This window comes from Falco cherrug, chromosome 6 (genome assembly GCF_023634085.1).
Source record: "Falco cherrug isolate bFalChe1 chromosome 6, bFalChe1.pri, whole genome shotgun sequence".
In the NCBI taxonomy this organism is placed as follows: Eukaryota; Metazoa; Chordata; class Aves; order Falconiformes; family Falconidae; genus Falco; species Falco cherrug.
In genome coordinates, this window is record NC_073702.1 from 88908178 (window position 1) to 88978170 (window position 69993).

Genomic DNA, 69993 nt, shown 5'->3' on the forward strand with positions numbered 1-69993 from the left:
TTGCCAGTAAAAAGGGAATGGAAAGTGAAAGCACGGCAGAAAGTTTTCTCGGTTTAGTTCTGAGGATTTGATGCTTACCATCAACACACATGGTTAACAGCCTTCCCCAGTGCTGACCTTGCCTGACATGTTCCGCAGAGGCTGCATGCTAAATCTTATTTCCTAAGACTTTCAGCACTTTGCATGATGGTTGCACCTTTCATCCTGAGATGCACTTTACACAGCCACACAGTGAGATGGTCCGTCCTGGCTTCTGTAGCGTTGGCAGCAGCGCTTAGCAGCTCCTGTCACACGTCTCTGCTGCAGTCTGACACTGTGAATTGTCTGCAGGCCAGACAGTGCTGCAGGAGAAGCAGACACTTTTGAGCAAAAGTTCTGGCTGCATTAACAGATGACTGAATTTAAAGAGAAGGCATTGCCACGTTGAATGATTGTGGTACTTCAGTGCATGCTAGTGCTCGCTGGCACATGTAATTTATAGAATTTTGTACATGTGTGTTGGGAGAGCGGAATGTATCACTGCAGCAGTCTGACACCTCAGCTACATTGGTGGCCTTATTTCAAACCTTTTTGGATGCCAAATTGAATGAAGTGCTTTCAGAATCTGTGGATGACCTGGCACGAGCAGAATGATTGTCCTTAAAACCATTTGTACTTTCTGTTTTGTGACCTTGGCAGATCAGTGATTGGGAAAGTTGTTCACATGCCATCTGCACCTGCTAGCTTTGCCACGCAGCGATAGGTCATTTCCTTTCCAAACATGACTGGCTTCTGATACCAGTGGGAAATTGGCAGCTCTTCCATGAAAGCAGTAGATTCCAGTTTCCTCTTTAGGCTTTTCACTGAGATAGGAAAGGAGTTGTTATTGTTACGGTCCCAGTGCTCTCTGTCAGAGCTCTCTTCCCCACATAACTGCTTTTTGAGTCATTCAAAACCAGTTTGTCAATAGTATGAGGCAACATGTATTGTATATGAGATGGCACCGAGATAATTTTTTCCCAGTTTCACGGGCTTAATTCTAAACAGAACTGCACAATCTACAGCGTGAATATTTCCCTCTTCTTTTGTCTCTAGGTCTTTTTTTCCTTATTTCTGTTAAAGAATAAGAAAGTGCAGAATAAAGTGGCTATCTGGGAGTAGGGCTTAAGAAACAACATAGCAGAATTGAAATTTCCTTTCTCCCTATTTGTTTGTCATATCAAAAAGATGAGGTGAAGTAGTGTTCATTGTTCTTTCAGTTCTCTTCTCCAGAAATGACGGAAAGCTGTTGTGACTTCTTTGTTAGGGGTGTTTGCATCAGCAGGTAGGGAATCAGTGGTGTTGGGCAGGACCCAGGCAACTGCCTCATCTCCAGCCTGAATTAACAGTTTTGCAGAGAACTGCAAAGGAGCTGTGTTGCTGACAGCACAGTGGTGAATTTTGTTTCCACTCTTAACAGCACAAAGCAGCGGTATTGGCTTTACCAGTGATTCAAAGATTTGCTCTCCCTGAAATTTAGGGCAAATGTTCGTTGCATCCAATGTGTGTCTTTATAAATGTGCACTGTCTTTTTCTTCCTGTCAGTTGCTGGAGGTGGAGATAGAATCATGTGGTTTTGTCTGTGCTTTCATGTAGTGTTATTAATGAAACAGGTAATCCTATTTGTCTTAAAATCAAGGCAAATATCTCTTGTGTTCTGTCCATCTGTTCCAGACACCAACAGCATGCTCATCACCATGGTATTGGAACAGTCTGGTACACAAATAGCAATCAGCAGTTATTAACATAATATTATTACTTGGTCCATAAAGCTAATACTGGCAGAGATACTAGACATTGCACACTGTGAGATACTTTCTCAGCTGATGTACTTTGCCAGAATGTGATCATATTCTCTATAAAAATCAGTAAAAGGATGCATTTTTTATTGTTTCATGCAAGCAGCATAAATTGCCAGCATAATATGTATCAAAATTTACTCTTTACATCCAGTCATTTACAATCCGTTGCTATCTTGTCGTAGAACAGCATTCTTTAGAAAACAAAGGGTGGGTTTTTTTACATGCAGTAGATCAAACCAAAACCACTGGAAGTTCCCTTTCTCCCCCAGCTATTGATATAGACTGACGCAGGAGTGGCTTTTTACACACAGGAGGCCATTTACCTCAGACTTGACCTAGACGAGTTCAGGTTTATTCAGCATGCGATCTCCTGTGGTGTTGGAGGAGTGGTACATGATGGCAGCCTGCCAGGGGACTGTAAGTTAGTCTTTCTGCATACCCTAAAGCAGTTGCTTCAATACCTTTTGATAAGAGTAAAACTCACTTATGGTTTTCTAGCCTGTGGAAGGAACACGAACCTTTCAGACCAATTTTTTTCAGGACTTAGCTTACCAGGGCAGCAGACTGCAGTCCCACTAAACATCCTGAACACCCTACAAAATTGGGAGGTTCCCTACCTGTCCTGACTCCCCTTCATACATCTAATTTACGCATGTTCAAAAATCCAGCTTCAAATGTCTTCTTTTTGTTTGGGCACATGTTTTCCCACGATATAATGTAAAGACTTTTTTTTGGAGTTGAACAGCCACACCTTTAAAATATCAGATATTTATATTGCTGCTTAAAATGAGTAGATTTCTCGGATGGCATATGATCTGATTAAATGACTAGCCCATCTATGTACCATTTTTCTTCCCTTCTTAATCAGAATATATTTCTGGGGGACCTATTTTGCAAGCTTATCTACGGAGACTTCTACACAGAAGCGAGATGGAGCCTTTTCAGATTGGAGCTTCACTGCTGCAGTGTTCTAACTATGAAACAAAAGTGAAACCAAGGCATTAATAGTTCCTAGTGTTTATACACAACAACTTTTTCTCGCTTTAGATGGCAAATTGCTGCTAAACTAACATTTCTGTAACCATTACAGTTACAGTCCGCACAAGTGCTGCTATAATGAAAGGAAACGTCTTTATCTGAGCTGGTTGTAACTATGTCAGTAGCCACAAACAGACTCTGTCAACCACTATTACTCTCTCAGTGAACATGAAACTTACTGGTCGTGGTATTGGTTCAGTCTCTGGTTTTGTATCAATAGCTTTTATATATATATATAAATATAAATAAAGTTAACTACAATAATTAAGCTTTACAATAAACTAATTTAAAAATGCAAATAGATTTTTAAGAACACTGTTGCCAAATGGGCTGTGTATGTCTGGAGCCTAACTGAAATGGAAGAAAAGCCAACAGGAATCTTGTTATAAAAACAGAGGATCGTTCCCTGCAGTTCAGCTCTGCCTTGAACACTTGGCTTTTGGCTCAACTGTGGGAAGGAGTTTAAAGTACTGGGTGACTTTCATGCATGTCTAGATACAACGAAGGGCAAAGTGCAGCATTTTTATCCTGTCATTCCCTTTTATCAATCTCAGTTATTAAGCAAGCGATGGATATTAAGGTCAGCCTTACCTTAAACATTTAATAGGCATTTCTTATTAGACAAACTACACATGTCCCATTATATTTCTTTAAGGGCCTGTCCCTCGTTGGATGCATGCCAGGCTGTCCTTCAGGATATAGTCCAGCAAGCAGGAGAAGAAATGTGTTTGAACTTGGCATAATTACAATGAACATAAAGGTATAGTTGGAACTTTCTTGGAACACTGTCTTCTGTCTTGCTATCGTAGGCCAGTATCTTGGTTCTCTGCAGTCAGTTGCTTTGGAGCAATGTTATTGAGAAGAATGAGTCATTTCTGGCTCATTTTAATGGGTTTATCGGGGCTGAAAAAGCTGTAGCTGGACTAAATGCCAAGTCCACGGTCCATTTTGTGTAGCTCTTTTTATCATGTACAGTGACTGCCCACCCAGAGAAAATGAGGATGCATCACTTCAGCTTTCATAAGAAAGATCTGTACCAGGTTTTGTCATATCCTTGAATAGAAGGGGGTTACAGAGGTCATTAGCTTTCTCTGCTCCCATGGCTGCAATGTACATCTCAACATTACGTTGCCACTGCAGTTTCCCCTTGTTCTCTTAAGTTTAGATTGGCTGCATCCTCCTCAGTAATCTTTCAGGTTTACCATGTGGAGCATAAAATCTAACTGCTAGAATAGGGTGGATGATTTTTTGGCAGTTTTGAATGACTACTCAGAGTAGGATTTGGGGAGAGGATGACCTCATAGTTTTGCAGAACTGTGTGCCTCCCAAAATAGCTGCTCAGAGTGGGGTGGTCATTCAGCTTGCCAAGCATTGAATTAGTGCATGGGCACATCTCTAGAAAAGATCAGGTGGAATCTTTTGAATTAGTGAGTGAGGTGAGGGTCTCTGATATCGTTAATTACATGTTGATGGAAAGCACAGTAGTCCATGGCTCTTTCTGAACTATAGTATTAGAATAAAAAGCAATGAAAAATTATCACAGTGGAAGCCATCACCCTTGTTCCCATGTGTGCTTTATCTCTTCCAGAGGGATCTCTTGTGGTTACCAAATAGGAAAGCAAATGTAGCTGTTCTGATTATGTTTTTTCTTCAAGTGCCATCTTACATAATAAGCCTTTGTGGCTTTCTGCCCCACCCCACTTTTTGATGCTCTTGATTTAGATACGATATTGCTATGCCTTTTGAACCATGTATTTTAGCAGATCTTGTATTTTCATGTAAAAACCCAGCTATGGAATGAATATTACATGGAACAATATTGTGTTAGATAACAGCTGAATTTGAATAGTCAGTCTCATGTATTCAAAACATGACCTTTTTTTGCATGCTGCAAAAAGAATCTCATTAGCTAATGAACATAGGCAATGCATGTAGTGTGTAGGGACTGATTGCATTTAACTATGAATTACTTGGTCTTTAAATAGCTTTTTTTTCTTAAGGTAAAAAGCAAATTATTTTAGTAACAAATCTCAAATAACATTCTTTGTAATTGTTCTTCACCACAATAGCCAGTGGAGTGTAAATAGCTTCTTTAATTTCTTAGTGGTGAATTTATAGCTCCTGAAATTATATATCTGTTCTCTTTCCTTTTGTTTGCTTTTAGAGAGAAACCAGAGCTGCTTCGTCAGTGCCATTTCCATACTGTGCTTGGTCTCAGGAAAAGGATTGCATTGAGGAATTAGTGCAACAACCCCCCTGCCATGGAATAGTACATCTTACAGGAAAATCCAGAGGTGACCAACAGTCCAGATTGGTCATCCTTCACCTACAGTGGTAAGCAGCCTTTGAGATCTGGGAGACACATTTTGGTGTACCTGGAAATCAGTCTAGATCTAAATTAAATGAAAAAAAGCATCTAAATGCAGCATTTGGAATTTAACATGGTGTGCCTTATGAACAAAAAAGTAAATGAAAAATTAATTTCCACTGTGGATATTATAGTCTTGAATCACGCTTTTCTACCATGTTTCATCAATGTGTCCTGTATCTTTGCTTTCATGTTTATTTGTTTTTTAAGTTTGCCAGTCATAACACAATGTCATTTAGAATCAATTTAGCACCCCTCCATTGTTTTGAGTGGTTCCGGTGAGTAATGATTGCAGGATTAGCCTGCTAGTAATTAAATGTTGCTGCCTCTTGTCTTGAAAATTAAACACCTCTATGGAATTTAAGTGTTTCTTACTTTATTTCGGTTGTGTGCCTAATTGGTATGGATAGGTGTACCAGGTCAGTGCAGACACAGTGCAATCTTAAAAAAAAAAAAAATATTAAATGCAAAAAGAGAGAGGGAGGGAGGGAGGAGAGAGCAAGAAAGTGAGAGAAGGAAAACAAATTCACCCAATCATTAAAACTCTGAAATGCATGGAAAGTTTTCCACACTTAGCTGAATCCTGAGTGTAATTTCCTAATTTTACCTTTGTACAATCCAGATAAAGGGTTCATGTCTGTACTCATTTTCACTCAGAGGTGGGTCTTCAAAATTTGCAAGTGGTAAGTTGTGTAAAATCAGATGTATTGCCTATTTGTTGAAGTCTATAGGTGTACAGAAGGTAGGTTCCTTACCATTTGTGGACTAAAGAACCCATTGAATGCTTGCTTTTCATATTGGTTTTACTACTATGCAGTTTTACGACTTGAATTAATTGATTAATGGTTTAAGCAGAATGAAGCCTTTATTAATTTCATTTTTTCAAAATCTGCTACCAAAAATCACAGTATTTCACCATTCAAAGACAGTTCTTTGCTTCTTCAAAAACTATTAAACTGATCTGTATCATTCTCCTCACAGGACTGTAGTGGTGTATGCTCATACAATACAAATGATGTGCTTTGGTCTGAAATAATAGGAATGATACCCAATCCTGAACTGACATGTGAAGGATTTTATATAAAGGCTATCAATGGCAGGTCCTCAGTTAGTTCTGTCCCTCAGTTAGCTAGCCTTAGTTAGTTCTGTCCCTCAGTTAACTAGCCTCAGTTAGTTCTGTCTGTCTTGTGTTACAATGCAGATGAAGGCATTTGACTCTCATAACAGATCCCAATCCTGAGCTTTTTTTCCTTGAGCTTTTGTTACATTTCAGAATTCGTGCTGAATAATAATAATAATAATAAAAGATAAATCCCATCTGGTTTTCTGTTGATTGTTAATTTCGTGTATGACTACTCAAAGTTTAGTCTGCCAGCCAAGGAAGGTATCCAGTTATCAACATTGCTAAGATAAACCAATTATGTAAGCGTATTTTCAGATCTCCCCAAATCCCATAATACTTAACAAAGCAAAACTCTCAATGCACCTGGTTACAGAAAGATACAGTATCAAATACAGATTTCATTCAGAGCTTCGGGTAGACTAAGTGGCCTTGTTGGCTGGTCTTTTGCCTGTTGCCATTTTTAGGCATGAAATATAGCAGGAGACTGAAAAGGAAGTATGGACAAGAAAAACACAGAACTGTAAGAAAGACTTTTTAGAGCTGTCAGAAAGGCAGTTGTGCTTAGAAGGCTATGGAGGCCCGAGCACTGAAAAGATCCGTGTGTGCTGTGTTTAGGGGTGTGTGGTGTGGGGGGTGTGTCTAGTTAGTGCTGCATCTTTGAGCTGTAATAGTATTTCTCAAACTGTGCATCTAACCATTGCCTTGGCAGGACTCCAGATTAATCCTGTGCAGGGAGAGGAAAGTGCCCATGGGGCTTGGCAAAAGTTGCTTGTCCTTTCCTTGTGAAGATACGTATTTCTTCCTGGGTAATGTGGGAGATGGCTTCTCCTTTCTCTCTGCATTTGTAGCCACAGAGAAAACAGATAATTCCAGAAGACAGTCTAATACGGAATTGTAGACCCAAATGTCGTTGTAGAGGTCTGAGACTCTCTGTCCCGACACACAGCTAAATTGTACATGCACGTGCAAGTGGTTTCACAGGCCTGCTTAATGAATGCCCCAAGCCAAGTTAGATGGAGCTTACAAGGGGTGAGTAGGGAGAGAACAAAATGCCAAGGGGCAAGAAAAATGAAAAAGCACAAAGAACAGTGAGAAAGAAATTCAGTATGTAGATTCTGGGAAGGGTAGAATGGCATCGTCAATGCCAGGCCATGAAACAAAGGGGGCATTCTGTTGTTGAATTGGATGTTGCAGGCCCCTGTAAGTGTGCAACACACAAAGCATGGAAAATGCTGTGCAAGGCAGGTGTGTAAAAAGGATGAGCAAACAGAGGAAAATCATGAACAAGGAAAAACTGAAATGAAAGTTTTTGAAAAATAAAGAAGCCAGAAGAGAGAATAATGGCACAAAAGCTGGTGCTGAAGAAAAGGAGCGAGACAGTAGGAGGAAAGATGAAAGAAAGTAAAGCCACTGATTTGATGTGCTGTTTTTCATTAGAAACACATCCAAAAGGATGCCATACCCCTTCTGGATGCCATACACATATATAAGAAAATACAGACTTTTCAGCTTAACAGGGTGAAACTCCCTTCCAGAACTCTGGCATCAAAACCACCCACAAAACTCAATAAAACTACCTTCAGTATTAAATCGATGTCGGTGTTAAATAACATCCTGTGCCAAGCAGGGAGATGCCAGCCTAGCTGGATGAATACATGCCAGAGCATTTACATGATAACTGGTATGATGAATCGAACTCTTAAGCAAATAGATACCTAGGCAAAGAGCAGAGCGACCAAATTCCATGGTGTGCTACCCTGCTATCTCCGCTGGGTTGCAAAATGTATGAGTCAGAGGTAGGAGATAGCCCTTGGCAGTACCTGTGGAGAGTACTATGATCCCCACTTAAGCAAACCCATGTATTCTTGCTCCCTGATGTTTCTAGGCCCTTTCCAAGTGTGCTTGCTAGCAGTACTCTGCCCCAATGTCTATGTGGCAGCAAAAAAGGGTTTGCTTACTAGGAGGAAACGAGTGCTGCAAGCAGGACATCAGGTGCTCAGAAGGCAGCAGTCTCAGAGTCCAACCTCCCGTTGCACAGTTGTGGTCCAGAGTCTGAGCCACCATTATGAAAACAACAAACAGGCCAGATCCTCAGCTGGCACAGAGACACAGAAGCTCAGCATATTAGCCTGAGCTCTATCTTCTTTATCTCTTGTGGCACTGAAGATTATGATTAAAAAGATGCCCAGGATATAACAGACGAAGTAAAGTGTACTGAATTCACCAGCAACCTTAAGTAAAAGCCTAAGCTGCTTAATTTATCCTTGGAATCGTTTTACCACTGAGCTTTTTTTACCTTTCTTGTGGGTGCTTTCATAAATGGCCTGTGGGAACAGTGGAATTGTTATTTCTGGACATTCTCAAGAATATCACTATTGGGATTGAAATAGATGCAGCTGAAGCAGAGGAACCGACTAGATCATCTCTTGGTGCCTCTTGCAACCTTATTTTTTATCAATTGCATCCAGTTACTGTCCTAAGCTTGCAACGTTACACTGCTTCCACTAGGCTTATGTAACAAAAGCCCCAACTAGCAAACCCCTCTGCTTCCTCCATGGCTACTCATGCAATACAACACGTGGTACTGTCGGTTTTGCAAAAGGTTAGGAAATCAAGATCTGAACCGTGGCAACAGTGTAAAGTAAAAAGTAAAGCAAAATATCAAAGTTTATAGGTAGCCAGCTTAGTGTTTCGTGTCCTGCTCAAAATAATTTTCTACTTCAAATTTGGTGACAGTTGCTACAAAAAGCTCCCATATGCTCACGACAGTACTGAAGCAAGCTAGGCCTGGATTCTGAAGAAAGGAGCCGGAACAAGGTGCCGGATCTCCTTCTGGGAGTTTCCCAAAAGAGGTTTACCTCACCAGAGCTCTCCGAGCATCCTGCTATCCCTTCACATCCGCCAAGTGCACTCAACATTTCCCCTGCCTGTGTCTGCTTGGCTGCTGCCTGTGATTGGAATCAATGTGAAACCTCTGACTCCATTCCCCTCACTGTAAGATGCGAAAGCACAGGCCATTTGTGAGGCAAAACCGAGATGTAGAGCTGGACATCAGCTGTTTCCTGGTGATTTGCAGACCAGTAAGTTCCATTGTACCATCTGGCTACCTCCCTCCTGTAAGAAGCCATGCATGATAGCAGACCAGCTTTTATAACGGGTTCCAGAATACCATTTTCCTCTCCATGTCTGCTCTTCTGACATCAGACTAAACCTGAGTATGAGTTCATTTGTTCTGTCCCACCCAGTGGTACCACAGGTCCATCGGCAATTTACTTCTCCCTTGCCCTTTACTTCCTAAATCACGAATTAGTAAGGAGAAGAATTTGCTAACACCATTTTAGGTGTGCTGCCAGCACATCGGAAATGGACTGGTTATATTGTCAGGAAAACATTGGTAGCTGGCAAGTCCTGCAGAGAGATTAAAGACATGGGAGGACTGTGAGCAATGCGAGAGATACGTGCTGCTACTCATAAGCTAAAATCAGTGTTTGTTCCCCAGCACTCCTGGTATCAAAACACTCAGTTGCAATGTCTCCGCTCGCTGCTGTGCATTGCTGGTACCTGACCTTCTCCGCATGGCTGCTGTGTATATATTAGCCTGTGAGCTTCCCACTACATGGATCAGACACTGAGAAGGGGGAGGGAAAATGAAAAGTAGAGGAAGGCAGGAGGGGAAATAAATACAAAAATTCTTTTTTTCTGATTTTTTGCATAGTCTAGGGAAAAGGACACCAGCAGGGGCCAAATGATATCTGAACACTGCTGTGCTAGCATGACAGCTTTACGGGGAGGCAGTACTGAGTCAGAAGCCTGATTCTCCCTACTTTTGGTTCAAGAACTGTTACACAGGGGAAAGACAGACATTTTTCAGGGTAAAAACTGTGGTACGGTGGTAGAGAGCAGACCTGAGACCTTCCTGTGCTCTGTGACTGTGTGGCGTGGTTATATAGCTAAAAAGTATTGACCCTTTCATTTGAAATAAGGGCAGAAGAGGAAGGTAGAACGCGTCCTGTGCAGCTTGCTGCTTTCTGCAGGCTGCAATCTACACGGGCGATATCCTCAGTCCCACTGACAGCCCCATGGCAGAGCAGGCATGTGTGCTCCATACTGCAGTGCAAAACCTGAGGTCATGCAACTGTAACATTCCTCCTCCGTCGTTTGTGCTGGTTTTCCTCCTTTCTCTCCCCTCTTACACCTGCCTGCAGCCACTGCAGCCTGCTTTCTCTCTCCCTCCCACCTCCTGTCCTCCTGTTCCCTTGTTTCCCAGAGCCTCCCTCTGGCAAACACACCTTCTGTGGCCTAGGGAGGAGAGAGATAGAAGCCAGGGGATGGCAGGTCACCTGAGTGGAACCAGAAGCCAGCAGAGTTCAACCTCAAAAACACGTTAGCTGGTCAGGATGCTGCCCTGGGGTGGACAGGACTGGGGAAGGTGATTACCGTTCAAGGTAATCTGTGCTCACAGCTTTTTCTAGGCTGCTCTGATAGAGCGGTGTAGCCCAAGCCAAAGGAAATTCTGCAGTGGATTCCACCAACAGGATAAAATCTATCGTGTGCCTCTGTTGGCACAGGCAGAATTCAGCCCTGAAGGCATATGAATAATGTTTCCCTAACTGGCACCCGATACTGCTCCTTGCATGACACTCCTGTTAGCGAGAGACAAGCAAGGCCTCTCTGACCATCCAGCGGTTCGGTGGTGTTCAAAACTATTAACACCCACTTCAGGCAGGAGGAGGAACAGGACAGAATGCGATACACAGTTTATAAATCATCACTCTGATCCCAGCTAGAAACCAGGCAAGCGGTCCCGAGCCTGTTCATCCAGTTATGTGTGTACACGTGCAGACACTCAGCTGCAGGTGACATCACAGCAACAGATGACTTCAGCGTGCAACGCGGGCAGGGGAAAGCCCTCCCCGCGCCTCCCCGCAGAGCTGAAGTAGACCCATTTCTCGCGCTGCCCTTACACCCTGCCTGGAGCCATGGGTTGCTACGCCTGCCATGCTGCTGGTTCAGTCACACAGACTAAGTACGCTCTTCTCAGGCACGGAAGCTATTATTTCTTTGAGGTGAAACAGCACCTCACACTCTTATTAACCTGTGCCCTACTTCAGAAATAAATCTGTGGCTTTTGTAGTTAGCTAGTGCTGGTGTCGGCTTGTTGCTGCATCTGCTCTGGCTCTGCTGGATGCATTTACACAGAGCCATGCGTGGCAGAGCTGTGGCCTGTAAGCATTACTGCTCCCAACAGAATAAGGAATTGGGGGGGTTGGAGTTTTTTGTTTCACTGGGGAAAGGAAAAGTAAGAGTACAAATGTTAAAGATGTCCCCGCAAAAATGATTTTTTGCGTTCAGCAGAGAGTAACGTGCTGCCTGCTAAATGAAGTTTGCCATCCGGGATATTCCTGCACATCTGGTCACCTTCCACAGCGCATCTCAAGAGTCATGTCGTACGAGAGAGGAGAGAGTTTCAAAGGATTCACTGGATTTCTGATAGCAAACATCAAACAAAATGGGTGTTCTTTCACAACAGGGAAGTAACAGGGAAAGTAACAGGGAAAGGGAAGTAGAATCTTTAGTGATGGCCACCGCGGCAGCAGTGCATACAGTAATTTATGGGTACGTTCATCTGTAGATTATGTTACCTAATGAGCAATGTAAGAAGGCAAAGGAAACCTAAAACCTTTTTAAAACAGTGCTCAGTATTTTCACTTATAGGCAGCACAGTTATTTGACTTTTTTGAAGGAGTCGAAGATAACTATATTAAAACCACGGAGATGTGTGGAGCACAAGTGACTTTTCATGATCTTCTTGGCGGGGGGAGGGGAAGAACAAAACTGCAATTTCAGTTCCTCAGGGATTCAGCTCCATTCTGTGTCTGTCCGACGGGAAGACTCCTGTTGGGTCGGTTATTTGGGTAGTGCCTCGGTGTGTTTACGTGGCTGGCCACTTGCAGCTGGGTGGAAGTCAGCACGCGACCAGATTAGCGTCTCGATGGCTGCCATCAATTTGCAGATTGTTTCTCCTGTCCTTTGAGCCAGTTGGAAGATAAACTTTGGTCGATGTATTATACCATGCCCTTTGTAATGAAATAACAACGGATAATATGTGTTTAGTGGGGATTTAAATTCCCGAGCTGATTACGAGTAGCTGTTAAGACTTGTAAGGTTTAGCAGCGTTCGAGCCTGGAATGATGAGCCTGGAATGATGGATAGCGTTGCAGCAATGCGCGCTTTCCGAGGGTGCTGAAAAGACTAGGACTTTGCTAGGAATAAATCCAAAAGCATAAAGCGACTAAAACTGCCAGCAATACAACTTGGTACTCCATAAGAATTTTAGCGGTTGCCCAGAAAACTGAAATTAGCTTTAACAAGTTGCTTGCACCGAGGTCCCCGGCGTGTTACAACCTCTCCGTGGCTTCCCCGCAGTAAAATGAGCGCGGTCATATCTCCTGTGCCCAGAGAACGTTACGAACCGCGACTAATGGCTGCTTGCAGCGGTAAAAGGTGGGGGACAGCACGCAAAAGGGCTGTTGCCTGTTCATGCAGGTGGAGAAGGAAGGTCGCGACTCCCAGCGCCGCCCCGCTCTGGTTCGGGTGCTGCCGCGCTGCCGGGCCCCGCGGCGGGTCCCGGTGTTATTGCAGCCCCTCCCGTCACCCCTCGCCCGGCAGCGGGTAAGAGCCAGCAGCCGGGGGGGCTGCCCACCGCCACCTGCCCGCTGCCCACGCCGCAGGCCTGGCCCCCGCCCGCGGGGTGGCACCTCCGCCCCCCGGCCCCGGGCCGCTGTGCAGCGCCCAACGCCCGCTCGGGACGCGGACCCCGAGGCCGGGGGTGTCTCCCCCTCGCCCGGCCCCGGGCGGGGCAGCGGGGCAGCGGGGCAGGGGCGGCCCGGGCGCGGGTGGGCGCGGCTCGCCCCGCCCCGGCCCCGCCCCCGCCCCTCCGGCCGCCCCCGCCCCTCCGGCCCAGCCCCGCCCCTCCCGGCCCGGGCTGCCACGTCTGCCCGCCGACGTCACCCCCAGCCGGCTCCTCCCCAGCCAATCCGCGGCGCCGCCCGCCGCGCCGAGCCGCCGGAGCCGGGGGAAGAAAGGCCGCGCGGTGCGCATGCGCCGCAGCCGCCGCAGGGGCCGTCGGGAAAGCGAGTCCCTCAGTGCGGCGGCGCAGCCCGTCGGCCCCGTGGCGGACTCGGTTTCCCGGCGTGCCCCGCCGCCGCCCCCCGGCCATGTAAGCGCTGCTCGGCGAGAGGCCGCCCCGTTTCCTGGTTGGGCTCTGGCAGCCATTTTGGGCTGAGGAGCGAGCGCGGAGGCCGCGGAGCGGGCAGGGCGCCGGCGGAGGGGTAGGCCGAGCCGAGCGCCGGGCGAAGGAGGCGGGAGCCGTTGGACGCCTGCATCCGCGGAGCGCCCGCCTCGGCGGCGGGAGGTGCCAGGCCGCGACCGCCCCCCCTCAGAGCGCGCTCGCCGTCCCTCGGGCCGCGGGCCCCACGGACATGTCCAGCATGAATCCCGAATAGTGAGTGCGGCCCGCGGCGGCGGCCTCGCTGCGGCCGCGGGCTCCGCTGCCCCGCGATGGGCAGGCGGGGGGGGAGTAGGCCGCCGGGCCTGCCGCGGGCGGTGGGGGGCGGGAGGGAAGGGCCGGGCCTGCAGGGCTGAGGGCTTCCGGCGGCCCGCCGCCGGGCACCGGGGGGGCCGTGGGGCCGAGGGCAGGCGTTCGGCCTGCTGCCGCCGTCCGCGGGGGGCGGGGGGGAGACGGGTATAGGGGTGGGGGGGGTGCGGGTGGGAAGGGCGGGTATGAAAACTTAATGATGTCCCCGCTGTGAACCGGCGCGACGGGCCCGGTGACCCGCGTGGCTCCGGCTCCCTCCCCGCGGCGGCTGCGGGCACCCCGCAAACACGGGCGCGCTCGATGGGGTTTTTTCCGGGGCCTCGCAAATGCAGCGGGGCTCCAACAAGTGCCGGGGAAAGCCAGCTCTTTGTGAAAGCCGATCTTCCCGGCCGGTTGCTGCTGGCAGCTTAGTAGTCGGAGGTCCACCCTTCACTTTAGCTGCAAGTCATGTGTGTGTCACATGGCTCTTGCAAAACACTTCTTGCCTATGTAGATTTTGCAACGCTGTGACTTGATAATGAAATGCTCTTGGGGCTGTCTTGAGCTGAAATAGTACTTGCCTAGAAAACCTGGTGATGGCATAGTTTTTGTAGGGTTTTTTTTCTGAGGGTCGTTGTCCCTCGTGATGTGACTGTGGCCTTTTTCTCTAATTGGGCTGCTGGGCAGTAAGGGTGGCTGAGCCCTCTGGTCAGTAGTTGTCTGTATCCTGGCAACTGTAGGAGCAGTGGCTGGCCCACCAGGATGTCGGGACAACAAACCTCGTGGCCTTTTTGAGCGAATAAGAGGAGAGACTTGGGATTAGTTTAAAAAGCGCTGTAAATACCAGCTGCTGCACTCTCAACAGTTTAGTGTTGAAGAGTGTTCTTAGGATTCTGCCATGGACGCTGGCTTTGCTGGCACTCCAGTGGGGGCCGATGAGGCCACTGTGCCCTCTAATGGAAGCAGTTATGGTGTTGAAATGCACGTGTGGTATGACACTGCTGCTCTAGATACCCATTGTCTCTGTTCATGGATGATACTTCAGCTACCTCTGTCCTCAAAGCCTGCCTTTCCACACAGCTGAGGCTACTGATTTGCATGGTCATGGCTTTTGTGCTGCCTGCTTATGGCAGCATGGTTGCAAGTGCTCTGGGCCCATTAAAATCACCTGAAGAGCAAATGGGAGTAGAAGACAAAGTAGTCATCAGCTAGTGCAAGGGAGTTGGTGAAAGCAAAGAGGTACAGCCAGGAACTCAAGTTACATCTTGGCAAGATGACATAACAAGCTTGCTCGTGTGGTTTTGGGAAATGGCAAATCAGTAGCTGGAGGTAGCCTGTGGGTGAAGCACCAACAAATTGTTGGTGCTTCTGTGGTCGTAAGGACTCTCAGCATTCAACTTGAGTTTACCTTGCAGACTGGTGGGTTTTGTAGTGTCAAACTGCCAGAAAAGCGTTAGGCAACTAGCACTGTGCAGAAACAGATTGAAGGGTGGCTTTTTTTCCTTTCTTGAAGCCTCTCAGCTTTCTAAGCTCATGAAGAGCATAGCTGCCTGCGATGAGATACTGAAGCCTGCTATGAAGATGGGGAGAATGTTTTGAGGGAGACTCATTCTCTGTGAAGAGTGTTCATTCCTGGTGGTGAGGACAGCTGAGTTTTGGGGGGAAAAACAAACAAAACAAAAACCAACCAGAGGAAAAGCTGCAGTTTAAGATTAATTTGTCGTATTAAATGGCTACTTCCTGCCAGTGTTGTCTGCAGGATGAGGCTAGGTGGTGGGAAGGGTGTGGCGAGACGGACAGAAAATATCTGTCACAGTAGTGTGTGTACTTGGATAAATGTTGAACCAGGAATAAGACTTAAGGGATTATTCCTTCTAGTTACCTGTAACAGATACAGGTACAGATGTCTGTTTATCCTTTTAGAAGTGCCTTGCCTATTATGTGACACAGTCTGGCTTCCTTATCACAGCTGCAAGTCAGGCTGCCTGTAGCCCTGAATCATCCTGGGCATGCCAGAACTCTATCAGAGGTCAGTGGGATAGCTAGTTAAAAATTGATTAATAAAAAGTCCTGCCTCCTTCAGTTTGTCTGTTAGAGTTAGAGGATTAGAAGCTGCTGGTGCAAGGGTTTGAAGGGGAGTGTGTGCGCTTCTGAGAGTTTCCGTGAAGCTTGAGGGCTGTGGGACAGCATAGTGAACTAGTTAAGTGTGCTTTTTCATTTGAGTGCAGGGGCTGAAGAGGGATGGATGAGATTAGTGCTAGCATTTGGAAGCTAAATTCTTAGAACACCTGCCTATCTAGCACTGGGATGTGTTCCACCCTGCCTTATGGTGTTTAAATGAGCGAAATGTCAATATTGACTGTTGTGACTCGATCGTGTCAGGTTCGGCATTTCCTGCCCCTTCTGCAACTTGTGTGTAGTAGTAGGCTGAATAGCATAAACATGCTGGTGGGTGAACTAACAGCTGAGTGGTATGAGGAATTAAATCTTGATCAATGTTCTGTAGTGGCTGGATCTTGTTATCGATGCCTCCTTCAAGGAGAGATGAGGAAATTAAGTGGCTTTTGGGGTAAATCTGTTTTTTTTGCATTCGTCAGAAGTATTAGGGAATACCAGGGTGTGTGGGGTGTTCAGTCTTCTATGACGGTGTTCAGTAGGTGACAATTGACAGCTTCTGAGCTGCTGGAATAATCTGAAATTGTTTTGTGTTCTTAACTTGCTTAAACAGCAGTCTGCAATGCAAAGTGGCATTATGTCTTCTGGGTTCTGTTTACCTACACAGCCAGTGTGTAATCAGAGTGACTAGTAGTGCTCCTTGCTCCTCTTCAAAATATCTTGGGTGGTAGAACAGAGACGGGGCTTGAGGCAGCTGTGAGTACTTGTTTACAGTAAACTCGTGGCTGACATCAGTGATTAAGGCACATCCCCACAGTTCCTTGTTGGGGGAGGATGACTACCTAGTCTTGTTTGGTTTGGCACAAAAATTTCCTGACACTTAAAAATCCTCACGTTACCCACCTGTACAAACAACAGTAACTTAGAGGCCCACAGGTCCCTTGTTCTACACAGCTTTGGCCAGGTCTGTCCTAAACTTGACTTCCTGGTCTTCTGCTGAACTTGCTGACTACTTCATGGAAAATGCATGGAACAGGAGGATGCTGCCTCACTGCTCAAAAATTTGACAGGGCTGTTTCGGAGGTGTGGTGTGTGGTTTTTTTTTTTTCTTTTGGCAAGAGGCAACTAAACTTGAGGTATTTATCCATTATCTCTTTGGCAAGAGAAAGTGGCCATATCCTCTTCCTGATGGGGAGGATTAGAAGGCTTCACTCTTACTGACAGTACCTGCCTACCCTCCTGCACATATTCTTCTAGTGTGCTCTTATGGGTGCTATGTATGACTTTACACTATTTCTCACCATTTATTTATATAATGATAAATCTGAATTCACACTCTAACATGGAGAAGGCTATGCTGCATAGCTCACCCTGCTTTATGAAGGATCCCTGAACTGGAAGATTTGATGAGTTAAGTCTTCAGGTTGGAAGAGCAAAATTCAGTGGTTTCAGAAATGGTTTTGTGACTCCTCACAGGCAAAATTAACCTGCATGGCTTGTTGGACACGCTGCTACAGCTGAGCCCATTAACATAAATATTCTAGCAGTGTAGTTTTAGTCTAGAAATAGATTTCTGAAATTTTGTAGGTTGTTTTCATTTTTGTTTTAAACTGTTGTATCCTGAGAGCTGTCTCTGGCATCCCACCATGTGTTACAGACTGCTCATTCGGTTCTCAGGGCCCCTATATAGTCACCTGCTGTATCTTAAGAGGTCCTAAAGCAGCTGGACCTAGAAAGGAAGGCACTATGTTATTGGAATGTAAAATTATTTAAATTTTTTTAAACCTAAATAGCAAAGTCCTGTTTAAACTATCTCTAGATTGGTGCAGATCTAAGCTTATGTGCCAGAACTAGGCTTTTGTGACACAATACCCATTTCTGGGGTCAAGAGACGGCTAACTCAGTAGAGGCTGTTCCCTGGCTGGCAGTGGCCTGGACTTTGGGGGGTGGGGGGGAGCCAGGATGCTGAAGTAATCATATGAGCTTGGGGCTGTCACTTTCTTCTAGAAATACTGAAGCCCAAAGTGAGGGTGGCTCTTAATAACAAGGCTGTCAGACCCAGTGTTTAAGGCTTCTGGGTTCTTGTTGCATTAACAGTAGTGCTGTGTGTAAACTATTACTCTTCTTGTTTGCTTCTGAACAGGAAAGGGTTTAATGGCAGAGTAGATCTGGTTGGGAGCTGTTCTTGGCACTAAGAGTAGCAGAGGAAAACAAGGTACTTGAAGTTTGGGGACTGGGGGGACCTGAATTCCCCTTGGAAGCAAGGGGAGGCTCTGAAGTGAATCGTTAAGACTCATAGCTGAAGCCTTACCTACACCAGGAAGGAATTATTTTCCTACTAATTTTAGTGAAGACAATATAGTGGCAATATTCCTGTGTTACCATTCTTAAGGGATTATGGCATGCTGCAAGCTCTAGTACTTTCAAGTGTATTAGTGTTTACTGTAAGTGATAATTTAAGTTCAGGGTCACTGAAAATTCTGGTTTTGCAGAGAACTGAAAAACCAAAATTCCCTGCTGTAGTAGGAAGGAGCTGTTTGAAGGCTGAGGCAATTGTGACTTCAGTTGATGCATGATCCTGGGGAAGAAGGTGTAGGTTTAACAGTGGACCAGGTCTCAAAGCTGTTGTACCTTACCCTGCTCTCCAGGTTACATACAGTATCACTACTAGTCTTGGGAAATTAAATTATTGGTGGGGGTAAGAAGGTTAAATGCCTCTTGCTACAGCTGCTGTTGGGTAGCCCCTTGCAGCAGTTCCTGGGTGATGTTGGTGTTGGAGAGGCAGCAGAGCTGCCTAGCTGAGGGTAACAGTAAAACTGGTCGATACAGTCCTTTTTCAGTGATCCTTACGCTTAAAACAGGGCGGGGGGTGGGTGGGGGTGTGAGGTGGCGGCGGTGGTTTGTGATAAACCACAACTGTGCATGCTCAAGCACTAGCTCATCGGTGTGGCTGTGGTGGCGTTTTGGCAAGTGGAGCCACAGGAAATGTAAAACTGTTCTTCTGAAGCACACAGGGAGGCAGTGCTCCGGGCTGTGAGGAGCGATTTTGGTGTCACCTGATGGGGAGGCCCAAGTGTCAGGAACAGGCTGTCTTGTCTGTGATCACCAGTGTTACTGTGGGCAGTGGTAATGCTTCTGGTCAGCAAAAATGCTTCAGCTATCTTGAAGCTGTTATGTGGGTTGTGATGTAACTTATCTCACCTAACAGTTTGGGTTGGTAACCATCTTGCCTTGTGTTGTTAGTGTGTGACTTGACAGGTGGAATAGCAATTCTGTGACTGTAAACTGCTAGACATCCTTTGACCTTGATTTTCTTTTTTAATACCTTGAGTGCTTTTAGCTTTACGCTGTGGGGGAAGGTTGCATTTTAAGGATCAGCTTATTAGTTGCTACATTTACCACTTCTGACTTCTCTGTAGCCTTGAGAGAAGTGCTGCAGGAGCTGGTGAAGGTTTCAGTTGAGCATGTTCTTGCAGCCTGGGACTAGGCAAGATGGCAGGTGTTTGGGCAGGGAGCAGTGACAAGCGGAGCAGTTGACCATCTGCTTGGCTGTTAGCGCTAGGGATGGATGCGGTTTCCTGGCTGGATTCCTGCCAGCCAGAGTCTGTGGCGATGTTGGGGAATAATAGGTGGGGAAGGCTGATTTCAGGCATTTGCATACATGGTACTTTCTTAGTTTGGTTAAGTGGGACTAGAATTTGTGGTTAATAGGAACTGGACGCAATCCTGAGCACTGTGGGGCTGAGGAGTTGCGAACTTAGAATGAGTTAATCTAGTACTTAACCACCACTTACACAAGTTATTTTGCTTTGTGTTGCTTGTTCTTTGCTATGTGGTCTCTAGTATTAAACTGGCCCATTAGTCTTATGACTAACACAAAACTTGATATTTAGTCAACAGTGAAGTCTTTGCTACTCTTTAAAGTATGTCAGTTGGTTGTTGATGATGCTGAGTTTGGTCCCTCAGTGTTGGGAGGACTCAACATGAAGCAAAAAAAAATTGTCATCTCTTCTGATATGACTTGAGAATTACTAATATTGCACCTGATGTCCTGTAGAGGATGAATGAATCCTCCTCTGGCAGTGGCTTTAGCTGTAATTCCTGAAAGGCAAGTGGAGTGTGTGGTCGCTGTCAGCTATTAGTCTGTCGTGGGGTGGATGTTCATTTTGCTTTAGCAGGCCACTGAACTTAGCGTTCACAAGTTGTATACTTAAATTGTGTTATTGTGCTGTTGGGTTCTGCTGGAGCTTACGTTTAGGTGACTTAAAGTGAGGAAGGAATTGGTTGCTTTTGGCCAGCTACGTGGTACTTGTGAAGCCGGGCAGCGGAATCAAGCCTTTGCCTTCAAAGAAGATGCAAAGATAATGGCTCTGGTGGACAGCTGGCTGTTACTGCCCTCTGTGTGTTACTTAAGCGCAAACCTCATTGTTTGGTTGAGTGACTTAATTGTGAAGCATGATTTTAATCTTGGCTAGACCACAAAGGGCTGAAATAGGTCTGTGTTACTCTTGCTGATAGTCACGCTAATATCCCCAGGGTAACTTCCTAGGAAAGCACTGTTCTACCCCAAAATGCTGCGTTCAGAGCATCTGCCTTACTGCTTTTACTGAGTAAACTGTGAGAGTGTCTAGACTGGATAGAGAAGCTTGGAGTTGTAGGTAATTTCCCTAGTAAATTAATTTACCCTTGTCAAACAGGATAATATACTAGCTATAAGGAGCACGATTCTCAATAAGTATTTTTCATTAAGTGACTTTTTTTTTTCCTTCTGCAGTGACTATTTATTCAAGCTACTTCTGATTGGAGACTCCGGTGTTGGGAAATCTTGCCTTCTACTTAGGTTTGCAGTAAGTGATCATGCTTGAAAACTTTACATAAAAAAAAAAGCTACCTGGTACTTAGCTAGAACATCTGTGCTACAAGAACTGCTTGGAAGGACTGATGTCTGCTGGGTCTGATATACCAAGGAATGATTGAAGTATTGCAAAACCCTCCTGTCTTCTGCATGTGTTTCTAGCTAATGTATTTGAGTAATACAGAAATAATATAAAGAACATGTCCAGTTAAGTTTCCCATTTTCCTGTTACTTGAGAACAAGATATCTTAATTTAACTTCCATCATTGCACTAGTGATGGAACACTGAAGATGGAGGAATGTACTTGAATTCTGGGGTGTGTGCCTTCAGGCATGAAGAAAACAAATGTGTCAGTTACTACTTGATCTGAATATTTTCAGCCAGATGAGGTTTGATATCTTCATTCAAAAAGCCTACCAGTTGCTTAGCCAGAGGGAGAAGTAATTTAAATGATACTCTAGGAATAATAAGGCCTTATGCTTTCTTTAGTGAATGAGTATATAATGAATGTTAAAATTGCTGGTGGGCCACTGTGGCTGAAGTCTGGTGCAAGAAGCTGTAGTTTTCCTGTCAACAGGAAAAGTTAAAATGGATTTGACAGTTCTAAGTAGAAAAAGCTGGAGTCCAGTGAACTCCTTGCCTACATCTGCCAAAGTGCAGCCTTATGTTGACATGGGAGGAGAGGAAGGATGGGAGAATATGGGGCATTAGTTTAGAAACTAGTTTGATGCTGCTGCAGGATGATGGCAGCAGTTTTACAGCCTAAACAGTTGCTCTAGGCACCTCTGGAAGGAGCCTCTTCCATGTTATTAATGTGGAATGATGGTCTGGTGCGTACAAATAGCATCACCCAAGTTAAAGCTATTACAGCTGCTGTTGGTGCAGTGTTAGGACAGGGAGACACTAAAGCCACCATGAACACTAGAAAAACGTAACTTGCTCTGCTCCCAGGACTGGAGGCAGTGGTTTGGAAGTGACACCAGGGCTGGAGCAGCACTCCTGCATCAGTCTAGCCTGCTTCTCTTGCAGATACCTTGGAACTAATTTTGGCTTCCTGCGAATAATCCAGCTTTTTCTTTTTTGACAGCTACGTTAAGTTTGTGCTCAGTTATCTGGTGTTTCTTCAGCTAAGTAGCTTTTTCCTTTAGAAATTTGACTTTCTAACTGAGCTATGTTACCCTGACATAAGGTATTACCACAGCATTCGCTTACCTGTGTTCTTCCTTTTGTAGGTTAAACACCAGCAGGCTTTTCAAACATACCCTTTCGAGTATTGAAATGTGAAGGAAATAAATGTCACGTCATTCTGAAAGGCTCAATGCTTTATTCTTGCTTGCACGTGTTCCCCTCAGGCAGATGTATTATCTAAGGTGTCTTCCATTCACAACCCAAAAGAAATCCCTTGCTTTTGTGGTAGCTGTTGGTTTCATAAAGCCTTTTGTGGTGCATTTTACATGAAGTTCTATCCTACTGGTACTTTGGGAATAGAAACTTCCTCCATGCTGGCAAGCCAGCAGTCACTGAAGGTAGCAAGGCCTGATCCAGCGCTTCCTGTGTGCCTTCAGGCTCGCTGGAGGCTGTGGCCAGGGCCGTGCAAGCTGCTGGACCAGTGCTGCGTTCCCCTCCCGCTGCGCGCACAGGCTGCGGAGCAGGGGACTTCACACAAGTGCCCGAGCGGTAGCTCTCAACTGCCCTGGCAACCAGCAGTGCCAGCAGCGGGTCTGAAGTTCAGGTGTGGAGTGTGACTGAGGCAGAGCTGCTGACTTGTAGGTAGCAGCTGTGTAACACATGAAAAATCACCGAAGGAAAATAAAATTGAGGCATTTTAAGATCATTGTGGTTATGCTAAGTAGCTCTTCAATCTGCCAACCTGAGGAAAGACTTTTTAAAACTGTAGTTCAAAAGGACTTGACGCTGTGGGATTTCCAGAAAAGAGGCTTTTTGACTAGGTTTTGGGAACACAAATCTTGTTGTTTGAGCTGTTTTTTAAAAAACTTTGTGGGTTTTTGGGGGAAGTAAGCATTCTGTGAAAGTATGTAGCTACCTAGTGGACTTCGCCGGGCATCATCAGGTGGTTTTGCTAGGGAGCCACCCACCTCTCTCTGCCTGGGGCAGCCTGCCTGTTGTGTGACACAGTAGGTGACTGCAGGAGAGGTGCAGCTGGCCTGACTTACGTTCATTCTTTCTCCTAGGATGACACGTACACAGAAAGTTACATCAGCACGATTGGTGTGGACTTCAAAATCAGAACTATAGAACTAGATGGGAAAACAATCAAGCTTCAGATAGTAAGTAGTATTTCTCAACTCCTGGGTACTTTAATCTGTTGAAGCATGGGATTACATTCATAACTATTGGTATTATCTCTGTACTTTAATCATTAAAATACAAGCGATATCTTCCCTGTTACAAGAGGCCAGGCAGTTTTCACAAGATTACAAGACTTCCTGTGACCTGGCCCTTAAAGACAGGTGCTCGTCAAGGCTATCTGCCTGAATGAGGAAATGACCTGTTAGAACCTTCTTTTCCTGGGAAGAGAAGAAAGCTGAAGTAGTTAAAAGGTGGTTATGGGCTGGGAGCTGAAGAAGGGTAGAATCCTGTGCTGGACTGCTGTCGTATCAAAACTGGTGTAGTTCTGCAGTATTTAGCAAGGATTTGTGTAAGTGCAAGAATATCCCACAGTTGTCAGAGATGCCCAGTTTCTGCAGCAGCTGTTTGTGGCAGACTGCGCTGTCTAGTGCTGCTGCTTTTGTTGACCTGAATGGAAAAACTGACACAAACACTTGTAAGTGGCCGGCCTGCCTTAGCACTGGGCAGTGTTTCCTGGTCTTTCACTCGGAGCAAGCAGGGGAGCAGGCTTGGCAGTTCTTTCCTCTAATCTTGAAGCACTCTAAAAGGGTGACTGGTGTAATGAAATCTAATATCTATGCAAGGTCACACAATCCTTGTCAGCCACTGCTTCCAGCTCGAGCCAAGGCTCTCAGGACTGGGAGGCAGTGACTCAGGGATTCCAGGCTGTGCTGTGGAGCAGGAGTCCAGTTTACAGCCAGAAGTCTGAGCCTGCAGACTCTAATGTAGCTGTCCTGAGTCCAGAGCAGCACGCTAGGAATGCAGTTGCTACTGAAATCTGTCTGTGAGTGACTTTTTTTAATACGCGGCTGGCCCTGTTCTTGATGTGGCTCCAGGGAGAGGAATGTTTGGGCAACTCCTGTTCCTGCCCTGATGGGAGGAGAGGTCAAGCATGTCATGTCCCTCCTTAGCTCTCCCGGCAGGAGGAGGGAACCAGGTTTGGTTTGAGTTGTTGCACTTCACCCTCTGAAGAGGAATGTTGCCTTTAAATACCTCTGCTGCCGCTCCTGTAGCAAGGAGGTTGAAAGGAGCGGTCAAGTTATAGACCCGTGTTTCTCTGACCTTATTCCTAGCAGGTTTTCAATCCCTGGCTGGTGTTTGTTCTTCTGACCACTGAACCATGGCTTCTTTGTGGGTCAAAACTGCTTAATGTTTTCCTCTGTGAGATCTCTTGACTACACTTGTCTGAAACCAAACGAATGAGCGCTTCCTGAAAAGCACCTACTGAAGTGTCATTCTTCTCAGTTAAAATACCTTGAAGAGACAGTTCTGTAGCTGAACTTGGATGTGCTTGTGGTTGGATGGCTGATCAGCTGAGCTGTATTTCTGGAAGCTAACGTGTAACACTGGTGCAGCTATGTTGCAGTAACTGATCCTGTTGCTTTTCTTGTAGTGGGACACGGCAGGACAGGAGAGGTTTCGAACCATCACTTCCAGTTACTATAGAGGTGCTCATGGCATCATAGTTGTGTATGATGTTACAGATCAGGTAAGTGTTGAACCTGTGCCTGGAGAGTTTCTCCAGGTGGCATATGTTAGGCTGATAAAGTAAATAAAACCAGGAATTTAACCACTTGGCACTTCTTAAGTTGACAGTGACTGTGTTAGGCTGTGTTAAGGTTTATCAAGCCAAATGTATGTGTTTAGTCTCTGGTTGGAGCCTAAACAGAAATAAAAGGAGCAGTGGGATTGCTGGCTCTAAAGCAGTTGTATCTTAGGCTTAACCTAAAGCTTGCTGGGCATGTAGTTGCTTGTTCTATGTGAATACTTCTCACCCTGCCTTTGGTAGCAGGAGTTTGAGTTACTGGTGGAAGTTGTTGAAAGATTTGTGAATGTACTTGAACTTTGGTCTACGATAAAACTGGCTTTTGAAACAGAAAATTGCCAGCATGTGTGCAGGATACAACTGAGCCAGTGTTTTCTGTGAAAGAATCTCTGAAGATTACTGGTACAGTTGTCATGTTTGAGGGACTCTTAGGAAGTGTAGAGTTTCCTGAATTAATAGGAGAACAACAATCGGGTTCAGTTGTGAACTTGAGTATCAGTTCTGCATTTCTGCAGTCAAAGATCGTTCCAGCATCTCTGCAATGATGTGGTTTGCACTTGATACCTGGTGTTTTGCAAGTGCCTGGGATTCTTCTAGTTTCAGCTGTGTGCTGTGCCTTATCTCTGCCGCAGCAGGAGGAGGAGAGAGAGTCCCAGGTGGTGGAAGTTCTTAACTATTCAAGATGTGGAGCAGGGAGAAATCATGGGGGGGAGTGCGGCACAGGGCTGATTGTGTGGGGCTTGGAGCAGGGGCGAAGGAGCTCCACGGGCCGTGTTGACTCGCCTGTCGTAGGCAACCGAGGGTCCTGTTGAGTGAGTTCTGTTGTGGCTGTGAGTGGCACTGATCAGTACGCTGCTTCATATTCTTCCCTGGTTGTTACTGAATAGAGCGGAGCTTTCCCCTTGGTTAAGGGTCTTGCTTACAGTTCTCTTATCTCCTAGGAGTCTTTCAACAATGTAAAACAATGGCTGCAGGAGATAGACCGTTATGCCAGTGAAAACGTCAACAAGTTGTTGGTGGGGAACAAATGTGATCTGACCACAAAGAAAGTAGTAGACTATACAACAGCAAAGGTATGTTGATATCGATGTGTTTGCTTGAGTGCCTGGTCTGGATTGTAATGATTAAGTTCTAATGCAGGGAAGTGTCCTGGTACACGGATGCCAAGGCAGGTGTGAGCAGTTCCATGACACCCTGCAGCGCGAGTCGCCGTCAGGCTGCGGTCTGGGAGTAGGGGGGTGGTCTAGGAACTCATGGCTGATGCAGCAGCACACCAGGAAACGAGGTGAGGCATGAACCGGTGTATGAGCTCACTGTTCACTGTTTCTCGGTTTGCAGGAATTTGCAGATTCTCTTGGAATTCCGTTTTTGGAAACCAGTGCAAAGAATGCCACAAATGTAGAACAGTCTTTCATGACCATGGCTGCCGAGATTAAAAAACGAATGGGTCCGGGAGCGACAGCTGGTGGTGCAGAGAAGTCCAATGTTAAAATTCAGAGCACTCCAGTCAAGCAGTCTAGTGGAGGTTGCTGCTAAAACTTGCCTCCCCCCTTTTGTCTCACAACAATGAATTTGCAATCTGAACCCAAGTGAAAAAAAAAAATTGCCTGAATTGTACTGTATGTAGCTGCACTACAACAGATTCTTACCGTCTCCACAAAGGTCAGAGATTGTAAATGGTCAATACTGACTTTTTTTATTCCCTTGACTCAAGACAGCTAACTTCATTTTCAGAACTGTTTTAAACCTTTGTGTGCTGGTTTATAAATGTGCTATCCTTGTTGCTTTTCCTGATACCAGACTGTTTCCTGTGGTTGGTTAGGATGTATTTTTGTTTTGATGTTTCTATTGGCATGTTTAGATGTCAGGTTTAGTCTTCTGAAGATGAAGTTTAGCCATTTTGTATCAAACAGCACAACAGTGTCTGTCACTTTCCATGCATAAAATTTAGTAAGATATATGTAAGATCTGATTTGCTAGTTCCTTCTTGTAGAATTATAAATGGAAAGATCACACTATCTGATTAATAGTTTCTTCATACTCTGCATATAATTTGTGGCTGCAGAATATTGTAATTTGTTGCACAATATGTAACAAAACTGAAGAAATGTTTAATAAATATTGTACTTATTGGAAGTAATATCAAACTGTATGGTGATAAATATTGTCTTACTTTGTATGGCTAAGGGGGAAATCAGGTTCGCATTGTGCACAGACATCCCTGCGTGCAGCCACAGCGCTCAGCCCTAGTAACCAGAGACCTTCCCTGCAACTAAAACTAGTGACTATGGCTTAAGAGACCGCGGTGTCGTGGTGCTTGAGGCACGTAGGCTGTACCAGGAAGGCCCAGCCACTGCTGGTGGAGGCATAATGCACTCTGAATGTACAACAGTTCCCTCACTTAGCCTCGGAACTTAATTTATTGCTCAAGGACTCTACGGAGGGAATTTCTGTCAGCTTTGCGTAGTGGGGGAGAGCAGTATTTCCCTAGCAGGAGTGAATTCGGTGTAGCCTTGAGGTGGTACAACTTTCTACCAGTATATTATGTCTTTTCTATATACTGTTAATTCCATCCTCTTTTAACCAGTACTTCTGACTTAGTGCAACAGCTTAGCTTCTATTTTGTTACACAGAGGCATCGGAAGGATGACACGGGGACACCAAGGCCCCGCAACAGCCTGTTGCTCAAAGTAGGCGCTATCTTGAACAATTTGGAACTAACCAGCAGCCAAGAGGTTTTGGACAGTGTGATTCTTTGTACAGAGCTAATCAAATCATTAGTGCCTGATGTCTAGCTAAAAGCCACAGGAAAGCTAGCCTATAACACTTCCTATACATGTAAAATTGTTCAGCTTTATCTAAACTCAAATGTTCAGCCTATTCTGTAAATAGTCTCATGTTTGAAAGACCATGTAACATTCCCCTAGTAGCAAATACGCCCTGTGATAGTAAAAATATAGCCTAGGTATGTTGTGAGGTATAAACTAAAACTGGTGCAAATATCCTCTGATTTTTTTTGGGGGGGGGTGACTTTGGCTAACAGCTTTCTTCAACATAGTTGCATAAATCAACAGGCAATTGTAATACATAAAGTATTGTCATGGTTAAGTTGAACTCTTCCACTTGAGACCTTCACAATAAAGTGATGTGCTTTCTATTAGAGATGTGCTTGTTGGTATAATTCATTATATAATGTGACTTGCTCCTCCTTGAGAGCGGGAGCAGTAGGAGTAGTGAGTGCCGCTAAGATCAGGAAGTGAACCAGGAGGTGTATTGAGGGTAAAACATCTTCCCTTCAGAGAAGTGCACAAATGAACTTAAATGTCAAGATGCCTGCTACATACTATCCAAAACAATGTTAATATATACAGTAATAAAAGCATTGCAAAACCAACTTGGGCTACACCAGTTGTTTGGTGGTGGTTTTTCTTTTGTTTTTTGTTTTTTGTTTTTTTTTCTTGTTTCCCCCCCCCCCCAAAGTCATTCCTGTGTTACCGTGCTGGTGCTGTTACACACTCGAGCCTGTGGCTGCCACGCTGGAGGCGTGTGGCAGAGGCCAAGGCAGGCCTGTAAATCCTGGGTGAGGGGGCTGTAGCCTCTTACCTGTGAGCTGAAAAGTTAAATACCTCTGCCACCACGGGTCAGGCTTACAAGCAGTAGCAGAGGGGCGGCAGTTCCTCCCCTCACCGTAGCGCCCATCCTGCCCTGCTGTAGCCTTTGCTCAGGCATCACCCTGAATGCCCCTGGGTGGGGACCTGGCAGCGGTGGAGCCAGTGAGACCCGTCTCGCTGTAACCATCTGCTTGAGCCTTTTTGTTGAACTTGGGCTGATCTATGAATTGCCACCTGCAACTTGGCAATAAAAAAATGTGCCCTTGAAGCTGAGAAGAGGGGAGAGTATCAAACCCCCCCACAAACCCCAGCGAATTCTTTTCTGTTGGTAACAGCTTAACTATGCTTTCACCTTGTGCAATACAGATGCTTTGTCGTGTTCACTGGAACAGGAGGAACTGATGTACTCTGCACAAGAACGTGGTAATCACTGTTTAGCTTAAAGGTTAATTAAAGCCAAGTACCAATATTCTGTGGTTGGCTGGAACTTTTTGGCCACTTACCTCATTACGTTGCTTCAGAGATGCCCTTTTCTGTTGCAGAAGGGGCCTGGAAAGCCTCTGTACATGTTTTTTGTGAGCAGCGATCGGCTGCGGTGGCTGCAGGAGGGGTGGGTGAGGCGCGGCTCTTCCCCCAGGGAAACCAGCACTAGCAGCTACCGCAGGTAACAGAGTAACAGGTAACACAGCTTGTACAGGACCTGCATCCTCCCCGAGTACTCACCTCTTTGTTATTTTATTGAGATTCATGCAGCACACCGGCTCTCTTGTGTTTATGCATAAGAAAACCAAAAGTTAAACAGGCTGTGCTTCAGCAGGGAATGGTAATTATAAACAAAAGAGTTCAGTTTGCTCCCAAGAACCAGGAGGAGTTTCTATTTCTTGGCTTCTAGCACCTATTTTTGAAGAGCATAAACAAAACATGAGAACACGGCTATTAAAATCACACGGCTTTACTTAGAAGTGAGTTGCACGGCACACTATGGATTACTCAGTTAAAAAAAACAGTGTGTTCCAGACGTTCTGCTAACACATGGAACAGGCCACTTCAATAAAAAAAAATAAAAAAAAAAAGGAAAGCTACTCTGAAAAACAAACCCCCCCCCCAAAAAAAAAAAGGCCAGCTGTACTGTCCTTGCTCTGGGAACATCCCGATGGAGCCAGCACTAGTAGCTTGGGCATCCCAGCAGCCAAAGAACGGCGGTACTGCTCGCCTTTCTCAAGCCACGGTTCAAAAGAACAATAAACCACGGTGCACTCAGCCCAGGCTGGCTGACGCTGAACACACAGTGGTCGTATGGGTTTTTGGCATCTCTGCAAGAGGAGGGAGAGGTGCTTCTGTGCTGGCTGCAATTCTCAGCCGTCCCGAGGCTGGCTGGCACAGCCCAGGTCTGATCGAGGCGGCACCTGAAATCAAACGGATTAAGTGAGGTTGCTGCTGCGCTTTGGCTGCCGGCCAGCAAAGGAAGAAACCCCCCCGCCACGCTTAAACCACCTCCACATGTGCTCGATAAGCTATAGCACGTAGCTATGTATATTTAGCAATTAAAAAAACCCCAATAACCTACTTTTAAGATACTGTTGTTCTCCTCTTAAAGCGTTGAGAAGAGCATTTCCCCTTCGCAACCCCCAATGCGAAGGCGTGCGGTGGAGGGGGCGGCGGGGAAATCAACAGGCTGAGCTGATGGGGGCAGGAGGGGACTGGGATGGGGCCGCGGGTATCCTGCCGTTCCTAAATCCCTGCGCTTCCTGCTCGGGAGCCGTAAAGAGCCTTCCTGCCTCTCCGGACCCAGCGCCTTCCCCAACACCCGTGACCGTGATTTTACAGTGATTTTACAGTGATTCCCATCACGGCACGCTGCCCTCCACCACCACGCACCGCTGCTGCCCCCTCCAGCCCTTCACCTCCCACTCCTGCCGTGCCCTCCCGAAACTTCTGTCTCTGCAGTTTTATTTGAAGGAAAATGGTCGAGAAATGAGCAAACACGTTCCCTAGCCTCCCTCTTAACCCTGAATTCACTTGCTTCCCTTTCCCACCATTACGTGGCAAACAGAACGTTTCTGAGAAAATAAAAAGCCAAAAAACTACCCCTTCCTCGTGCTCCTTCTGCTGTCCCAAGTGATTTGGGTGCAGCAGCTGCCTGTGCTGCCTTGCTGCCGTCGTCCCCCCCCCCCCGTGACTGACGGGGACCTGCCTGCCGGCCCCCTCCCAGGAGCTGCCATCGCTCTCCTCACGCTCTTGGGTTTCATCAGCTGGTTCACCGACACACTGCGCTGCCCCTGACACATTTAAGGGTGATGGGGCATCCATTTTGAGGTTGCCCTTGCTTTCTTTTCCATGGAGGCTTTCCAAACACCAGATTAAAATAATGGTAAAGCCTGATGTATAGCATTTGCTTAATTTGTTTATCTTCCTATGCTTCCCTCCCTTTCCCCCTGTCGTGGAAAGGCTGGTTTGCCCCCACCACTTACGCACGGAGCAGCCGTCTGCTGCACCCCCTTGTCCCCCAGCCCGTCCTCGCCCTGCACGGGACCCACGGCAGCTAGGACGGACTCGTACAAGCGCTCCGCGTGGGTTTCTAGCTCTTCTGACTGTTTCGCAATCAATCCCAGCGTGTCTTTCAGAGCTGGAAAACAAAAACGCATGAGCGGAGGTGGTAGTAACGAGACAATTCAATGTCCGTGAGAGCAGTAAGAGTCCCACTGCCCTGGGCAGACCTTTGAAGGAAATCAAGTGTTAGAAATCAGTAAGCTGATCTTCGCCCCATCGCCAAGTGGCGCCGCAGGGTTTGGAGGGGGTGAGAAGCCACCTAGGAGGCTCCAGGTTAAGAGTGAGGGTACAGAAATAGGGGCTCCTAAAGGAAACCGCTGGGACTGCGTAAGAAAGCCGACCTGCGAGGCAGCACTCGCCCACTAAAGCTGCTCTGGTGACCGCAGGCACAGCCTGCCCTTCAGCAATCCCCTGTGCGGGATGCACCAAGTCACCCGAGCGGCTGCTCCGTGTGCCGTGCCACCAGCCAGGCGGGGCTGTCCCCCCAGACTGGCTCCTGACACCTGCCTGGGATGCACCGAGCGCAAACAAGGGGCAAAAATCACCCCGCTGCTGCCCTGGACGAGAGCAGCTCCTTCCAGCTGCAGGCCGACAGCGTCCCACAGCCCAGTGGCAGCTGGCCACGCTGCGGTTAAGGTAAAAACCTGAGGGACGCATAGAAGGCAGAACACGTCCATCACCAGGATGGGCGGCACGGCACAAGCGTGGTGCAGCTGAAGCCGCTCCGGAGTTATTGCTTCAAACCTCCAGGTCCCCGGGCAGCAACGCGGGTGTGAACCCCTTTACACTCCCAGACAGCTGCTGGATGGCAGACTCTGCCCACCGCCTCCCCACCCTCCCACACGTGGGGCCAGGGATTTCGGGGGGCAGATGCGCCACCGGCTGTGTCTGCAACCAGCCCCGCTCAAGCGTTCCTTCTCACCTGGCGAATTCGATGCCATGCAGCTGAGGAGAGCTTCTCCCCTCTCCAGCACGCTCTCTGTCAGGCTCTGGTGGTCGGCCACATCTTTCCTGAACTCCTGGGAAGGAAAGGAGAAGAGGAGCGCTGCTTAGGAGGGTTTTTGGAAGAGACGCACCTGCGGCAGGTTGCCTGGGGAGCAGTTTCCCCCAGGCAGGTTCCCGGTGCTCCCGAATTCAGCTTTGCACACCCGGTGCACCCGCCAGGATTGTGCCGGGGTGCCCTGCTGTGCACTGCTCGCTGCCCCAGCGGGGAGAAAAGCCGGCGGTGGGACCTACCAAGTAGCGATGCAGCGATGCCTTCACGCTCTCCGCATCCGGCGAGGGTGGTACCCAGCTGTCGGTGATGTCCGCCACATTGTACAGCCAATGAATGAGCTCTTCCAGCTGACAGCAAAACATCTACTTAAAAGTATAACAAAAGGGGTTACTGATCGATTTCTGCAACGAAGACAAGGCAGGGCCAGGAATAGGTGACGGGTTCTGGAAAGCACCTGCTCCCGGCCCCTCTCCTGCACACCCACCCCCACACAAACATCCCTAAGCTTGGGAAACCAAGAGTTAACAGAAAAAGAAAAAAAGGCAAAAAACAACTTAAGCCCCTAAACACCCCCCAGACCCACTGAGGGTCACCATGAAATGGCTGCTGCGGGGAGGTGTTGGGCGCCAGCAGCAGCCAGGCTGAAGGAAGGGCTTTGCCTCCACCACCTGCCAGCCGAAGAGACACCCCTCTCCTCCTGGAGCCGGGCAGTTAATTAGCAGCTGCTTTTCCCCAAGGGTTTGTCTCATTCAATTAAGCGCTTTCATTTATTTTTAAAGCGTCTTGGTAACGGATTATTTTTCTAAGATGCTGCACGAAACCCAGGGGCCTCCGCTCTCACCAAGCCCAGGCTCCAGCCCTGCGCCTGCTCCTCAGTCAGGGCTTTGCTCTAAAGCTGAGCTGCTTCTCCCGGGCACCGCGATTTGGGGCGAGAGATACACTCCGATGCTGACAGTAGATAAGACCCTTTTAAATCAGCAGCATTATTCCCACGCAAGAGGGGGGGATGAGCTGCGCTGGTGTTTGCAGCTCTGTGCACGGTAAGAATCGCTCCCTTGCAAACAGCGCAGCATTACTTCCAAATCCAGCCCAGGGCTGGGGCGGGGAAGAAGGCAGAGGCGAAGGCAGGGAGCACAGCACCAGTGGCAGGATGGCCATGAGGCATCACTTGGCCAGAAAGTAAAAATCCACAAAATAACCAGGACATTCTTCAGAGAAGCCCCACCCATTCTACCCAGCCTTACTACCCCCGAAGCAGGACCCAGCCTGGGGAAGACAAGCGAGCCCGGGCTGAAGGGCAAGTCCAGCCCCACCACGTCACCCAGTCGGAGCTACGGGGCAGGCAGCAAACCCTGGGTTTCACACTTGTCCGGCCCCAGCTGCAGCTCCTGCCTCTTCCCTGGGGCAGCAGGGTGGGTGCGCTGGGGGAAGCCAAATGCCACGTTTCCACCGAGCCCCAGCCCTGCGACGCTGAGCCCAGGAAAAGCAAGATGGGCTCTTGCTCCATCAGAAAAAATTATCTGCACAGGTGAGCCCCCCTGTGTAAACTGCTACCAGCTGCCAGGCACCAAACACCATGCAGGAGGGGAAGCCTTAACTAAGCGTGCCATAAATACAGGCACATTTTAGGTGAGGTCTTCCCGTAATAAACATTCTTTCTGGTCTCAGCCTACCTTCACGCACTGGGCAAGGGACTCGCTCTGCTGGCTCTTCTTGGGATGCCCCTTGACCCGCGGTTCATCTAGGTACGGCCCATCCAGCGCATCCCTGAGGCCGGTTGACAGGTGAAGCCCCGGCAGAGGACCCCTATGGATCCAGCCACACGATTCAGTGTTTTCCCAGCTGGGCTTTTGAGAGCTGCAGGGGTGCCACAGCCCAGCATAACCCTCAATATTCCCTCTTTCGTCCTTGCCACCCGCCTCTCTGAAAGGAGCCAACTTGGGCGAAAGGGGCTGCCTGCCATCGCTGTGACGCGGAAGGTTACGGCGGTCGTGCCCCGGCGTCCTTATACTTAAGGAAAGATTGGACAAAAACTGAGCCAGCCTTTCCAGCTCCCGCAGTCTCGGAGGCAGGGAGAGAAATTCTTCATCGCCCTCCCACTCCTTCCTCAGGGGGAGCACTCCTGTTGTAGGTAAAAACCTGCTAGTGCTTTTCGCCTGCCCTTTGTAGTTCGGGAAGGGACTCCCTGCAGCACGCCAGCTTCTCCCGTCTGCAGCAGGGCGGGCAGATGAGCCTGGTCCAGCTGACTCTGCCATGACATCCTCAGCAAAACCCCTGGCAGGGTGAGAGGAAGCACTCTTTGCGAAGGATGCTTCTGCAGCAGGTAGAGGTTCGTAGCACAATCCAGCTCCCGAGCGGCCTCTTTTTCCAGGCCCCAGGGCGGAGCACCTCTCTGCAGAGGCCAGGAGCCCCCAGCATCCATCTTCTCCACTTCCCCCAGCCCGCCCACCTCGGCTGTAGATGCTGGCGGATCTCGACGTGCCCTCAGGGGAAACAGAAAAGCTGTCCAAACCTATTCCTGAGTCATGGGAAAAAGGCTCTGGCATCTTTCCCAGCTTGTACCTTGGCTTCAGTGGATAAGCATAATCCAGCAAGTCCTCGTACTCTTTATTGGGGTTCCAGTGGGGCGAGCGGCGGTCCGGAGACGGGGGTAAGGAATCCGGTATGGCACATGCCCAGTAATCGGCTTGGTAGGGTGACACCTCCCTGATGCGCAGAAGGCTGAAGGGCCTGGGCACCCGCGGTGCTCTGCCCGCTGCCGCAACCCCCCGCCAGCACAGGTCCCGGGCGGCCGCGGGAGAAGGCGGGTCCGTGCCGGCCAGCCAGCGGCGGGGTGGCCCTTCGGAGGGGCCGTTTCCTTCTGAAGACAGAGTGGAGAAGCTCGACGCGGAGCGGCTGCGCAGGGCGCTCTCAGGGCTGGGGGGGGTCTGGGGCCGCAGGAGCTCCGGGGTGGAGGAAAATGGGGACTGAGCTCCCGGCCTTCGGCTCTGCCGGCTGGCAAGGGCGTCGTGGCAGCTGCCGGCGAGGATGCTCTCCTCGGCAGAGCTGCGCCGGCGGGGAGGGCCAGGCGCTGGCTCCCAACGGCTCGGAGCCTTCACCTGCTCAAGGACAGCGGGAAAAAGGAAAGGGAGAGCGTGACGCATGAAAGGAAGCACAGCATCCAGGCCAAAGGCTCCTTCGTACTGGGACGTGGAGAGAAACGCGCCAGCCCCAGCCCCAGCGTGAGGAGAGGCTGGAAGGGGAACCCTGCTCTGCCTGCGGGGCGGCACGCGCTGCCCGGAGCCCAGCACGGGGCTTGGGTTCAGGGAAAGGCATCCTGAGGGCCTGGGAAGCTGCTCGAGTCACTTGGTGGCAAGAGGCACTTATTTCAGCAGCCCCGTCCCGAGTGACTTCCCAGCTCCGCGGTGGCAATACGGGAACGGAGACCGGCCGTTGGGCTCCAGCGCCACAGCCCTGCCCCACGGCACGGCCTAGCCCGGGGGTGGGCGCTCCGGCCTCTGCCAGGACAGCCCAGGCACACACGTCCCCACCTCACCTGCCCCCCTGGCGATGCTGCAACACCTGCACGTACAGCCCTCTCACCTGCTGCTCTTCTGAGGAGAGGCACTGGTGACTACCACGATGAGGCACATCCCCGCCATCAGCACCTCCGCACACCAACGTCCCTGCCTCCGAGAGGCTTGCTCTCGCTCTGGGAAATCGGGATGCGGATGCTGAAGACACTTCTTGGCAGTAGCTTGAGCCTCCCTGGGTAACACCAGCGCCCAAGTGACTGCGTCTGCTCATTGCCACCTTCTCTGTCCCTTGCGAGCAGGGCTTGGCTTCTTCTGTCCCTAAAAGCCAGCACAGGCTGTCCGTCTCCCCCTCCGCGCAGTCCCACCTGCCATCACCCTCGGCCTTCCCGCTCAGGGAGGCTTCAGAAAGCGATTTTCCCATATCCACGGCCATCGGGGCAGAACTTCTTCCACAAGATGATGACAAGCCTCGGGCTCTCTGAAATACACAGGGCACAGTAGTGGCAACTCGCCAGCCCCCCTCGCCTCCACACCAAGTAAAGAAACTGGGTATGTCTAATAACAAGGAGATTAAGCATGTTCTGGGCCAGATCCCACAAACCATAAAGCTGCATCTCGGTGCGTCAAGTGGGACAAGAGGAAAGAGCAAACTTCCTCATCCCAGCAGCATTTGCTGGTTCTGAGGACATGACACACAGGGAAAATCTAATTAAAGCTCCGACCAGACTGAGACCAAACCTGTGCTTTACACCTTGCCGGCATGGTGCAACCGTCTCCTGAATTAATGCCCAGTCTCAGTTTGTGCACCATGAGGCTACTGGGCCCAAATGAGCCATCATTAACTGGGACATAAAGCACCTATTAGCGTGGCTGAGCCCTGAGGGCCGCTGGGGTGGAGACTTGAGAGTTTTTAAGAGACAAACTCAAAACCCTGCAATGGAAGCCACCCAGAAGTGAGAATCACATATAAAAAAAAAAAAAATCAGAGGGGGAGGTAGGAGGTTGTAAACCCCAAACTCGGCGCTTAGCTCTGCAGTTTCCACCTTAATTAATGAAATTAACTCTTTGAGCAAGTATTTCCATTAATTAATTTCACAACCAATGACACATTTTCAAGCGTGCTGTACAGCCAAGCTCACTGCATCTTGCTGCAAAACCTTCTAATATGAGATACTGTTCTCGAAGCCTGAGCCCCAGGTGCTCCACACATGGAGATGCTCCACCACCCTGGTCCTGCTGCCCACGCTGGACTCGAGTGAGGAGCTGCACAGGACAATCGATGAGCCAAATCAAGAAGAGCCAATACAGCAGACAGAGGACCTTATTTTGTGAACACCAGGCAGAGTCAAGCACCTCTGCCTGCGTTCGCCAAGCCGGCAGGGCTCAGAAATACTCTCAACATAAATGACATCTCGTGGGCTCCCCACAGAGCATCACAAATGGTGCTGCCAACCCTCAGCCACAGGTGGGCATCCTCGGAGCCCCAGCGATACCAAAGCCTCTTCCAGCAACTCCAGCCTGAAACAGAGCGGAGAACATCGGCAGAGCGGCTCTGCCAGTACTCACCCAGCTAGCGCCGGGCTAGCGCTGGGGAGGCCAGCCAAGGGAGCAGCAACAGCAAATGCAAAAAGAAATTTAAAAAAAAAAAAGAAAAAAGGAGGAAAGAAAGTATTCCCAAACAATACTTGGAAGTGGGAAACAAGTTGATACTCACACCCTCCGTCAGCTCTTTTGTGGTGATCTGGTTTTATGACCCACCCCTCCGGAGAGTGGCATTTTCCCACGGCAGAGCCCGTGCAGGCGAACAAAGCGCGGTGGGCGCTGCCGGGTCTCCAGGGGAGCCCCAAGGGCCAGCACAAGCCATGGCAGGAACCGCAGCTGCCTCCCCCTCCCCGGGGGCTGGCAGCCCCGGCCTCTGCTGAGCAGCTATATTCAGCGCGGCGGCAGCTGCCGAGGGGGCGAGTGAAGCCTGAGCCCCCCAGCCCTCCGGCCAGCCCCGTCCCTCTGCCCACACCTGGGACTCACCCACCCGACCGCTTGAGTCGCTCCCAAATACAACCCCCCACACATCATGTTATCCTAAACCAGATGGCATTGCTTTTTCCTCCAAAAAAAGTTTCTATATCCAAACAAAAAGGCATGGTAATTGCAATAAAGGTAATTGATAAACCTTTCCCTGCTGAATTCCTTACGTATTATACAACATATTGTTTAAATGTATGTAAGCATGTAAATTTTGTTTAACAGAAGGCAGATTTCTGATGCTAACAGAGTATCCCAAAGCACTCACAGTCCTTGCATTTCCTGGGCCCTTTCTTCACAAACCTGTCACATCGATTTTTAAGGTCTCCTGACCCCCAGCAGGCAGCCCCCCGTCACCTGCCGGCCTTCACCGACTCCCATCTGGCCCTTCTGAATTAGTTCTGCGTGGACAGTTGGACAAGCAAGTATTAGCAAATCAAATAGCCAAATCCAACTTACAGGTGCTTTAAATGCCCAGAAAATCCCGAGATATATCTATTTACCGGCTCTGAAAGCCAGGGCCTCGACTCGCAGGTCGGATTCCTCCTCTTCCAACAAAAACCTTAAAAGCAAAAAGCCAGCGGGGTGACGTATCGCAAGGTACCACGTATTAAATTCCAGGATCCATTTCAGACTCCAAAAGTCTGCTTCACATTCACCATTTTGGGTACTTTGCTCCACGATGAGCAACCAGCAGAGGGACATCACTAATTATCGTCACATGAACGGGTGTCCCAGTAGCTCTGCTCCCCGCCCCCTGCATCTACCGGCAGCGCTGGACATGCAAAAACCATCCCATCAATACAGATCTTAACAGAGGGGAGGGCACCAGGCACGCATAGCTTAGGGCATAAATGTCCCATCCCAACAATCGGTTCTTGTTGGGGAGTGATTTTAAAAAATATGTAAAAGAAAGAAAAGCTTAACAAGGCAGACTCTATAGAGTTTTAAACGGAACGTGCAGTAATTAACTGTCGACCTCGGCACCTCCTTACTCTCAAGGGGATGCCGTATTGCATTCAAAGTGATGCTGAATATCAGTACCCCCATCAGATTTAGTGGCTTGAGTCACGTGTCGGTCAGCCCAGTAAAAACAACTATAAAAACCACATGTAAGCTTGGCCTTAAATCTAAAAAAGTGTGTTAAGCAACATTTTACAAAATAATTACAGGTCACAACCCATCTGTTATTTTTGTAACTGTGTGCAGGAGCGCAGCAGTTGAACTGTTCTGAACTTTCAAGACTTATCTGTTGATCTTAGGGACGCAGCATGCAGTCATATACATTTCTATGATGATATCAGGCTTCAAAAAATGTACTGATTCACATGTTCATTAAGTCTCCAGAAGCTAATTGGAAGCTAAAGAGAAACCAGGAAACCTGCCAATACACACAAGTGGGAGTAAATCTGCTTCTTTCAGAATCTGTAAGAATATGCAAAGGGACTCTGGAGACTTCACTGCCTTTTTAAAGGTCTCTTAATTCAGGCAGCTAACTGCAATTAATTTCAGGGGGGGCTGGACACTAACTGCACCTGGCTGCACAGTGGATGGGGAAGTCACACACACCCCCCCCCGTAGGCAGAACCACCAGGTAAAAAGTGCTATTTCAGGACAAAGCGACAATGCTAACGCCACTAAGCACCAGCTCCCAGCGCCAGCAGCCAGACAACAAGGTTTCTCACCATTTTCCAAGAAAACCAGAAAAAAGCAGAGGTCAGGTTGCCAGCAGCGGTGACGCAGCAGGACCAGCCCTCACGGTGGGCAGGAGCAAGGCCTGATCCTCGGACCGGACTGGCAGGGCGCTGGGGAGGGAGGGATGCACCACCCCAGCTTCAGGCACATGGAGAACTCCCACCGGCCTTAAAACCACGGGAAAACCGCCCCAAATCCCGGCTGCACCCGGGCCTGCCATCGCCTCACCAGTGACGGCGGCACAGAAACCCTACCCGCCACTGGGGCTGAAGGTAACAGGTGAAGGGGGACAGTTTCATCCACCCGGAGAGGGGCCGGTCCCGCGGAAACTCTCGGGAAAAGCGATCCCTGAGCTTTGTCAGCCTGTCCCAAGCCAACTGCCGGCCCAGCAGCCTGTCCCCACCAGTGACACCCACCGCCTGGGCACCCTGCGGCCTGTCCCCACCAGTGACACCCACTGCCTGGGCACCCCGCGGCCCGCAGGGGTGGCGGGGCTGCTCCCGCCCCCACCGTCCCGGCTCGGTTTTGCTGAGGGGGGCGGTTGTTGTTTTGGGGACCCCCCCCTTCCCCGCCCGCGCCTCTCAGGCCTGCGGGGTCGGAGTTCTGGGAGTGTTTTGCTTCGTTCCTGGCACGCTTTCTGCCCAAAAAGCCTTTCCGCAGCTGAAAAACCCGGCTGGTTAACCCATATAAAATAAAATAAATATTAAAAATAACATACAATTAGTTTTTTTAAAAAGGGAAACAAGCCGGGGGGGCACCGCACCCTGCGGCTGCCCTGAGCTGCGGGGGGCACGGCTACAGCGCGCCGCGGGTAACGGGACGGGCTCCAAAGGGAAAGAAAGTCGCTCGCTGTCCCGCTGCCCCCTCCCGGCCCGGCCGCCCCCCGCAGCCCCCGATGGCCCCCGGCCCGGCCCAGCCCAGCCCAGCCCAGCCCAGCCGGCCCGGCCCGGCCCGGCCCGGCCCGGCCCACGCCCGCCCGCCCGCCCGCCCACGCCCACCCCCCCCCAGCAGCCCCCAGCCCCCCGCAGCCCCCCGCAGCCCCCGGCCCCGCCGCGCCCAGGCCGGGCCCTCACCTACCGAGCGGCGGCCGCGCCGCCCCGCCCCCGCCCCGCGTCTCAGCCAATGGCAACGGGGCTTGCGACGTCAATAAGAGCGCCCTTGCGCCTCGGCAGCCAATGGGAGCGTGCCGCTGGGCCTCGCCGCGCGGCGTGGACGGCTCCGGGGCTGGGCGGGGAGAGGCTGCTCTGGCCCCGCCCCCGGCCCGCCCCCGGCCCCGGCTTGGCCTCAGCGCCGCTCGGCCCGGCCCCGCTCCCGGCCCCGCTCCCGGCCCCGCTCGCGATCCCGGCCCGCAAAGTAGCCGCCTGCCGGTGGGTCCTGGGAGCGCCCCCCGGGCGCGGCGGGCGCTGCCGTTGCCGGAGCAGGGCCCCCCCCAGCGCTCTGGTGGGGCCTGGGGCGGCCCGAGGGTGCGTTACCCCACACACCGCCGTGCCGGGCCAGGTCGCACCTTACCGTGCGGTTCCTGGGGTGGGAAACCACCGGGAAAAGGACGGTGCCTGTAACGGAGAAGGGATTTTAAGGCCCCTCCAGCCGCAGGAGGGCCGGGGGGCACGGGCTGGATGCCCAGTGCGGGGTCTGGGTCGGGGCCAGGCCAGCAGCGTGCCCAGGGGCTGGCTGCCGGCTGCCCGCCGTGCCCTCCGGCCGTGCCCGCTGCTCTGGCTGTGCCCTCCGGCCGTGCCCTCCGGCCATGCCCTCCAGCCCCTCCGGCCGTGCCTGCCATGCCCTCCAGCCGTGCCCTCTGGCCTTGCCCTCCAGCTGCTTTCGGGGCAGATTCTCCTGCCGTGCCCTGAGGCAGGTGGCTCTGGGCTTTGTACCTGGCCAGGCGCTTCTTCGGTGGACGGGGTAGCCGTATCGATGTGTGCCCTTGTCCCGTGAAACATCCACGCCTTTCTCCTTGCTTCTGTCCATAGGCTGATTCTGGTTTTTATCTGCTCCTGGACTTTATTTCTCCCATGATTTCCTAGAGGTCAGTCACTTGATAAAGCACTCGATGAAGGACATCACTGTCAGCTTTAGGCCGTGAAGGACCAAAGAGACACCTCGGATTTGCTCAGTAGTCTGGCGGCAGCTGAGGGGAACAACACGGGTATCCCAAGCCCCTGGCTAGTGCTTCGGTCCGCTGGCCACGTAGCCCTGCAGCGTGCTCCAGCTCTGCCACCCTGTGTGTCATGGTCCAGATTCCCAGCTGCCATCATCTGGGTTTGTTCTGCTGACCTTGATGGAACCAGGTCATCCTGCACGCATCCATGCTGGATGATTTGCTTTTTTTTCTCCAAGAGAAACAGTGGGAATATTTTTTTCAGGCCTGCTGCAAAAAAGCAGAGCTGTAATGCCCCAGTATAACGCGGTACAGCACTCTCAGAACTCAGCCAAGACAAAACCCGCATCAGCTCTGTTCCTGCGTAATATTTCTATATTCGGGGTATCCTTGACGAATGTTACAGCAGGTCTTCTGGAGGGCTGCACATCCCCTGCCTTGGATGCACGCTTTTGAGAGCCGGCTTTTTGTTGGAATTCACACAGGCAAAGCTCTTGTGAAATAAAAGTCCTTTAAAATGTTGTTTATTGCTCATTCTCCGGGCAGCCGGTTGCCTGCCAGTAGAGGCCGAGCTGATTTCAGGCCAGTCAAAAGGCTGAAGCAAACACTGACGGGTCATGATTCATATCCAGGCTCGGCTGTTTTTAGCTGATTTAAATTTCTTGCCAGCTGCCAGGCATTGTTCTCGGAGCTGAATAGCGCTGGGCTGCGGCCTCAGCCCCGGCAGGAAAGGTTCGCGTCCTGTTCCGCCTCCGATCAAACAAGTGCCAGGATGTCTGCAAGAACAGCCAGAGCACCACAGAATCTTTCCCCTCTCCTTAGGCTCATGCTGAGAGGGTGTCTATATTTTTTGTCTATATTGTCTATATTCTATATACAAAGAATATATTTGTATATTTGTATATGTTCTATATACAAAGGGGGGGAATAAACTGGTGGTCTAAAGGAGTGATTATTTTAAAAATTCAGGGAAACTATACCAATTTTCTTCCGCTAAGATCTGGCCCTCTGTTAGGAACTTTGCTGAAGAGAAACTAGCTTATTTGATCTATAATACAGGGTCAAACCCAGCCAAATTCACTCAAGGCTGGCAAAGACTAACATGGATATTTTCTTGCTGATTTGAGACCTCGGGATTCTTTGATACTGGTGTTTTTCAGCAAGAAAGTTCTCCAGCAAAGACAAATGATTTCACCGCATCTGTGGATGCAATAATTCAGCAGTAATCTCCTTATCTATGAGGTGAAGTAGAGCTTGCTTATGATAGTCAGATTTGAAAGCGGTACATTTCTAGTATATGAGAAGACGGGATAGGAAGACTCCATTTTCTTCAAAAACTTCTGCCTTCTTGGTGGGAATATCCATGTTTCTGTGCAGAGCTGTATCTGTTGGGAGCAGCAGCTGTATGTAATCCAGGGTTTTAATAAGCCCGTAACTGATGATGTGCTGTAATTCAGAGTTTTCAGCACATCTATTTGTAATTTTTTTCTACCTTGAATGCTCTCACACTACAAGCCAGTTAACGCTCTGCGATGAAACCCGAGGCCTGGATGTGTACCATATGCTCTTGCAAGAGCGTTTGCACCATCTTCAGCGTCAAATTTCAGTCTCACAGCACAAACGTTTGGGATGGATAAGATGTCGGCAAATGCAGGGCTTGGACCTGACCTATTTGTTCCCAGAGCATTGCTAGCAATATTCACAGAGTACTGCAGTGACAGGGAAAACCGCGTGTAATCATTTTGCCATCTTTTGGCCAGCACTACAGCATTATCTATGGGGAGGATTTGCCTGCATTTGGGAAATTATTCCATTTTTGATGCAGTGCCTCAGACAGCCAGAGAGGTAATATTACATGTAAGCCGTTAGCACACCTGCCCATCTTCCAGTGCTACCGTCGAGGTGGGAAGGAGCTGCCACAAGCCTTCCTTGCTTCTGTTGGCTACCTCAAAGCGATTGGCATTATTCCTCTCCCATGCTAAAGCTGCTCAGACACTGATTTATAACAATACCTATGTTGTAACCCGACAGTGCTGCATTCCTTGCTCCTTAAGGATGGGTGGGCTGGCACGCTCTCTCACTGTGGTTCTGAGCAAGAGCTATCTTCGTACAAACTGCTCAGGACTGTTCGCTGCGCACTCGCTCTGCCTAACTCCTCTCTGAAAGGTGCTTGCAGGGAGAGGTCCTTCTCTTCTTGAGGCTAACAACCCTTTTCTTTTCTCTGGAGGTCAGGATTTCCACGTCTTGGACCGTTCCCCTTGTTCTTCTCTTGCTTCTCACTCTTTGGGCCACCTTTCTTTGAAGCTCAGCACCTAAACCGGGTCCAAAACTCCAGCATGGGCTGGGCTGTGATTAGGCAAAACCAGTATGGTAGTCCAGGCTGCATTCCTGCTTACACACCCTGGTATAGTATCTGCGCACAGCACAGGGCATTGACTCATGCTTCTGACTGCCCATAACGTCCTGCTCCTGCTCCTTAATTGACTGTTTCCCGCCAGTATTAGTGCAGTGTAATTACTCTCATCTAGATTAATTCTTTGCAGCCTCTGTTTCCCAGACCCCTGTCTCAAATTTTCCTGTGTTGCTATGAACTTCAGCCCTGTGCTTTCCCATGCTCCCAGACCTTCTCCTCCAGGTAGGACCTGCAGATTTTAGCTATTCCAACATCTGTGTCATTAATCCACTAATGGTCCCAGATGTACCGTCAGCCCCTGAGGAGTCCACTCGTTCAGCTGAACAGTTGCTCTAGACAGGTCTAAATCAGCAGGTGCAAACTCAGCCATGTTGCTTTAGCTTCTTTATAAAAAGTCATGAGAAGACTCATTGAAAACCTGCAAACTTCCCCTCTTTAGGTCATCACAGCTACTACTACACCATTACTAAATATTTCCTAAAAGAGGGAGCTACTTCTTTTTCTTTCTGATTTTGGAGAAGCACTTTAAAAGAGTGTTGAGGAATACTGCACTGAAACTGTCTGGAATTAACTGCTTAGCATTAGTAGCTAAATTTGCTGAAGGCTTAGGCCACAAGCTGTGAACTTTCACCCAGATATGTAGAACTTTTACCTAATTCCGCGAAAGAGGGCCTCGAGAGCCGCTTCGAGCTGGAAGCTAAGAAAACAAGGAGGGCTGCTACGCTCATCAGCAGAAGCTGTGACCTCAGAGGTAGAAAAGCGGCTCGCCCCAAGGCAGCGAGGGGACCCGGTGAGCAACAGGAAGACCCCAGACCCTGATATTACTACCGGTCAGAGCTGTCACAGGAGGGGTGAGGAATTTAGATTGTAAAGGTGTAATTGCCCAGGAATTTCTTTGTTCGGGGTCCCTCTGCGGAGGCAGCCAGCTTGAGCTGTTTGTTTCTGCTGCGGTTCCACTCAAATAAATTCCCTTATCGGACTTGGAGCCTGAGATCCTGCTATGGGATGCCCCGGGTGGGGAAGCTGCTTTAACGTACGCACACCCAAGGCAGCTGACACATGAAACCTGTAAGGCAGGATTGATGAAGAACAGAGGGAAGACTAGAGCGGCGTCTGTTCTGGTGTCAGCGCTGCAGCACGAGCAGTGCCCCCGGTGCCAGCGGCCGGGCAGCCCCGCTCACCGCCGGTGCGCAGCCGGAGCGGCAGGGAAGGGCAGCGAGCAGCACTTCTCCGTTCTGCCACACGATGTACCCAGCACACCGCCAGAGCGGCACCCAGCCGCAGGGCAGCAGTCCCGGGTTTCCATACACCCCCCCCAAAAACATCTCCTTACCTCTACCCACCCCCCTAAAGCAGCCACAGCCGCAGGTCAGGGCCAGGAGCCCTGGTGCGGGGGGGGGGGGGGGGGGGGGGGGGGATGGGAGGGAGCTGGTGCTGTCCAGACACTTCGCCTTTCCTCTTGCTGGGAGAAGGTGACACTTGCTGTGAAATAAATAGGAGCCAGATGGTCAAGAGGTGGTGGCAGCTTTTGATCAATGTGAATTATAATGGACAAAGAATATTTGGAATTCATTTTACTTCTGAAATGTGAGATTTTGCTACTGCTTTGAGTGGGGAATAGGAGGGACTGTTTCATTCCAGTTGCAGGGATGTCTTGGCCCTTTGTCATTTGTATGTTGTCCTGAGAGGAACTGAGAGGCTCTTCAAAACCAGAGCTGGGATCTGCAGGAACGAGTCGTCAGTGCAGAGACTTGGAAAAGAAATGTTGGGATTGGTATGAATGAAAATCCATTTACATAAGCATCAGAAGAAACAGCAGAGCAGAGGAGTTAAAGACGGCTGTATTCGTAACAAGTGACACCATTGCCAGCAAAAAATGTGAGACTATGTTGGTTTTGTCAAGCCCAGAAGGTGTGCACACCAGTAAGACCATAGCACGCCCACCTCATTTGTGAAAGACCCTCCTCCCTGATAGCAGGAGGGTGGCAGCACATCACATCTCCCACTCCTTCTCCTGGCAGCCTAGCAGGAAGAGAGACTGCAGCAAAGGATGACCACAAAACAACCATCAATTCCTAAGGATTGTTAAAGAAGTGTCCCCAGACTGGGAGGTTTAGTGACGCTTTGACAGCCGTCATCCCTTGTGTACGTTGCATGCAGGTGATGGGGGCCAGACCGCTTGAATAACCACGCCTCGCTTGTGAGTGTGAGTGAATGAAATCTGTAAGAGAATGAGTGCAGGTGTAAAGCCAGCTTAAAATGTAAATAAAAACCATATTCCCCCTCTGTAAGGCCTCACGCTAGGTTTGGCCACACTGGTTTCCTACCTCAGCAAGAATGGTACTGCTAAAAGGACAAAGCCTGGTGCCTTCAGGATGCTCAGCAGGTCAAATTACTCGAGTCAAGTATTGATGCAGTACCAGGGAAGCTTAATCTTAACGATGTGGATGTGGGTTGGAACCTACTCAGTTTGCGAGATTTGAGTTGCAAATGTTTGTAGGCCCCCCTCAAACTCTAGTAGCTGTAGGCATTGCAATTTAATTACACTCTAGCACAACACGGTGAAGAGAATCCCGATCTGCCTGATTGTGTACGTGTTTTGGTGACGCAGTAATGACAGTAATTTACATCGTGCTGCTGATCACCACTATCCTGTGGAGACGGCGAACCGTCATTCCCCAAGCCTGTGGAGTGGCTTTGTGTTGCGTCTCTGGTCCTAGGTTTCACAGCCAGTTTGCAATTTGTCTGGCCCCTGGCATGCATCTTGGCAAACCCAGCCCTTATTATCATGAGGATAATTTTCAAAATGTGGAACTAAGATCGACCCTGCCTGCCCAGTTTAAAACCACAGGTACCCTCCGTAGCGTGATGGCTCGACTCTAACATCCAAGATGCAAGAACCTGCAAGAACCAGCGAATGAGCTGTAAGCTTGCCAAGCTATTTTCATGCACATCACCGCTCAGCAGACTCCTTAGAGGTACAACACACGTGTACATTCGCTGGGATGCTCATAATGTGGCGATCGCAGGGATTCTTCAACAAGCTAGCACCAGCCTATGTATTTTAAAGATGACCTGTTAGCGCAGCTGGTACCACACAACCTGTTTGACTCAAACCATCCATCTCACAGCAGAACAAAATGGTGTTGTCTTCTGTTTAACTCACAAAGCACTTCCCTATAATTATATCTATCTTAATCAGACAAACTGGGAATTAAAGAAAAGGACTAATCTGCTTCTTGGCCATAACTGGATTTCCTCTGCAAATACTAGTTACAACAGTAGCAGCAGCTTTTGTTATAAATTTATTTTAAAATGCTTTTTCTTCATCTGAGCTAGACAAATCTGTGTCGCCTGCCTAGAGCTTTTTAGAAGGGAGAAGTGAGGAGCACTTTCCCAAAACTCTCTTCCTCTCAAAAGAAGGTGAAATTATTAAGAAGTTGGAAAGCGTTTGGTAGCCAGATTGGTAGGTGCTGGTAGAAAAAGAGAATAAAGTCATTGAACTTTAATTAGAACTTCTTCCAACTTTTATGTCTTTCTTTAAATATCATAAGAAACTTTATCTATTTATCTGTACTCGTGCCCAGCAAGCTCTGATAATGTCTGGCTTGAGTCAGGTGGGACTCAAAGGCTTGACTCAGTTCTCGGTAAAGACAAGCAACCATTCCACGGTTTCCCACAGGTCTCGTAATGGGGGTTTCTCTTCATGGATTTCAAAGGGCGAGGGCTTAGGGCTCCGCCAAGCACCACTTACCTCAGATTTCAGGAAAGCTGCTTGTTCTAGGCAGCAGCCATGCCTGCAGGCCAAGCTGATTGGGATGGCTGGAGGCTGGGGTTCAGGAGGACATCCCTGGTAGCTCGCTGGTCTGGCGTTCCTCCAGGTGCCTCCTCAGGGCTCCAGCTAGGAGACAAAGGCACAACCGTGGAGTCAGATAGGGTTTTTGGAAACCACCACATTGATGGCTTTGTAAAATTTACATACCAAGACACAATACCAGGCACAATTGTAAGCCATACATGGGCAGGTCCTTCAAATTCTACTCTTGGTACTTGCAATTCTTGCAAATTTTGCACCCTTGTTTATTAGCTGTGGGACCAGAATGCAATGCTTGAAACTTATGAAACTACACTTACCCAATAGATTTTTTTCAGGATTTGTGATGTTCTGCATTGTGCATCTCTGGATAAAATCTACCCTATGGAGACGTTTGAGCTTTTAATGGAAAAGCTGCACCAAAACCACTTTGAGAGCAAACCCAGGCCCTCAATTCTGGAACCAGCACGCTGCTCAGTCTGACTGCAAAATCACCCTGAATTTACCAGTCCAGTCGCCTACTGCAAAGGATTTGCTAGATGATTTCTCCCACTCCTCAGTCCTCCTCCAGGGAGCAAAGTCCATTTGCTTGGCAGAAGAGGCAGCAGGTCTGTCTGTCAGCCCTCCTACTCCACTGCGACGCACGTCAATAGGAAGCAGCGACTAACCCGGGCTCTCTGGAAGCCCTTGGAGCACTGAGCACCCGTGCAGAGGGCTTGGAGGAACACTGCCCTGCACAGGCTTGCCTGGGGCTCCAGGGGAAGGGCTGAAATGGAGTGGTAATGCTGACCATCAGTGACACAGGCGTGCCGGCAAAGGGCACGGGCTGGGAAAGCGGACCCAAATCCCAAGTTAGACAATTCTCGTTCAGGGGCATTTCCAAAGGAATCGAAGAGAGTTTGCTTGGGTGACAGAGCCCAAGAGCCCAGAGCCCAAGACACCCAGCTGCTATTGCAACACGGATCCAGCTAAAAGGCTAGGTCTTCTCCAAACAAAGATGGAAACATGAATTCTATTTGGGGTTATTTTTATTTCAGATTGAGAAGCTACACAAAAAGAGAACAAACATACATTTCCATGAGGGAAGGGGAAAAGAGAGAGAACATCCTGTTGTGTCACCCTCCTACAACAAACCATCTCAGCCTGAGCCACGGGGCTGTTTTCTCCCCCGGGCAGGCAGGGAGAGTTTTTACACTGAAGGGTACACGACACGGTAAACATCTGTGATACCTACCCCAGGGTCACACCCCCAGACACAGCAATATGGTCTTTTTTTGCATATGTGCACGTACGTCTGTTCTTGGTAGATAATAAAAAGGCTGATACAGAGTCACATGGATCAAACCCATAGCTGTAAAAGAGGAACAGTTACAGATGTTCACAAGGATCAACACACCCACATGGCACAAGTACTTACTCAACAGAGTGGTTACTCTAAGCACTAGGTTTTACCTAAAGACAAATACCTTTGTATCAGTGATACTGGATTGTACTGGAGCAGATGGCAGTGAGTTCCAGAGTTCATCTGTCTGTCATTTTATTAAAGTAATTAATCAAATGGCTTAGCATATAAAAATACAAGAATCCTCCCTCCTCATCAGGGCAATTTTTGTCCATGTAGAAATAAAAGCACACACACTCATACATACATCGAAGCAGGATTGCTGACAGAGAGCTTACAGGATAAAGAAAAGAAACTCACTTTCCCTGTCCCACACCAGGACTTCATGTTCTCCCTCCTGTCTCCAGGGATAACGGAGTCTCTCACCTTTGGTGCATAGTTATAATCGAAAGCCAAACAGCAACTTGGAATTTGTCCTGAAGGGAACCAGGACAAGGCACCTTTAAGGATAATAAGGCAGATTGTACACCTCCGCTGTAGGAGACTCCTCGTGTCTTAGGTGTGGTCCCGCTGTCCCCAAATCTAGAGGGATTAATCAAAATCTTATCAAACTCTTCACCTTCACAAAGCATGAGTGAGTCAGTCTCAGCTTGCTCTAACCAAGAAGCAGTTCAGACAGAGAGGCTCATCTCCCATCAGCAGAGGTGCGCTCAGCTGTTTGTAGTGCTATGCGTGGCCTCCATCCCGTAGAGCATGTGCTTGGTGGATGACCTTACAGAAGTGTAGCCAGGGTAGCAACAGAGAAAGTCTAAGTAAGACTATATTCTTAAAAGATCGGCATTTTCAGGGATAGCAAACACATTACCTCCACACTGGTTACTTCAGGGAAGTAGTATCAACAGAGCCTCTGCTGCGGGACGGAGCAGGGAGGCAGTCAGGGCAGGGCTAGCTTGGTCACAATCATTTGACTTATAAAGTGTAAAAGATGTCATTAAGGTATTGCTTTAATGAAGCAGGGTTTTCTTCAGCCCAGCCCCATCTCCTACAACATCCCCTCCTAACAGGATGTGAGATAGTCTATGTCCTTGCATAGGACCAGAATATCTTTAAGTTTAATCCATGTAATACAAGACCCTGGTCCTGCTGGGGTTTGGGCAGACTGCAAGGACCACAGCAGACTCTGCAAGGGGGATACAGAGAAGGAAAACTGATCAAAAACTGAGGAAGTTTTGCTTCTGCATAAACACTGACCATCTAGAAAACATTTTTCATGTGGGAGGCGCCATGTCATACGAATACTGTGAGCACGCAAAATGCCTCTAGTTATAGCCAACAAGTTTTAAAAATGCTTCTTTACTGCTGCTGTACTGAACATGATAATCTTAAGAGGACCAGACCAAACCGCTATGCTGCTAAGGAGGTATCTCCATCAGAAGCCCACAGGCCACTGAAAGCTCAGGAAATTACATTAATGCACACCAGCAAAAGCCCTGGCCTGTCTACATTGCGGCATTCCTTCTGGTTCTTAAAAAAGCTACAATCCAAACCAGTTAATATTTGGAGTATTTTTTTATGGTTAAGCACAATTCTTCCTGTGGGAATGTAATCCAGAGGGATTCAGGCATGTGCAAACAGTTTCCTTCAGAAAAGATTTCCCTTGGTAATTTCTTTCTGCAACATGTAACTGCAATTAACTCAAGTTGCACCAACATGCCATAAGCAGTTTAGCATCAGTTGCTAAATACACACTTGCAAAAGAAGGGTACTACTTTCCCAGTGGTGTTATCAGAAGGAGCAAGCGACAGCTATCCTGAGGAACATCTAATACCAAATTTCTTGGTTTCTGTGGCTTAAAACCACATTAACTTTGCATTACAACAGGGTTGGCTCAGAATTCATTTCCGCGCGCTGGTTCCCGTCGGCAGGCCTGCCTGCCTGCCAGAGAGCATCCCTGGCCTCGGGAAGGACGAGTATAGATGGTTCTTGAGCAGGACATCACACAAGAGCAGCTGGCCTGCTGAAATGTCCTCAGTCCTCACCTCCTGCTGGCACCGAGATCAGTGGTTAAATCCAAGCGGGATTTCATGGCTGTTGAGGATGATATATCTGCCGACGCTGAGACAGAGTTTGATAAGTAACTGTACCGTGACCTCTTCAATTAAAGAGATGTGCTTTTTCCTTTTCTATTAGAAAATCCATTCTAGAGGGAAGATAACTCTCCTATGTCTACACTTCTCCCCTTCCATCCCTCCAAAAAAGAGAAGTGATCATCCTGCACTAACACACTATTATTACCATGGTATCAATACTCAAATACACTTAGAAACCCCCGGACATTAATTTTTTGAGGGAGGTGATAGTTGTTAGCTGACAGTGAACTTGGCTTCAGGATTGAAGATCTGCTTCTAGCCTGCTTGGTGACCCTTTGCATGATTCGAGAAAGCATTCTTTCACCTTTTTCTACGTGTATTCTCTTCTACAGCTGTGAAATGGTGCCTGCTGGTCACAAACATCTGTAAAGACCCCATGTGGAGAATGAATATCATGTTAACATGAACTTCCCGAGCCAGCGCTCAGATGTGAAGACAGAGTGCTACAGGAGCTCTTCTCACTCCTCACTAGACTTAAAACATTCAGTGGCAACTATCTCAACGTGTTGCCCAACATCTTGAAAAAGTTTCGTTTTCATACTCATTTTCCTCTTCCCTGAAGCAGCCAGTGAACAAGGCTTTCATCAACACGCTTGCATAGATAACAAGGCTGCCTTTGTCCTCGGAGAAGAATGGCTACCACACATTCATCTGAGGAGCAGCTATCCTGCAAGGAGGAATGTGGGTCAATCCCTGATCCAGAGCCGTACCGTTATTTCTCTGTGGTCATGGCTAGCAGCCAGAAGCAGCTTATCAGAGCTCCACACTGCACGCTTTGCTGTTGCTCAGTGACAATGCGCTTCAGAAGCATCAGCACTTGGCACCCGCCTCCCCCTGCAAATCCCGGCCAGTCAGCGGGCAGGGATTTGCATCATTTCTGCTACATGCCAGGCAAATGCCTGCGGTCTTTTTGTTGCTATCTGTATCAAACCGCCAAGGAAAAGATGCTTTCTTCAGGTCCCAGCTTCTTTATCCGCTCGCTTACCCTGCCTTCTGTGATACTCTCCCTGCAACCCTCCAGCTCTTCCTTCTTTTTCTCCACCTTTTTCACCCATCCTGCCAACAAGACAACTTGTTCTTTTAGTTGAAAAGCTCTTTCTTGCATCGAACCTAGACAAAAACCAAGCTGTCAAGACTCCTAATTTAGATGTTGAATCCATGGTGAGGTCTGTTAATTTACCTGAACCTAAGCTTTCATGACATGGAAGAAGGCAAATATAACAGGGCACTGGGCCCCCCTTGACTAAATCACATCTGCTTTTTAAAATGCAACTCACACTGACGCTCCCTCCCCTGCTTCCCCTGAGTTAGCCCAGCAAACGCATATACTGGATCTCCTTTCCATCACACAGTCATTCATACTCCAGCACAATGGAACCCTGACTTTGTGACACATAACTATTTGATTCCTTTCAGATTTTTGAAAAGTTCATTATTATTGAAGATTTAGTGCTCTGTGTCTTAAAGAGCGCTTTCCAAATGCTGCGAGTCACTACCCTCCACACTCTTGCCTGTGAGGGACAAGTAAGTATCTGTAAACTTAATTTACAGAAAAGGAAGCACAGGCAGAGAATTTATGTGACCTGCCTAATTCCGTACTGTTCATCATGATCAGTTATTACGGGCAGGTCTGCAAGTGATTATGAACTGCCATGGCCCAGTTAAAATCAGTGAAGATGTGACATTATTAGGAAGAAACTCTTTACCGTGAGGTGGTGAGGCGCTGGCACAGGCTGCCCAGAGCAGCTGAGGGTGCCCCATCCCCGGCAGTGGCCAAGGCCAGGCTGGACGGGGCTGGGAGCAGCCTGGGCTGGGGGGAGGGGTCCCTGCCCGTGGCAGGGGGCTGGAACTGAGTGATCTTTAAGGTTCCTTCCAATGCAAAGCATTCCGTGATTCTACGATTTTTCCTTTGGTGAGAGTTTGTCTTTTGGTCCTCTTCCTACACGAGGCCCATAGCCCACTGCCCATGGGAGGGTCAGGATTAACAACTGTGATTTTCAACAGGAGGGTGCTTTCCAGCAGCTACAGAAACATGCTGCGCTAGCAGAGGAGCAGAGTGAAGATTCAGCCAGGATTGTTGCAGATTTGCAGAAAGAGATGGTGGGTTTGTACCTTTTGCAAGCTCTCAAGGACATAACCCACAACATATGACAGGGTGGTCAGGCACAAAGACACCAGGGCCTTTGACTTGACTGAAAGAGGAACTGCCTAAACATCTCAGTTTTCATTATTCTTGCTGTAAAATACGGAGGAACCACAGCAGAATGAGTCTAAAAATGGTGACGCTGGGTCACGTGCATCTCCGGCGCTGGCCACAGCAAACGCCCAGGGAAGACCATAGGAACAGAGCAAGCACATATATAACCTAATCTTCCTGCCCCCCATACCGTCCCCAAAACCTCTCACCACCTCCAGCTCAGGCAGTACTGCTCTTCAGGCAGTAACAGGGCTGCCCAGAAAAGACCAAGCAGAGACGGTTTCACCAGCTGATTTGGTATTTTGGCTGGTTCCACATTTCTGTTATGTCCAAAGGACAAAGTCCTGCCCGTCACATCCCTGGAAGGGGAGCCCTGGGTTTGACTCTAGTCTGGTCTCAACACTAAAGCCACCGTGATTGCAAAAGATAACCCCAGAAGGGTTTAAAGTCCTTGGCAATTACTGAATCTTGTAGGGCAATTACCAACACCACATCTGAGACTCAGCTAAAGCTCAGTTCCTAGGAATAACGGGTCTTAACTGAAAATTTCCTAATAGCAACCAAGTGCTAGCACCCTCCATCACTCACTGCGGCTTTTCGGGCATCGATAGCCACATCTCACGGCACAGAACAAGCACCTTTCTCAGGACAAGAGACAGATACTGCCCCACACTCTCAGAGTAACTCTTTATATTAGTAAGTCTCACAAACCTCTGGTGAGTTAAGGACAAGGAGCAAGGCAGAATGCAAACTACTTTCTCAAGGACCAGCTGGAGCCCTCAAAACTTTGTCCATTCTCCCATTTATACCTGAGCCACTGATACATAAAACCAGCCCAGGGCATTCCAGGAAATGGGATGAAATCAGGCAATGTTGGATAAAGCATGGAGTGGAAAGCCAATCCTGGAGAAGTAAGTAATAAAAGATGGTTCAAAACAGTCAGAGAAACTTCACTGAAAAAGTTAAAAGTGGAAGAATGAATGGCATCAGAGAAAAAATGGGATTGACATGCCAAAGGCTTGCAGAGTCCTCTCTTCCACACTCCCGCATCTTTCTCCCAAAACACAATCGCTGTACTAGAGGGTAGGACATGAGCTGGTTTTGTAGCCTTCTTTGCTACGGAGAGAATTTGTACCTTCCAAAAAAAGACTAAAACCAAAAAGAAAAATAGCATTTTCTAGATGGAATTTATTTCCTTTTGAAAGAAAAAGCAACTGACTAAAGGTCTCCAGTTTACAGTCATGTTGGGACAACACAAACATAAGTCCAGTCAAGAGACATTGGAGTAAAGTACCACATCGGCACCAGATTCGCGGAGTGCCTGGGTGAGAGCAGAGCAGGTACTGCTGGCTGCACCTCCACCGCTGCCGAGTACCTGCTCAGCTCAGAGCCTCTTGAAGTGAGGCCGCACCGGACCTGAAACAGGGAGCTCCCAGTGTAACACACTGCACTGCAGGTCAAGGACAGCATCTAAAATGCACATCCTTCGATAGCCCTTTCATTTTTCTCCCAATGGCCTTACCTGAAGACCTTAACCACTTGAAGCAAATGGTAAGTCTTCTATCTCATCGGGCTTTCGATCAGGATTTGCATTACAAGGGCAGTCCTTGGAATGCATCAATTTTTTTACAGTCTGAGAGTGTAATATTGGATCTTTCACATTTGTACCTTAAGGAAAAAAAATATTTGAAGCCAGGTTGAGAGCCCTAGAAGATACAGCATGGCTATCATGAGGAATCAGAACATCACAGAAAAATCAGAAATGTGATTTCTGGCATGGATGATCCAGAAAAGACCAAGATGTTCTGCCAAGCAGTTACTCAGCATTCCTGCTTCCATGGATCCCTCTTGCTGTAAACAAACAAAAGAACTGGCACCTTTGTAACTCTATAATAAAGTAGGGCTTCTGTAAGATTACAGATATCTAGCAGGTTAAGACTGGAATACTCATGGTTCATATAAATCCTATGGCACCTGTTTCCAGGAGAAGGAGCATTAGATTTCCTTGGTTACATTCCTGCTATGAAAATGATCTGATCTCCTTAAATCTGACTGCTCTAACAAGCTTTACATGGGACTAGACATCCACATTGATGCAAAACGTGGCAATCAACTAGTGGGGAGTGAGAGAGACATTATTCAGCAAAGACTTTTGCTAAAGTGTTGCTTCTGCACTGCTATTGGAAAATACTAAGACAGCTCTGAGGTATTGGCTTTGATTTACCATCTCCTGGGATCTACTGTCAGGAAGAACGTGCCACAGCCTATGGCGTGTGGCTGCAAGGATGAGGCACAATCAAGCTGCAGCACCACAGGGAAGAAAGATCAAGACAGCAGTGGCAAGGTGCTGCCTGCGAGGAAGGACTCGCCTAGGCTAGTACTTTTACCTGTGGGCAACACCAGCCTTGAGCTGAAAAAAAAAAAAAGTTGAGAAATGTTCTAGTCCTAAATGGTGCTGTGATGCTTCACGAGAATTGTCATTTGAGTGCTGCTTGTTCCCGTGTCCTGATCCCAGCTGCACGTGTCATGGTGAGGGAGAGCATCAGAGGAGCCAAATATTTGATGGGGGATAAAGTGCAACTACAGAACCCAGCCCACAGGGAACAGTCATGATTTTCAGCTTCTTTGAGACATTCCATATAATACTTTAAAATCAAAGTATTTGGGTTCTGGTGCATTCAGATTTTTCAAAGAAATACTTAGACTTGTTTAAAAAAGAAAAAAAGGTTTTGTTGAGAACTTATTTTTTCAAACCTCCAACATTGTTCAAAACACCTCTTATTTGTTGACTTTCACCGTCAGCTACAAAGTGCGCTTTTGGTTTCCTGAGTTGAAAGGAGTTGGGATGATTGTAATAGGAGGAAATACAACGTTTCAGTGGGTCTTGATCTGCTAAAAATGAAATAATAAATAGTGGGCGAAGGATGTCCCTAGCGAATTGTGTTTGTCTCCTTCCATTTTGCAGATGAATCAAGGAATGACCAAATTTTGTGGACAAGGTTATAAATAAACTGGTTAAAAAGAAACTCCACCTGCAGTTTCTCAGTGGACTGACTAATCTTTTCCTACTTCGAATGTTTGCATAGCCCTGCTGCACGTGGTTTAACAGCCAGCAATGACGCACTCACTGTGTTTTCCCTCAGAGGTAGCCACATCTCATTCTGAGCCTTTCTGCAAAATTCATTGTGTCCCTTTACCAGCAAGGATGCTTTGCAAATGAAGGCTGCTGCTGCTGCTATGCAACTGGAGCTGCCTCTTCCTAGTGCCGTGACCATAAACATCAGCAACTGGGTGTCTTTCCAAGATAGCTTCCTCTGAAGCAAGAGAGGAGAAAGAAAAAGGGAGACTTAGCATTACTTTGTATCAAAGCCCAAGTGTAAATATGTATTTTCTGAATTAACAGTGTGGAGACTGAACATACGCAATCATCTTGCTAAGGCAGCCAAGGGAAAGTGTCACAAATCCAGGCAAACCTCGGCATATGCACAGCCTAATTTTATAACTATTTGCTGTCCAAAAAGCCAAGATAAATCAACAGGATCTTTGCAATGAGTTTGCCAGACTTTGTTTAGGTTTAGGGTGCAAATTCAGGAAGTATGTTGTAAAGGAAAAAAGGTGGAGTCGGAATCCAGGAGCATTTGGCTCAGCCTCAAGCACAGGTTACCACCTGCCACTAAGCACCACGGTGGCCCAGCACCACCCACCATCACTAAACGTAAGCTGCGGCTGGAAGAGCATTTACAGCGGGACCAGACTCCTACGGGAACAGGTGTGCGGCTGGCCCAGCGCACGGAGGTCACTGCACTACACAGGGTTACCACCTCACCTCTTCCCCTTCCGAGCCAACACTCAGACTTGCCTCTTGTCAGTTCCCACGTGATGTGGGTTCAGATTTTCCCCTGTTCAATTTTGCTGGAAGAGGCTGGAAAAGGCATATGACTTAAATCTGTTTGGACTGACCCATTAAATAAACATGAGCAGGACACGGCATGCTTAGCAAAGGAGCATGCGTGTTTTCATGAAAGGAACCGACTTCTTGATTTCTCGATGTTGTCACAGGCAAGCCTCTTTCACACGTATTTAAGCTGGAACAGACCCTGTATTTTTTCAGCCCCATAGGGATTGCTTTAACAAAATTTGTGTTTTCTCTGGATTTTTTCCTTAACAGCTCAGTTAGAGGAAAGGAGAAACCAGTCCTTAATCTACATGAAGAGCTATGTTTGGTCCCAAAGTTTGGGAGTTACTCATCAAAAGGCAGGGAAGCTGCTATGAGCTGCAATGCAGTGGGGGAACGGAACAAGGGTTAGACCTCTATAAACTACTAATTCAGATACGAAACAAAAAAAAATTTTTTTTAAAAGAAAAAGCTAGTTTTCAGGATATATTTGCAAGTTTTAAGGTATTGGAGAACAGGAGAAGAAGGGGAGTGGGAGAAAAACGTTGCTTTGTCTCATGTCTGTAATGGTCATAAGCGTTTCCAGGCCAGAAAATAAATTTAAGTAATGCTTTCACTCAACCTGGAGTTTCTAGACTGCATCTCCATTCAAACAGCAGCACAATAAGCTTACTAAATTTTCCTTACAATAAGCACATACTGGGTATGTCTACTTCCCCATCTCCAACCCACGTGAGCCTTTACTAACAGAAGCCTTGTTAAACCAGAAGTCTCAATGGCATTGTTTTCACATACATGTATATGTGTGTGCACGTGCAACACATACACATGTATACACACGAATTATCAAAATAGTGTTATGAAGTGAGTGTTCTTTCTCAACAGCCCTTCGCTGCCCACCCCACCTCCCTCCCCCTCCCCAGGCCAGCATATTTCATTAACAGACTGGAACTGAAAGTTTCAAGAGCTATCCAGCCCTTGTTAGCACTGCAAACGTCTAGATGCGTTAACAAGTCCCAGTCCACCTCTAGCACACGTGAAGACGAACGGCCTCTAGTTCACAACACTGATTCCTTGGATTCCGGGTCTGCTGTACTGGTTGTGTTGGAGACTTGATTTTTGTGGGTTACCAAAGGCGACGTTTCCCCTTCAGACTTGCTGTTAGCAACTGCTTCTACGTTGACTTCCTTTAGCTCCTGCTCTTTGTCTTTCTTTTCTTTCTCATTCAGGTAATTAAGGATGCCTGCTCCTAGGGCATCCCCTTCCACATTCACAACTGTGGTGGTTCGGTCCCTGGTTAAGATCACAAACAAAAAACAAAGGGGCAGGCTTTTAGCTTAAGAGAGTTAAAAACACAATAAGGGGAGCTGACTCACCCCTGCTGATCCACTAACATCGGTGGAGCTAGACAAGGGAGATGTCGTTACCATAGGTATTTTCCACAGAAGTATCTTCACCGTTTCAGAACTAAAAGCATGCACCAGAGCTGGTTTAAGGTTGGCCCAAGCATTACTGGTTCTGGTTTCTCAGCGGGCTGGAGCAATGGTACTATTCTTTCTCAGACATGCTGCTTTTCCCAGCCCACCTCCTTTCCCTTCCCCTTCCCCAGGCCAGCATTTTTCAAATGCAAGTTCAGAGCAGGAACTTAATTTGGGGTTATCCAGAAGGTGATGCAGAGTACCCAGCTCTCCTTTTTAACTACAAAAACTTGTACCTTAACCCAAACATCTACTCAAGGTGTTCTCCTGAAGGCAGGCAGAATGGCTGCGTTCTCTCGCTTTCTGCTAGTAGCACCTGTCTCAATCTTTGGTCCTACGTGTCCCAGGGTCTAACGGAGATTTACGGGTCACAAAGATGAACAATTCACTGCCTTCCGTTAGTCATTCTGCAGCCTAACTTCAACATGTGCTCAGCTTCTAACTGTGGTCCTCTCTGGTAATTAAATGGCTGGTATTTAAACGAGACACAGGACTTTTCACTCCCCCCTTTCCCCTTCTGTTACCACAAGGCTGAGCTCCCTGACTAGAACAGCAGCGTGGACCACCTCGGGACACTACATATTGTGGAACGAAGGCAGCCGGCACAACACAGGCTGAGGGCAGCCCGGAGCGAAAGGAAGGGCAAGCTTTCCCCTCTTGCCTCCAAGCACTTGCAAGGGCAGTTGTGGAACACACAGCTACTGCTGTAATCCCTTAGGAAGATGGGATACAAAGGGCTGACCACCGCTTCGCCTGTCTCTCCCGTCCTTTGGAGGTGGCTGATCCCCAAGAGGTGACAGCAAGAAAGAGCTCAATGGCCCTAATGAAGCTGTAGGAATATGATTATGCTCCATAGACACGCGTGGTGTGGGAAGGGAAGGAGGCAATACAGCTGCTGCCTTCCCCAGCCTCTGGAATTCAAGAGTGTCCTTAGGCATCCCAATTACATCTGCTATGGAAGTACATCATCTGTACATAGAGGCTGGTGTTTCCAAAAAGCTATGCAGAGGGATTACGTAGACTCTAAACCAGGAACTGCCCAGAAGTCTACCACCTGGAAAAAAAACCCCAATGGGACTCAGATCGCTGGACTGACCAGCCATTTCAGCCCACTACCCACCTTCAACAAGATGGCTTGAAAGCAGATTATGCTTTTCAATTCTCAGGTCATGCTTACTTCACTAGCATTTAAATGCTAAGCATGCTGTAATTCTTGAGTGCTCAGAGAAGTCCTTCCAGTTTGATTTTCTAGTATTTGAAGAACAGCAGTCGGCCAGGTTTGTTCAAGGAAAAGCAGAGACACCGCTTTTCCACAGGGCTTACCTAAGCTCTACGCAATCACCTGCATGTGGCATTTACACCTATCACTCACATGTGGCTGGCTCCCCAATACTTAAAGCAAAACAAATTTTCTAGGCTTTCCTTAATCTACTTCAAGTGGTACAGAAGGTAAATTTACACCTTGATAAGGACATAACTACACTGAGGGGTGAGATAAGCTCTTCCAAACAGAGCTGGGCAAGGAGATAAGCTCTCACATTTCAAGGAGGGGAACAACTCTTGGAAAGGAGAGAAGGAGCTGCCTGACTTCTCACCTCTTTCCTAGAAGATGGAAAGGAAAGGTGGTAACATTGTACTGAACTTGTGACTCCCAGCAGCGTGTTCCAGCTGTGACACTGCCCGCAGCTGTGATGAGTGCCACAAACCCTCTGGGTCCCTGCCCTGCCAATGGATTGGCACCTCTCTGTGATGCTTGTGTGGGTGCCCAGACCAGTCTTGAACCGTAAAAATAGTTCAAACCATGGCTGACAACAGCTTCTGATGGAGCCTGCTTCCCATATGTGACCAAGAAAGCTTTCCATCACTTGTCTATTTCCTTTTTCTTCCTTCCCTCCTAGCATCCAACTAATCACCAGCAATATCAACACCTCCTGAACAAACTTTTAACAATCCTTCTAAAAGGAATTGAAACCAGGAAGAAATAAGTTTCAATAAAGGCTGAGTAAAAAAGCTCAAGAGGGATTTTAGCACACTAACTGCTTTAATTGAGAAGGGACCGTGTTTTCCATTATCTCTCAAGAGTTACCTGTCCTATAGACAGTCGTATCTCGTAGGGTTTTATTTTATACTGTGCTACTTGGACTATCCTGCCTCATGTTTCCAGCTGAGCATGCTACATGTCATACAACAGCAGGTAAGTGTGTCCTAAAGTACTTACACAATCCAGTCCACTGCTAATATCAAGGAGAGATCGTTGGTTGGAAGTCCAATGGCCTCCAAAATGATGGCGATGGTGAGGACTCCTCCGGCTGGGACCCCGGCTGCGCCTACGCTGGATGCAGTAGCTGTCACACTGCAAATCAATTTGTGTACCTGGTTAGCAGGAGCTCTGCAGCACTCCTCTTCTACACTTGGGTCACACATTTCCCTGCCATGGGAACTGTAAACAAACTCTACAGCATGTGACACACAGACCATTCGCTTCCCACGCAAACCCTTTCCTGCCTGCTGATGCAAAGTAACAGGTACAGAGCACAGCTGCTCAGCAGGCATCCACAGCAGCTACCAAGGCAAGGGCTGTGTGTTTAATACCATGATTGTCTTTTCAAAAAAAAAACCCAACCAACACAACTATATTGCAGCCTTACTAATATATCCATTTCCAAGGCATTTATCAGTTCAAGTACGTTGAGTGCATCACATCTCCTGGCCCCAAATGTACACAGGTAAAGCTTGCCATGCAGGGTACTGCTGCTTCTCTGTATCTTGTTTGCATTCAAACACAGACCCTAAATCAGGAGCTGGAAACCTGCGGTGCACGTGCTACAGACATGGACCACGCGCCTTTTCGTGTGCAGATGTCTACGACTGAGTTTTCGTTGGGCCATAACCGCACCATTCTCGGGCCTGTGCTAACAGCTGATTCACTAAAGGGTACCTGAAAGGCTAATTGGGTCATCTGCAAAGAAAACAAACAATATACTGGGAAATGCAATAAGAAGGAAAATAAAACCTGGCCAGGGAGGGTAAAAAATGCCAGGAACCAGCACTAGGAGGCATCTGGTGGATACAGCTACAGCTTTTCGGCACAGTCAGGGGCCAGAACTTCTTGTAGGATTGTAGGATTCACTTAAGGAATTCTGAGGGACGTGAAGAGGATGACACTTTGTGGGATATGGGACATGGAAGGAGATTCCAGGCATGGAGGAGAGAAAGAGTCCTAGAGAAGGAGGCAGGACCGAGGTGGTGGAGGGGATGATGGAACAAAGCGGTCAGGAGGGGAATGATAGCAGGTCTGACCTAGGAAGCTGGCGATGTGACGGTAGTAAGGGCAGAGATAAGCAGGAGCAGAGTTTTTAGTGTAAAATTTATACATAAGGAACTGAGGAGGTTGCAGGAGGATCTTCCAAGACATCCAGAGGGGGAATGAAGGGCAGCTTTCTGGGTAGAGCAGCATGCCTCAATTACCCAGCTTAATGGTGAGTTGAAGGTGGGGGAGCGAGATGCTTAAGGAAGGAGAATTTCCATGTCAGAAACAGCTTTAAACAGCTCAAAGTCTGTTTCAGAATTCAATTACCCCTCCCACGTTCCACCTTTTATTAAATAGAGATTCTGGCAAATCTTATAAAGCTTGAAAGACTCCATCCTTTAATTACCCTATAATTATGTTTCATAGCAGTTTGCAAGCTTTAGGTCAGAGATGTGGAATGCAAACTGCTAGCTATTAACAGAAAGACCACAGACTTGAATGTGTCTAGGGGCCAAAAAGATGTGGTTGCAATAGCAAGCAACTTACAGAATTGTGAAGATTTGCCCAGGGTTGAGGTCGACGTTGTTCAGCTGAGCAATAAAGACAGCTGCCATGCACTGAAAAATAGCAGCTCCATCCATGTTTACAGTCGCCCCGATGGGAAGGATAAACCTGCTGATCCTCTTGTCGACTCCATTGTTCTCCTCAATACACTTGATCATCGATGGGAGAGTGGCTGAGCTAGAAACCGAGAACAGAAAAAGTCAAACACAAAGCATCAGGGTGCACTGAATGGAAAGTCACTCTCTCATGGCTTTCGTATCTCTGACATGCTGCAGACGGGACCGTCAAGACATTTTATAGTCCCTCTCTTGTCATGACAGTAATGAGGGACCCCCCTTGTTCATCTTGAGCAGTGGTATTTAATAATCTGCTTCCATCCAGAAATAGCTGATCAGGATTCTAATCTCCCAGAGGCAAGAACTCATGACTTAACGCAGTATGCAGCCGAACGAGGGTGTGGAATGGCCAAGTCTCAAACCACAAAAATACACCAATAGATAGCAATATAAACAAAACAGATACAACAGCAATCCCTGTTAATGTTGTACTAGCACCTTCTCAAATGAACAGACAAATAATAAAATTTTAAAAACAATCACTGTTGGATTTATTTCTTGTGTTATAAATGACACTGTTTTATTCATAAACCCTCTCCTACTTCATGTATTCAGCTCCTGTGACAGACATCCATCTGCTTTTGAAGATGACCTGAAATGATTTTATATAGTTGTGATATCTCATCAGGTGTTTGCCCTTTGAGAAAAGTGTAAATGACATGTTTGGTAGCTTGGTTATGACGAATAAAAGCTGATCAGGCCAGATCTTTGAAATCAGAAATGTTAAAGTCCCTTTACACTACCCAATAAATCTGATTTGCTCCTGCAAAATTAGTCTAAAGCTTGTTCCAGATCCTTCTGAACTTGGAGAACTAAACTTGTCAGGACAAAATCCCTCGCTACTGACCCTCACTTTACTTAAAATTGAAAGAATAGCTGGCAGAATCTTTTTAAGGCAAACACTTTCACCTTTTCCCCACAAAATTTCCAACTCAGCATCATGCTACAGTCCCATTATTTTGAGGAATTGTTTTTTACAGCTCATTATGAGTATGTGCTGTGTGGCAGGCTGCTGACAGCAGTGAGACTCTACGCTCAGAAGTCTCTTTTTGCAATCTCAGGAACAACATTCACACCTAAAACTCAACACAGTTTGGTGTTGGGCTATAACCAGTTTACAGTGACAAATATAACCAGGCTATAATTCCAAAAGAAGCACAGAAACCCACCTGGAGCAAGTGGCAAACGCAGTGGTTAGTGGTGTGATAAGCCCTAAGAGGAAGCGATACGGATTTTGACGTGTGGATGCAAAATAAATAAGCGGCAGAATGATTCCTCCATGGATGAAGTGGCCCAGAATAGAGGCAAAGATGTATTTTCCCAGACTGGTCACCAGAAGCACAATATCTTCCATTTCCACAATCTTGCTCCCAACAAGGAACATAATGCCAACAGGTACATACCTGCATAAATAAATATCGTCTGTCATTAAGTACGAACAAAAATCCATAAAAACCATGCCATTTCCCATCCTGGAGATAAAATTCTCCTAACGAGTATGCTGCTGCTGCAGGGTACCACCTTATTCACCACACACTCAGGTTAAGCAAACTCGGAAGGCCTCTTTGAACAGTCTTGCTTGTTGGAAGGCAAGCAGTCAAACTGCAACAGCTCTGTTCCCCCAGACCCTCAGGGACACAGCCAGCAGAGTGCCGAAGGGAAGCCAAGTGGGAAGCAGAAACGCTGGCAGAAGATATCAGGACAAGACACTGGTGTGGAGTTTTAGTCCATCAGGGAGGCAAGCAAAGACCTAAAGCTGAAGTCACTGTGGGAAGGACAGCAGATGGCAGGAAAGAAAAAGGAGCAGTATCGTGTCACTAGAGCACAGAAAGGGGCGGAGGAGTCGGAGCCCACACATGCGGTGCCTACCAGCACAAGTACGGAGCTAGGTCATTAAAATGGCAGGCATACTGGGAGCCAACATACTCAGCGTAGCAAAGCAGCAGCTATGCCCATACCAGAGAGCTCAGCTAAAGGCACATGCCAGAGACAGCAATTAACTGCTATTTGCCTGCAAGAGACTAAGTTAAATGATCAGATTTCCAGAGCTTCCCTCAAGCCAGCAGCCGCGTACATTCGTATGCCTCCTATCTAGAAACATGCCACGTCTTAGGCTGCGAGCATTTGAGGTTTCCTTTGTCAGGAACACCTGGAGCTGCTCCAGGGGAAGGGCCACAGCCACACCTCCGGTCCCAGCGGCGCAGCTGGGAACAGCCCTGAAGAGGCAGAATTGCCCTTGCACCTACAGCACAACAGCTACTAAATGAACTGCAGGAATCACTTCAGGCCCAGGGTCCATTCCTCCAAAGCTCTGCTTGGGATGTCTGTGCCCGAGTGCCTCTGCTCATGCTGCCAATGCTCCATCCATTTCTCTTCTAAGATTAAGAAACACTAAAAGATCACCCAGCCCTCCAAACCCTGCCCCAAGCACACACGGGGTTACAAAAGATCTGCCGGTACACCTCAGGAACAGAGCACATTTTTCGCCCGCTCTCCCCTCCAACCCAAAGCCCATGTTCAGCAAAGCTGATCTGGGACGTGAGGACAACCTCCAGGGCTGGTTAGGGTTTGGAAAGGCAGGCAAGCCTTAAGGTCACCCAGATCGCTCCTTCCTAGCCTGCCTCTCCCTCAGCGGCTCTGCAGGTCCTCTGCTCTGTGCAGAGCACCTCCATGTCCCAGATCAATGCCAGCACCCTCTCTCTGTCCTCCCCTGGCCAAATCTCTAGGGGGGGGATGATGAACCTTCTCCACTCAGCCTCTGCCAATTCTGCAACATATTGCCTTTGAACGACGTTTCTGAGCACCCCGATGAGCCAGATCTCCGTGATCCCTGGTCCTGTGCAAGCGCTGCAAACATGGGCACTGGATTCTGAGCTGAGCATGGATCCCTCCCCTCGAAGAGGGAGGCTGGAAAGGAAGGAACTGAAAGTTGAGACCAAAGTGCTGCTAAACATGGGAGCAGCCATTGAATGGGACCAGCTATGAGCTCAAGGTGCCTTTTCTCTTGGTAGTACGATTTCACCCATTCCAAAGTATCCTTTGGGAAGCACATGCAGCCTGACAGATTTTGAATAAATACCAGGACGACAAAAGAGCCTTAAGGAAGGAAAGAAAACAAGTAAGGGCTATGGTGCACTGCAGTGTTAAGAGTCAGTTGTGGTCCTGATAATCCTTTACTTTGTGGATTACACACCAACTGATTGGCTTGAAGTGTTAGCACCGTAATCAGCTGAATACAAGAACTGCCTCTTATCAGTATTCAGTGTCCAAGGAATTACACTCAAGAGTAAAAGACTTAAGCTGCTTTGAGACTGAATTTTTCAATCCCCTATAACGGCAACTAACAGAGAGATCTGCCTGTGTAAAATCAGGTGTTTTGTTAAAACCTTTCTACTTCTCAAAGGGAGGAAAACAGTAGGAATGAAAAATGCAGAAAAAGAAGGGAGGAAAAATACCTCCACTAAGGTAAGCTTATAGCTTTTCCAACAGCTTTGGAAAGAGAGTGATAAATGTCCCACTGTTAATTTGTGGGACTAGCTGTCCTCATGAGTATTTTTATTTTTGCATGTGACATATTAGTACTGTTGATTTCACAGCAGCAGTCTCGACCCATCCAGCTCCACAAGAACAGCCATGACACTGCTCTGAGGCCCAGGTTCATCCTACCTGACAGAAAACCCAGTCAGGAGGCTGGTCCTACCCCAGCTTAGGTGGGGTAGAACTGCTCTCTAGACATGCCTGCCTCCTCCAGTGCTGGTTTCTTGCCTAGTGAGGAAGTTCAGTGTGCTCCAGTTCCTAATACACAGACTTTTTTGGTGTCAAAAGCTTTGTGAAATCAGTCAGAGTCACATTCACCCCATAAACATGTGAAGGGTAGTAAAATAATGGATTTGGTCATTAATAGGCAGGAGATAAAATAATCAACCTTAGGAAATACCAACTGTCAGGGATGTGAAATGAAAAAGAAAAGAATCTCTAGAGAAGCAAACATGAACAAGAAGCAAGCAGCTGACTGATGACTCTGCTAGTAACATTAGTTCTTGCTTCACCCTAGAAAATGAAAGAGTTCTCAGAAGAGGAACAAAGATTTAAAGATCCACTGTATAACTCAGGCTCTGACAATGGTAATAATGACAAAACACTCAACAGGCAGCACTACTGTTTCTGTAGGATGGAGAGCATAGCCCTGGAGACTGCTCCTCCCTCTTACACAAAGGGATGCAGGTTCTCCATCGCCCTTTGGTACACGTGGACAGGTGGGGCTCTGCGTTCATGCACTCAACAGGGTTTCTCTCAAACCAACACCAGTGAGTGGGCTGTCTTCTGATCTTCTCAGGTATTTTCCAGGTCAGTACAGGAAACCTTTTGACCAACAGAAAAATGAAGGCATGAAGCTGCGAGTCTGATTTTAGTTACACACCGCATTTGCAAGCACTCCCCAAGCACAAACATCCCCGGCCTTCACACGGAGTACTCCTCACTTGCTCACATCTCCTTTATTCAGTCAAGGCCAGTGCCTTTAGGCACAGGATGGCAGCTAGACACAGCCTTATGCTGCTTTGAAATGAAAAGTCTTCTTTCCTCTAATTCATCAAAAAGAAGTCCCGGAGAGGATTTTTTAAGCAGCCCTCTGAAGTGTTCCAGACTGATACCTTAAGCTATGCATGACTGTCTAATTACAGGGCACAAGGAAGAAGAAAAGACCCCATCATGTGACGCCATGACATTCACTTTTGCTGCGATGAGGGATCTGACAGGAAAAAGCTGGAGAGGCGGATAAATGGTGAGATTCCTGAACTAAGCATAATATTGTACTACAGACGTATCTGCAGCCACACACTTACCACATAATCCAGGAAACCAAGACCATAGTTGCCTCATTGAATGAATTAAAGAAGCGAATCAAATCTTCCCCTTCCTGGCCAAGCTTCTTCAGAGCCACTCCTAAAACCAGAGCAAACAGCACCAGTCCCAGGATATTCATACCTTCAATTTCAGTACCCACAGGGACCTGCAGAGGCAAAAAAAGGCAGCTTGTTAGATGCAAGACCCACACAAAACCCAACAACAGGGTCACCTCATTTTGTTGGCTGCATGACTGATCTGAAATCAACAAGCAGAACTTGTTTTGGGAAGGAAGAACCTATTTTGTCCAAGGGAACCAAATGAGATCTGGACACAGTACAGATACAAACCTCCCTAGTGATGAGCTGGCGGGGATCCACTGGGGAAGGAACAGGCCTCCCACTACCTCCCTTCGTGCCCTTCAATACAATACAGGTGCCCTCAGTGACCTGAGCAGGACACCTCCCCAGTTTACTCAGGACAAGCACCACTGCAGAAGTGAAACAACATGGGCACCAACCACATGTCTGCAGTTAAAAGACAAACTTTCCTCCCTGTTTTCCCAAGAGGGAAGATGGGTGTGGGAGAGAGCGCAGGTATGAATGGCAGATACTGATGATACTGACTTGGTAGCTCTGCTTATTCCACCGAGCATCATCCACTGTTGCCGCTATGATATTCTACTGCCTAAACAAATTATACTTGCAAGAGGCTGGCGGCCGTCTGGCCCCAAACATGCTCTTATTTCCTGACACCTCTGATGGGAATCTGCTCTTCCAAAATGCCAGCTCCATCACCTTAGCACAATATTGATACCAAGGTGAAAACCACAAGAAAACAATCAATGTTATGAAGCAGAAAGGGGGGAGAGGGACAGAACAAGGTAGCAAACTGTGGAAATATACTCGTTCATCTGTCCACATCAGCCATGGGAGATACAGAGAGAACAGAAGAAATACCTGTTCTGCTTGTCAGAAATCATGTGGCTGCATGGTAAAAGGATAAACCCAGGACCCACCTATTGACAAAAACTAGTCTGCTCTGCTGGTCCTTCAGTCTGTTTCTCAAAGAGAGCTGGAGCTTGTTTGGCAAGGTGGTATCATACGAACTGAATGAACGTTCTTGTGGCTATGTAAAAAATATAATTGTTTTGACAAACTGGTTCTTTTTCCTCCCAACTTGGCAGTACAAGCTCAACATGTCAAATTGTTGTTTTATTTGGAAGAACTTCTAAAACAGATTAGGTTTGTGTACAAGTTTTGGCCTTCTGGCTAGTTTAAGTAGACACTAGCTCAATACTAGGAAAGAAAAATATATTCTGAACTCAAAGCTTGAAATGAACATTGACTGAAGAACTTGGGATGCTGGATCTGCTAAACCTGAGAAAACCAGCCTGCTTGAGAGGATATTTTTGCTGGAAGTATACTATTGAACTGGACTGTCTCTTAATGGCAGGTGGAAACAAAGTACTGCAGGGAAGGGGATAAAACAAATTACACGCAAAAGCATGAAGGCTAAACTGCTGTTAACAAAAGCATTTACAAGCAATGAAGGTTCTGTGTTTTTTCATTTGTTAGCTACAAAGTAATTAGATGTGGGACCTTCAATTTTTTAGGGTGGTTACTTGTTCAGGGCTAAGTTATCAGTATTTATTTGATTTCCAATTGAAAGAGCTGAAAACACGGACAGGATATTAAGAATGGGGCACAGCGTATCTCCAGAGACGCCTGAAGAAATGTGCTGTTTTCTCCACACACAGTAACACTTTTCTGTCTGGACAGTTTTGTCCATATTCTGTTTTGTGTGCCTGAAAGCCCTAAACTCTTCTGTGGTTAGAAAAGACAAAAAAATGACACCCTCCCATTAACTGCATAAACTGTGCACATGGCATGCACACATTTTTCCAGTTTTCACTTCTGTTGGCAAAACATAGCTCTAGGGTAGGAGATAAAATTTACCATAAGGCTGAAAAGAATCTTCAAATTTCAGTGACAATTTGCTGAATTTCAGCAACTTGTTTACTGGAATTTTATTTCAGTGACAATTTACCAGTAACAGTGTACAAACTGATGTATAAGTCTCAAATTTTATGACTTTTAAAATGATTTTATTATAGCAGGAACAGAGTCAATGCGAAGTAAAATAATGCTGCATGTCATTTCATCAAAACCAAAGCTTTCTCTGGGAAATATCAATTTAGGCAAAATGCGAACGTTTTTAGAACAGAAAAGAAACACTTGTTTCATTCACATGGAGTGAATGCAACACTTTTTCAGTTTGACACAACTTTTCACCTTGTTGTTTTTTGTTGGTTTTTTTCCAAGTCGTAGTTTTATAATATAACATCTTCTATTGGGTTCATTTTTGATACAAGGCTAATATGAAAAGTTCAGCTTGGAACAGAATTTTACCGTAATGGGCTAAAAATTTTTCCATAAAAAATATCTTGAAAACATTGAATGCTCTTTTGTTCTAGTTCTCATTCAGAAAAAATTATTATGAAACTTTGCTATGAAACAGGAATTCAGTGTTTCAAGCTGCTGAAAAGTACCCAGCATCCTGACCTGGATGTTACTGGGACAGAATCTCATTATACTACTTAATACCGATGTTTTGCAAAACATCTCCACCCTTTAAACTCCCTCTTCCAGAA

The 69993-nt window shown here is 47.7% G+C and overlaps 3 protein-coding genes across 14 annotated transcripts in view; 1 reads left to right on the forward strand and 2 right to left on the reverse strand.

The window, feature by feature from the left end:
- The first annotated feature begins 13594 nt into the window (after nucleotides 1-13594).
- On the forward strand, nucleotides 13595-28185 carry RAB1A (RAB1A, member RAS oncogene family). Its single transcript, XM_055713690.1, has 6 exons — nucleotides 13595-13853; nucleotides 20815-20887; nucleotides 23089-23184; nucleotides 24639-24734; nucleotides 25733-25864; nucleotides 26130-28185. Exons 1-6 carry the CDS (start codon nucleotides 13831-13833, stop codon nucleotides 26325-26327), a joined length of 618 nt encoding a protein of 205 aa, XP_055569665.1. The 5' UTR covers nucleotides 13595-13830; the 3' UTR covers nucleotides 26328-28185.
- Nucleotides 28186-29338: 1153 nt separating this feature from the next.
- On the reverse strand, nucleotides 29339-40287 carry CEP68 (centrosomal protein 68). Of its 7 annotated transcripts, none has more exons than XM_055714601.1 (7): nucleotides 40259-40287; nucleotides 35532-35942; nucleotides 33623-35047; nucleotides 32189-32311; nucleotides 31875-31971; nucleotides 30874-31028; nucleotides 29339-29808 (listed from the first exon to the last, which is right to left on the reverse strand). In XM_055714601.1, exons 2-7 carry the CDS (start codon nucleotides 35895-35897, stop codon nucleotides 29758-29760), a joined length of 2217 nt encoding a protein of 738 aa, XP_055570576.1. In that variant the 5' UTR covers nucleotides 35898-35942; nucleotides 40259-40287; the 3' UTR covers nucleotides 29339-29757. The 7 variants fall into 7 exon arrangements, with proteins under 7 accessions (XP_055570576.1, XP_055570577.1, XP_055570574.1 ...); XM_055714602.1 differs by having other exon boundaries at nucleotides 40255-40286; XM_055714599.1 differs by lacking the exon at nucleotides 40259-40287 and adding an exon at nucleotides 39436-40057.
- Nucleotides 40288-48513: 8226 nt separating this feature from the next.
- The window catches only part of SLC1A4 (solute carrier family 1 member 4), a 37213-nt gene continuing 15733 nt past the window's right edge, over nucleotides 48514-69993 (reverse strand). The window contains exons 4-9 of one of the 6 annotated variants that reach the window (XR_008732739.1): nucleotides 67340-67506; nucleotides 63665-63898; nucleotides 62362-62556; nucleotides 60784-60918; nucleotides 56321-58380; nucleotides 48514-49427 (exon numbers count right to left, since the gene is read on the reverse strand). Coding sequence is in view for 3 of the 6 variants with exons in the window: in XM_055713561.1 (XP_055569536.1) it covers nucleotides 58146-58380; nucleotides 60784-60918; nucleotides 62362-62556; nucleotides 63665-63898; nucleotides 67340-67506 (966 nt within the window). In the remaining 3 variants the exon portion in view is untranslated. Of the gene's footprint in view, nucleotides 58381-60783; nucleotides 60919-62361; nucleotides 62557-63664; nucleotides 63899-67339; nucleotides 67507-69993 lie in introns of all 6 variants that reach the window. The other 5 variants (XR_008732737.1, XR_008732738.1, XM_055713561.1 and 2 more) reach the window with 5 other exon arrangements.

Excerpts from the sequence above, each read along its gene's own strand:
- RAB1A (XM_055713690.1), top strand. The coding sequence starts at position 13,831 with ATGTCCAGCATGAATCCCGAATA. Across the intron at positions 13,854-20,814 it reads TCCAGCATGAATCCCGAATA|TGACTATTTATTCAAGCTAC; the intron begins GTGAGTGCGGCC and ends TTCCTTCTGCAG. Across the intron at positions 20,888-23,088 it reads GCCTTCTACTTAGGTTTGCA|GATGACACGTACACAGAAAG; the intron begins GTAAGTGATCAT and ends TCTTTCTCCTAG.
- CEP68 (XM_055714597.1), bottom strand. The coding sequence starts at position 36,068 with ATGGTTTGTGGGATCTGGCCCAGAACATGCTTAATCTCCTTGTTATTA. Across the intron at positions 32,312-33,622 it reads CCCTTGCCCAGTGCGTGAAG|ATGTTTTGCTGTCAGCTGGA; the intron begins GTAGGCTGAGAC and ends ACTTTTAAGTAG. Across the intron at positions 29,809-30,873 it reads AGCAGACGGCTGCTCCGTGC|GTGCCGCCTCGATCAGACCT; the intron begins GTAAGTGGTGGG and ends GTTTGATTTCAG.